At 41.7% G+C, this 72,089-nt stretch overlaps 4 protein-coding genes across 4 annotated transcripts in view; 1 reads left to right on the top strand and 3 right to left on the bottom strand.

Annotated features, from left to right (window-relative positions):
- The window catches only part of depdc1a (DEP domain containing 1a), a gene marked incomplete at both ends in the record, with an annotated part of 9,171 nt that extends 2,889 nt beyond the window's left edge, over nt 1–6,282 (bottom strand). Inside the window, 8 exons of the mRNA XM_083939473.1 lie at nt 294–1,277; nt 1,736–1,873; nt 2,977–3,024; nt 3,180–3,310; nt 3,477–3,601; nt 3,736–3,883; nt 3,962–4,227; nt 6,235–6,282. Of these exons, the coding sequence (XP_083795599.1) occupies nt 294–1,277; nt 1,736–1,873; nt 2,977–3,024; nt 3,180–3,310; nt 3,477–3,601; nt 3,736–3,883; nt 3,962–4,227; nt 6,235–6,282 (1,888 nt within the window). The remainder of the gene's footprint in view (nt 1–293; nt 1,278–1,735; nt 1,874–2,976; nt 3,025–3,179; nt 3,311–3,476; nt 3,602–3,735; nt 3,884–3,961; nt 4,228–6,234) is intronic.
- Nucleotides 6,283–13,236: 6,954 nt separating this feature from the next.
- On the top strand, nt 13,237–38,391 carry aspm (assembly factor for spindle microtubules; the record flags this gene model as incomplete). Its single annotated transcript, XM_083939087.1, has 26 exons — nt 13,237–13,512; nt 14,527–14,670; nt 15,113–16,625; nt 17,772–17,867; nt 18,317–18,418; nt 18,520–18,666; nt 19,287–19,526; nt 19,626–19,693; nt 19,797–19,938; nt 20,661–20,791; nt 21,900–22,075; nt 23,216–23,361; nt 24,755–24,840; nt 24,941–25,153; nt 25,702–25,906; nt 26,216–26,364; nt 26,721–26,849; nt 27,392–27,586; nt 27,928–32,988; nt 33,243–33,392; nt 33,508–33,699; nt 34,463–34,655; nt 35,189–35,343; nt 37,625–37,801; nt 37,920–38,092; nt 38,211–38,391. 26 exons carry the CDS (start codon nt 13,237–13,239, stop codon nt 38,311–38,313), a joined length of 10,362 nt encoding a protein of 3,453 aa, XP_083795213.1. The 3' UTR covers nt 38,314–38,391.
- Nucleotides 38,392–39,339: 948 nt separating this feature from the next.
- On the bottom strand, nt 39,340–46,002 carry LOC310966861 (complement factor H-related protein 3-like; the record flags this gene model as incomplete). Its single annotated transcript, XM_083940790.1, has 5 exons — nt 39,340–39,404; nt 39,865–40,035; nt 41,284–41,463; nt 41,606–41,806; nt 45,936–46,002. The coding sequence occupies 5 exons, from the start codon at nt 46,000–46,002 to the stop codon at nt 39,340–39,342; spliced, it is 684 nt and encodes a 227-aa protein (XP_083796916.1).
- A 2,640-nt stretch (nt 46,003–48,642) lies between these two features.
- Nucleotides 48,643–63,920, bottom strand: LOC310966860 (complement factor H-like; the record flags this gene model as incomplete). The annotated part of the gene is made up of 18 exons (XM_083940789.1): nt 48,643–48,975; nt 49,169–49,351; nt 50,685–50,864; nt 51,474–51,662; nt 51,762–51,953; nt 52,498–52,574; nt 53,011–53,116; nt 53,845–54,006; nt 54,373–54,454; nt 60,213–60,292; nt 61,059–61,238; nt 61,381–61,575; nt 61,677–61,859; nt 62,309–62,491; nt 62,667–62,743; nt 62,880–62,985; nt 63,592–63,774; nt 63,890–63,920. The coding sequence occupies 18 exons, from the start codon at nt 63,918–63,920 to the stop codon at nt 48,782–48,784; spliced, it is 2,583 nt and encodes an 860-aa protein (XP_083796915.1). The 3' UTR covers nt 48,643–48,781.
- Between the last annotated feature and the right edge of the window lie 8,169 nt (nt 63,921–72,089).

Genomic DNA, 72,089 nt, shown 5'->3' with positions numbered 1-72,089 from the left:
GGAAAGTGATTTGCATAAATCAAAACCGGCAGATATGAAATAGAACAAAAAATGCCAAAAGTAAGCAACATATGTGTTGAATATCTTGCACATGCTCGCTTAATGCACCTTAACAATGTGTTTCCTGAGACTGTGGAAATGTAAAATACCCCCCAGAAGTGAAATAATCACATCTTGATTTCAACTTAAATTTTGAGTTAACCTTTCATGCCAACAGTGGTTAGATGTTAGATGGAGTTAATTTGTTTAGGTATCAATAGACAAGCAGGCACACAGAGGTGAGAGGGTCTTACTGTGCTCAGGTTTGGGTTGGGGGAGCTGGGAGATGCTGGTGGGCACACGGACAGGCAGTTTGAACAGTGAAACAGCTCGAGAAGGCTTCGACACATCCAGAGAGCTGAGGCAGCGCCGGACAACAGCAGGTGCAGGAAGCATCCTAAGATTAGAGGTGCTGGAGGCGGGTCTGGGCCCACTGGGTCCTTTAGCAGCATGAGACCCTTGTACTTTGGCCAAAGCAGATGAAGACAAGGAGGGGAGAGGACGATAGGAGGACAACAAGGGAGGATGCGAAGCTGAGGAGGAGTGATGCTGCTCTGCTGGAGTGTTCACGTTAAGGCAGCTGGTTGCTCGGCCCTGCAACTTGGTCTCCTTGACATCTTCCTCCCGGGTTTCTATGACAATGTCCAGACAGCTGCCGACGCTGTGTGGCCGCAGGGAGCGGGACCTCTTTGTGACTGACAGTCCTGCTAGAGACAGTCTATTTCTGGTCGTAACTCCTGGAGCATTCGCACAGGTAAACATGTTTGCTCTGGATACAGATGAAAAGTCTGTATGACTGTGGGGTGTTGTGATGGCAGAGCTTTCATCCTGAATCCTGTTGCTATAGGCGGAGGATGCCAGGCTGTCATTGGACAGGAACAGCTGTTGCCTGGTAAGAGGGGCAGAGTCATCTAAGATAGTTTCCAAAGAGCAACTCCTGGTTTGAGGCCTCATGGATCCAACTGTACTCAGACTCATGCAGCTGCCTCCTAACTGACCATCACCAGCTCCAGCAATGCCTCCTTTCAGCGCTGCCAGCCGGGACTGAAGCTTCCCACCAAGCACCTCTCTCATTGGTGACTCTGTCTCATCACATGTCCCCTGTCTGAGCAGCGACAGGAGGAGACACTCCGTGGAGAGGAAATACGCCTTGGCTGGAGGAGGGGCTGAGGGGAGGTCGGGCTTCTTGCGTTTCCCACGTTGGTGTGTGGAAGGTGCCGCAACGTACCCACAAAACACTGAGAGCGGTTGCAGAGAAAGAGAAAGCCGGGCGGGGGGCAGGCAGAGTGTCAGTGCAAGCAGACAGTGAAGGGGAGGGAGAGGGTTTGGTTAGTTCAAACTTTTACTGTACATACAGAACCATTGGCTGGTCAGAGACAAAACGTAACAGGCATAGACACAGAGAGAACAGCTGCTCTTATCGCTGTTAGGACTCAACAAACAGAAGTGCACAAACAACCAAAACCTCTGTTAGCAGTCAAAAGGCACTGTTAGAGGTCCGAGTACACAAACACACAGTGGAAACAGCATGTCAACACAACTGAGCATTAAGATCCTGCAGACAACCCAGTCAGTTTGAGGCTCATTTGCCTGTAACAACAGAATCCACTCAAAGTAAGCCCATTAAAAGCTCTTCCATTTAACTGCTGTTTGATGGTGAGGAATAAGCCTTATGAAATTAGTCCAAAGTACCTACCCAGGACATTGATAAATAATTCATACAGTTCGTATGTGAGTACTGGCTGCGGAAGGCTGTAGAAGTAATCAGACACCGTTTTGAAGACATCTCTCTCAAATCCGGGATAGGACGGTTGGGCGCTGTCGTACTTCGGCCCTAGAGATAAACAACAGGTTACTGAAGCTGCCAGGGGAGTTAAGGATATTTGAAAGGTCCAAACACAAACCTTTGAATGAGCTTCCATTTTCTAAATGTATATAGAATTCTAAACATCTGGATAAAGAAGTTAAAGTGTGAATTTCACCTGAGAATATGCAGCACAAAGTAATTCTGTAATGCCATATGTCAAGCTTTGGACAGTCTAAATGTAGTTGTTGAAACATGATGCATTTAAAAGCCCTGACACCCCAGGCTGATGGCCGGTGATTGGTCCTGGTCGTGTTGGTAAGCATCTGTCGCCCTAGTTTTTGCATTGTGTGATCGGGGACGGAGCCCAGCGGTAAGAGAAATGACTGATTGGCGGCTCGGTCAGCGCACAAGTGAGGAAAGTAAACAAGCAGCTAAAGTCACGACAGGTACGATTTTTTTTTTTCTCCATTGAGGTCTTTAGCAGAAACAGTTCTACATTGTTGGCTGGTAAATATCCTTTGTTCTTTCAACACCGTGTTGTGTGCTAACTGGCTAACTAGTGATTCTTCTAGTCAGACAAATTAGTTATATGGTAAAGATGTCCTCTTACCTTTTCTTAGATGACCAGGGCGAGGAACGGACACAACCGGTTCAGGAAACTTTATATTGAAGTTTCCCAACCCGGTCAGCTGTTTCCATAAAACATTTCAGAAAACACGTCATACCCGGAAGAAAAAAGCAGATCTGAGGAAGACTGGAGTACAGCCAAACTGTCAGCTAAAAAAAGGTAAGAGGACATCCTTACCATATAACTAATTTGTCTGACTAGAAGAAACTCTAAATTTCAGATGGATAAAGAAGACATTAGGAATACAATCGATCTGGCTAACTAGCGGCCGTCCTGTCTTCAGTTTCCCTTTTGGAATGATGAATAGACTACCCCCACTGGTTGGTATGGAGAATAATTTCCTGTCACTGACGCAGTGACGTGAGGCACAGTCAGCCTTTGTCGCCAATAGTTCTTTGATGTCGGCCTGGTGTGTCTGAGCCCTAAATAGGTTTTTTTTTTTCCCTATGTTCTTAGCAATGTTCATGCAGCACAGGTGTCTAAGCAGCTTGTTGCTACTCACAGTTTGCCAGGCTCTTCATTGCAGACAAAACCCAGTGTGGAAGGTCATCTAGAGAGATGATTAACAGGTTAGACTGGTTGCTAGTTGCAGCAGTATAATGTAAAGTTTTATAAATCCACATGTTAAGTGAGCAGTATACCTGGTAAAGACAGTCAGAGTATCCAGTGACAGTTGTGTTCAGATTTGTTGATATATAAACTTACTTGTCTTGTCGTCCAGTGTGACCACCCCGTGCTTGTTGACCTTGGTCATATTATGGACGATGTTCTGTGGATTTACAGAACGTTGGTCTAAAACCTCATCAAGAGACGCAACGCCCAGAATCCTCTGCAGGCTGCAACGCAACACAAAAGGTTTAGTTCCACAGAAAAAACCTTCCTCACTTTCTGATTTCTGGACTTCAGTCTTTTCTAAAGTTCTTTGTGTCGAAGTTATTTAAAGAAAGAAAGCATTGCTTTGTGTCAAACTTGTCATGTATAGTTTAAAGTGTGCATTCATACTGGGTCAGGGTGATGTCTCTCCAGATCTCCTGTTCATCCTCCACGGTCAGCTCTCTTCGCGGCACCTGCTGCTCTTCCATTGACTGATTCTCTCCCCCTTCTTCGAAGGCAGGATCTACATTTTCCTGGAAGTCACAAACGGAGCGTGAACAAGCACAAAATGGATTCTTTGTCACATTTAGACCGTACACCACCCCTGCAACTGTGTTAAGATAAAGTTGTGCGTAACATAGAGACAATAATGTCCAGTTTAGCTCACCAGCGTCTCCTTCTCATGATGCTTCTTGATACTCCTAAACTTGAAGAAACCTTCCTTGTCCTTGAATGAAGACCTTTTCTTAATGGAGCCAGGGGCCTTGGCTGAGCCTGGACAGGGAATGGGCTTCAAAGGGGAAGTGGATGGGAATCTGGGGGAAAAGATGCAGTGTGTGATCAATTTTCAAACTGATTTTAAAGTGCCCTTTTTTCTCAAAAATGCTGCCTACCTGTACAGAGTGTTGTTGTCCTCCAGATCCTCTGTGCCCCAGCGACCCTTCACATCTTCGATCACATGGTTCTTGAGAAACTTCTTCAGGAGCTGCACTGTCTGCTGCCTGGTGACATCAGGGCCAAAATTGCTGTTGTTACGGAGGAGCTGGTGCATCCAGTCCACAGCGGCAGAGGCGATAAAGCAGGAGGAGTAGTGCCGGAAGTTCTGGCGGTGTTTCCTGAGGGGCATACCAGCCCGAAACAAACGAGTCACCTCATTCCACTGAAACAGAGAGGGGCAGTTTAGCGCAGACCAACTGAACCATGTACAATTCAATTTCATTTAAAGAATGTGTCCTGGGGGGCATTCCTGAGAGAGGTATGCATCAGTGCAGTTTGAACTATGTCTTTGTCAGAGCACTGTTTTCCACAGTTTCCCACAGTCAAGATAACCAATAGAGATTATGTTGCTTATTTTGCACTGATACTTAAAAACAACAAACTCAGGAAGTGGCCACTTTCACTCAGCTAGCCCGGGACAATTTATGACAGTTTCGATCTATTGTACTGTATCTTTTAGCCTGCACGTTTAACTATTCCTTCTGGTTTTTTTTTAATAATCAGAGACTGCAGACTGAATGTAGGTGTGAACGTTGAAGAAGTTGATGATGCGTGTTGCTCTGATGTTCCCAGGGGAACGTCTTCATCCTCATTTTGCACTGTACGACTGCTGCTTTGCAGGATGACAACAAAGAACAATTGATTTGATTCGTGCTGAAATGGTCGTCTAGGCAACCACATTTATTGTGAGACCAACACTTTAGGCATCTGGGGTCCACAGAGTAGAGAAGAAGAATTATTTTATTAATCCCGCAAAGGGAAATTAATTTTTTTCACTCTGTTATTATACAAGTTACACACACACACACACACACACAGGCCTGAAATACACACACGCACTAACAGGACCTATATACAGGCAATTAATGGAGAGATGTCAGAGCGAGGGGGCTGCCAGTGGACCGGTGATGTGCCTTATTCAGCACCCCTGCCGTGAAATGCACCCCTCGCATTAGAGGTGATATTCTGGATCAGACGGCTGTTGTTTGGACCTATAAGAGTATCTTATTTACAGGTAACCACATTAAAAGCACACACAACCTATGAATTGCAAGAAAAGCTGGGATTATATTTAGGAAACTCTAAGTCAAATACATTCAACTTGCTCAAAAGATCCATTTAATTCATTTTGTAATTATGGCTGTAGTATATTTCCACAGAACATACAAAAATGTGTTGTTTTGTGTTCGCTATTATCCATGTCTGTGATTTTTAACTCTTTAAAATAGTTTAAAGACTGTAAGTAACCATGTAATGTTGTGACCGTTTTGGGTTACCTGTATATAAACTACTCCTATAGGTGGAAACAACAGCCTTCTGATCCAGACTATCATCTATAATGCGAGGGGGTGCATTTCACGGCAGGGGTGCTGAATACGGCACAACACCGGCTCTCCGAGCAGCTGGGGGTTGGGTGCCTTGCTCAACAGCACCTCGGCAGTGCCCAGGAGATGAACTGAGAAGATAACTCTAAGTCTCTGTCCAATAAGTGTTGCGGGCTTGTTTGAAATGTGACAGTTTAAGAGCATGTCCCACCTCCATGCAAATTGGAAATAACGTCACGCTATGTTAAATGCCTAGGAGTCATCAGACCATAGCCCTGTACAAGACGCTATTAAGAACCTATTTTTTTATATCAAGCTTGGATTTTCTGAGAGACATTTTCCACTAGCTTCTGACAAAAAGTCTATTTATTTAGTATGCCCTCTTCATATGTGTGTTGTAACGTTATGCACGGAACACCAGTGTACATCCTTGTAACGTTAAAACAAACACAAAAACAACGTTACTTGGCAGTAACTTAAACCTCAAGTTGATTCTGTCATTTTAAACCAAAAGATTATTTGACTAATTGAAAGAGCACAGTGTTTACTGATAATTAAAAACAAAGTTAGTTGCAGCTTTAACGCTAGTTTGTCGGAAAACAGCCACGTATTGGACAAGTGCACGTGAACGTTAGCTGGATTAACGTTAGTAGGGAAATCCCGTGAAAACAACCAACGGTTATTTAACGTTCGATATTCTTTGGGCAACCTCGCGAGAACAAAACGTAACGTTTATTGTAAACGGCTAAATAACAGTTGTAGCTTTGCAGTTGATGCTAATTCTTCGCTGTGAGCCAGCGTCAGTGAGCTAACGTCAATGACCCTTTCAGCCGCTGTTAACTTACCAGTTTTGTGGCTCGGTACGGTCCAGGGGTGATAACATGAGAGCTCATGTTTATCACAAAGTGACGGAAAGTTCTCGCTTCAGCCGATATGACAAACTGTGGAAATATCCATCACGCAGGGGAAGGTATAACCGATGTTTAACCGATGTTTAACCGATGTTTGCACCGATGTTACGCAGCTCTGCCCCGGCTGCTGTGTATCTGCTCTCCGTCTGTTCAAAATTACGAGCCGCGCTCTTCTGCCACGCGATTGGACGGCGCGTGGGTCACGTGACGCTCCTCCTCGAAGTTTTTTTTATTTTTTTTATTCAATAATTAAAAACTCAGACATTTCATGAAGTACAGTTAAACAAGTGCGTCCATTATTATTACGTGTTCGCATGTGGATACATAAGGAATACGTGAGATTTACATAAAAGGATAAGCAACAAACAAAACAAACAAAAAACAACTTAAAAACAAACAAAACAAACAAAAAACAACTTAAAAACAAACAAAACAAACAAAAATCAACTAAAAAAACAACAACACAAAAACAAAAAACAACTATAAAACAAACAAAACAAACAAAAAACAACTAAAAATAAACAAAACAAACAAAAAAACAACTAAAACAAACAAAAAACACCTTAAAAAACTAACAAAAAACAACTATAAAACAAACAAAAAAACAACTAAAAACAGACAATAAACAACTCAAAGCAAACAAAAAACAACTAAAAAACAAACAAAAACAACTAAAAAAAACAAAACAAACACAAAACAACTCAAAACAAACACAAAACAACTAAAAAACTAACAAAATAAACAAAAAACAACTAAAACAAACAAAAACAAACAAAAAACAAACAAAACCAACACAAAACAAGTAAAAACAAACAAATCAGAGGGAAATCACAAATATTCAAAGTGTTTCTTTGTAACATTGCATTCAAATACCACAGGTAATTGTATAAACAGGGATCGTGTTAGATAACCTACATTTGAGTATCATATTGTTTAAAATCTTAAATACTAGGAAGTGAGGGAATACATCAGTCCCCTATACACTCACCACATTCACAATGTCATTTTCTTCTGAATTTCCCCTGGTGGGGCCAGGTGTAATTTCATCAGTTGTAAAGCTTGGTCCAGAAATTGTCAACCGTTTTTTCGCCGCCACCCAGAAGTTAATGTTTAATCTGTGGTGTAGAAAAAAACACATTATTCATTGTTTTAAAATGCACCTCTTTGGCTTTGGGGGTATTGGGAATATCAGATCTATAGTTCTAAGTGAGGTTACATTTATTTTTGTTCTCACAGCGTGAAACTCTTCCTGCAAGCAATCTCTAATACATTTGTTTGTACTTTTAATATCCAGCAGGATATTGGATTGTAAATGTCCATACTTCAGGTGGCTTTGACGATCCTCCTCGAAGTGAAGAGGGTGGAGGAGCAAAAAACAAAAAGTGTTTTTTTATAACAGCCACATGTAAAGATGCAAGTGTTTTACTGCTGAGAACACCCTTCTGTCCTGAAGAGCTGAAGTGTCAGCCATGTAAAAGCACACATACACACACACGCACACACACACACACACACACACACACACACACACACACACACACACACACACACACACACACACACACACACACACACACACAATGAATTTACATTAGCATGTCTTTAAAGGTCCTTTGTGGGGATTATACTGATCAGTTAGGGCGTATGGTGGGGGGTCAGACATAAAGACAGTAGGTTGGAGTCACTTCCAAAGGGACAGAGGGTGGGCTGGACCCAGGCCACTGCTATAGACATGCTAATGTCTGCAAACTGTAAGGCTCTCTACTTTAAATTCCCTCCAACTTTGTTTGAAAACCAGTGGTGGGAAAAGTAGCCTATTGAGATCCTCGCAATCCTCTGCAATTTCCTACCTGTTTCTTTTCTATCTTATTACATTTTTAATTTAATTCATTATTAATTTGTTTGATCCATCCATGCATACTGCTACACCCCCTATGTCGGCCTATTACAGATATAGGTACAATACAAATATTTCATTTGCAATCCATACTGCATGTTAATATCTGTACAGTATAAGTGCAGGGTGAATAAACTAGCTTCATTATATTTTATTTCAATGTATATATCTGCAGCCTGTTATGTTCCATTCTATTCTACTTTATTTTATCATATCGGTTTTCATCTTGCTTCATTTTAATCACTCAGACATTCATTTTTTTCCACAAAAATGTTCAATTACCTCTTCTCCTTCCTACTCATTGAAACATTTTGAATCTACTTGTATGAACATGCACATATTGTTCATCTCTCCCACCACCACAGTGAACGTTTGCTTGCTAAAGTCGTATATTGGACCGAGATCGAGCCAAACGGCGTGCAATCACACTCTTGCTGACACGTGTTCATTTCAGATTTACGATGCAGAGTGCAGAAAAAAAAATCTCCCTGTTCAGCAGAGGAGCGTAAAACAGACTCTTTTACTGTGTTGATTTACTGCTCATCGTGACTCGATTAGGTCTATGGAGACATAGGAGACACATGGTAGTGTGGCAATGTGTCAGAAGGACTAATAAAGTTGGCATAAAACATAATTCCCCTTTCTGTACTGTGGGGATTGAGTATAAACACAGTGGGGCACTGAGAAATATGACACATATGACGTATGATAGTGTGGCAGTTACAGGAGTTATCTCATGGACTATTCAAGATTCAGATTCAAGATTCAAGATTCAAGAAGCTTTATTTATCCCGAGGGAAATTATTTTGCAACAGTTTCAATACAAAGATGGGAAAGGGTCAGAGTAACAATAAGCATAAAAACATAATCAAATCAAAATAAAGCTAACGAAAAATAAATCAAGCAATGAACTAAGTGTGACAGAGTGCAACAGACATCGTGGTTAAGCGTAGGTTTATACAATATACAACAATACGCACTGTTCAGTTTAGCAGCAGATTGAAATGAAATAAGTACAAACTAAAGAAGTGATAAGGAGCGATAAGTGATAACAGTGTTAAAAATGTAGCAGCATTTCGTACTGAAGTAAGTTACAGTAAGTTACAGTAAACCACAGTGAAATGTAGCAGCATGTCCTACAGCACAGTAAGTGTAGCAGCAGGCAGTTACAGTACCATTAATAAATAAATATAGTAATGTAGTGGTGATATAAAGAGACAGTGTAAAGTGTAGCAGCAGTAAGTTACAGTACCACTACAAAGGCTTGTTAACTTACCGTGTTATTCTGAGGGGACCTGCTCAGCGTGTGCCATTTACAGTGAGATTACAAACATACCTCGACTTATATTTATCATGATATTTGACTTTGAAGCAGCAACACACTCTCCATGGTGATTTGAGTGATGGTAATATTGTTTCATGGATTTATGCCCCACGTATGTGTCTCGTTCTGCTCATTTCAATGAATTGTATTTAAATAACAACAACAAATGAATTGAGAAGTAGGCTGTTTAGTTGTAGCCCAGTTAATAATCTTTTAAGGAAATTATTCACGCTCCCGATTATTCAACAGGTACGTACACATGTCAACATCACTAGACAAACATAATGCAACGCTTGAATACTGTCATGATTGGATCAGGACAGTCCTACTCTCCTTTTTCGTTGTCTCCCTCTGTCGGTGTTTTTCTGTATGTGCTCCCCTTTGTTTCCCTGGTTCAGTTGGTTTTCGTGGCAGGTGATTGGAGTACTATTGGGTGATTCTCGTTGGCATTGATCACCTGCCACTCTGTATATTAAGCCAGTCCTGAGCCTCATTAGGGGCTGGATCATTACTCCACACACTCTATCCACCCAGATGTCTCCCTGTGTACCTGGCCTCTTGTGTTCATGCCTCGTGTCAAGTTTGTATCAGTTCTCTCTGTGTTTGCCTTTGTTCTCTGTGCAAAAGTTGTTAAAGTCAGTTTATTAAATCTGTTAAAACTGACTCTTGAGTTCCGTGTCTGCATTTGGGTCCAATCCTCTGTGAATCCCCCGTCACCCGACGTGACAAATACACTGCAAGGCTGTGAAACACATTTTGGACCAATACTGAAGAGGCTTATACTCAACTCCTGAGCACCACTGCCCCCAGCTGGTCACCATGGGTACCAGTGGCAGATTCAGTCTGAGAAAAAGAAATAAAGAAGGGCACCAATGTGTTTTTATCTGACACTACATCACATTTTCTCTTAACTGAGAGGAGGTGGGGCTGGGCAACAGTTCAATGTGATTGGCCTGATATTATGGTATTGATATAGTTTAAAAATAATATGGAGATTTAGTGACAAACATTTCTGTGGTCTACATCATTGATAATAACAAGCACATCAACTCAGACTTCCCTGAAATATGTTATCTCATCTCATCTCATCTTCAACCACTTATCCGGTGTCGGGTCGTGGGGGCAGCAGCTTTAGCAGGGGACCCCAAACTTCCCTTTCCCGGGCCACATTAACCAGCTCTAACTGGGGGATCCCGAGGCGTTCCCAGGCCAGTGTGGAGATATAATCTCTCCACCTGGTCCTGGGTCTTCCCCGAGGCCTCCTCCCAGCTGGACGTGCCTGGAACACCTCCCTAGGGAGGCGCCCAGGGGGCATCCTTACTAGATGATCCTGAACCACCTCAACTGGCTCCTTTCAACGCAAAGGAGCAGCGGCTCTACTCCGAGTTCCTCATGGATGCTGAACTTCTCACCCTCTCTCTAAGGGAGACTCCAGCCCCCCTCCTGAGGAAACACATTTCACCCGCTTGTACCCGCGACCTCGTTCTTTCGGTCATTATATGTTAGGCAATGAAAATGGCAGTTTTTCTTTACTGTATTACAGAGTTCAGTGCGATTAATCCTCGATATCAGTCGTTTATGTTAATATAGTGATATTGAAAAACCAGATCTACAATATTTCTGACGCTTTCAGATGCATGTAATGTTAATTTTTGCACTAAGGGTCTTAATAAGAACCACAGAGCTTGGTCTGTCTGACGTTCCTGCCTGTTAAAGTGAAGGTTTTCGTTGCCACCGTACTTTACGGGGGAATTGTTGGGTCTCTGTAAATCATAAATAAGTCATAGAGTGTGGTCTTTACCTACTCTGTAAAGTGTCCTGAGATAAATTTTGTTATGATTTGGCACTATAAATAAAATGGAATTGAATTGAATTGAATAAAATAAAACAATTCTCAGCAGTCTTCAGTTGTCAAGTATGTCATTCACATAGGATTATACAAACATAGGCTTTACCATGTGATTATTTCATATAGACCACTGGTACTCCAGCTCTCTCTGGTGGTACTTGAAGGAATCTCATTCACTACTAAATTAATATAATTCTAAGAAAAAGTCTAAAACTTTTAGGATCCTTGAAATGTAATTGAAAAAAAAAGTTTTTGCATTCCCTGTGATATTTTTGTTTCTGGAAAGTTTCCAGCAATTCACAAAGACATTTCCGCCCCTTTACAACCCCAGCTGTGACAGGTTTCCTACAGTGTCTAACCACATTTTAAGAGTGCTTTAGGTAACTGGAAGGTAGGAAGTCAATGACACCTCTTGGTATATTTGATCAAATAGTTCAGTCGTGTTATTAGAGCCGAATTACGAGCTGTGATGGCAAGAGAGTAAGCAGAGGTAGAATGATGTCAGTTCTGATGCTTACTCTTCATACAGTGTCACTGAAGACAGTCAACAATAAGAAAATAAATAATCTTCTGATTAGGAATAAACCTTTGTGTCCGTAGCTGAATAGTGAAGACCTACACTACTGTATTTTACCCTGGTCGTAGTGCTGTCATGTACAACGTTTGAGTACCACTGATATAGAATATATTGAATTACCTATATAAAAGTAGGCCATAGCGTTCAGTTATTGAGATATTAAATTATTATATCATGTTAGAAACTTTGTGTTACATTAATCAGGCCTATTGTAGGAACCATATAGACATCACAGAGGACACATGAGGAAATATTTCTCCTCTCAAGCGGAGCCTGTCTCCACAAAAGACTGCCGTGACCCGGATTCGAACCGGGGTTGCTGCGGCCACAACGCAGAGTACTAACCACTATACGATCACGGCGAGCTATCCATTTGGTGACGCTCATGGCATTTCCACGTCACGACCTCATCACAAATGTTGCGTGAGCAGTCACGTACTTCTATTATTATAATATGATTGGTCATAAACTTTCCATTAAACGGGAGTGTGAGTGATATATAATGTATAGTAAACACTGTACCGTACATTAAAGCAAAGATTGTATAATTACACAGATCCATCACTCGATAGTAAAATGTCGGACCACAATCAGGTTTATTATTATTAGAGGCACCTGTATGGAGGATTTAATATGATTTAATCTCAACATAAAGGAGTAAAGAAAGTATTCATTTTTATTTCTGTATTTTTGTTCACCGACATAAATTTATTTCTGTATATCTATGTCCATCTGTGTTAAAAAGGTACAAGGTCCAATTTATTCATGCATTTATTTATTAATTCATATATTTTAGCATTTATTTATTAATGTCTTTGTTCATTTCTGTATTTACTTATTTATTATGACTTAAGTTATAGTTAGTCCTTAAAATATGGTCCAAAAAAGTAGAAAATAAAGAGTAATTTGTCTTTAGCTGTGTCAAAAAATAACATTAGAGTGAAACAGCCTCGCTTTTGTGTGTTTCCGGCTGTGGGCGTGGCTTGCGGAAGTTTAAAACATAGTCGGCACCTGATTGGTCGACAGCTATGTATTCATACGGATTCGATCGGTTCTCTTCACCCATTGGTTAGAACCCAACCAGCCCTCGCTTGTGATTGGCTGATTAAACAACACGGCCCAATTCAAACTCATTCAACGTGTTGTTGGAGGAAGAGCGTTTTAACGTTTACTCTGCGCGTATCTCTCAGGACAGGACTACTAGTTGTAGCTAACCTAACGTTACTAACACTTAAACTAACAGTGTAACATGTAGTTAGCTTTAGCTGCTGCATTTCTTGTTGTTTTAAATGGCTGAAACGGACAATTCAACCCGGAGAGGGTTTGTGGACTTCAGTCCCGTAAAAAGAGAAGATGCTAACAAGGAGAACGACCTTCCCGTTTTGGTTTTGACCCTTTTTTCTAAGGCTCCCTTCGTCACCTTTGGAGCAGTGAAGTTGGGCACCTCAAAGTCCGTCGTCCTTCGTATTGAGAACCCCACAGAAGAAGTTGAAGCGGATGTTACTGTCGACAAGGTCCCGTCAAGCAAAGGCTTTTCTGTGGACCACAACACGTTCACCATTCAGGTAGGATGTGTTGTTAGCTTACCTGAGCTAAGTGCACGTTTGTAAACACAATAGAAGTGAGTAGTGCTTTGAGACATATTTGAGAATATCACTTTAATTAGAAATATTGGTTCTTGCATGCAAACAGACCACATGCTGCATGGTGTGGTTGGTTGCAATGCCATGAAGCGTGATGTACTCCACGGGGGAATTGTTGGGTCTCTGTAAATCATAAATAAGTCATAAAGTGTGGTCTTTACCTAGTTTGTAAAGGGTCCTGAGATAACTTCTGTTATGATTGAGCACTATAAATAAGATTGAATTTAATTGATGAGCATTCATAGCTGACATTGTGTACATTTGGTGTTTATGCTGGTCAAATATGAAATATTGAAGGTTAATTTCCACCATGGTTTTGACTTTGTTGGTAAGTATCTTTTGGCTTCATCATAAAGAAAACATGCTGTAGGTTTTTCTTTTTCTCAACTAAAAGTTTGGTACTATTTCAAATGCCATTTACAGTCCATATGATATGAGTGGACATAGGAAAATGACCATGGAAATCTAAGATATTACAGATTCAAATGGAAAGTTTTTATTATTAAGATGATTTTTTTCATGTTATATATTTATATAAGGGTGTGTAAGGTACCTAACACCTTAGGCCCATGCAAGACTTGACACATTCTGACAAATCAAACAGTTAAAACATTAGAAAAGGGGGGTATCATTGACACTTCAAATGAGAGTTTATACTTTAATTTTAACATACACCTATATATAATAGGTAATAGAATGTTTTGCATATTTTGTTGTATATATCATTATTGTTTATAGCACACTGTGCAGTGTATATATATACAATAAGTATCTATTGGATTCTATGTATGTTATGTACAAAGTGTTTATTTGCTGACCCACTACTGCTGTTACAAAATAATTTCCCAGTCTGGGATCATTAAAGTAATTCTATTCTATACAGATAAACCTATTGATTTATAAACCCTTTTAATATCTTTGGTTTTGTGTTTGCAGCCCGAGGACTCATTCAACTTGACAATCACCTGGACTCCATCGGAAGAAGGTGGAATCAGAGAGCTCATCGTCTTCAGTGCCAATGGCGTCCTCAAACACCAGGCCGTGCTGCTGGGCAGAGCAGAAGCACCAAAAAAGAAAAAGGTACACATCCGCAGCTCAACACTGCCTCAGCCGCAGCCAAACAAATGAAGACTTTTATTAATTCTGGCAGAGCTGCAAGGATTGTTAATCAGTTAGTTAATGGACGTAAATTGAGTTGGCAACAAGTTTTATAATCGGTTAATTGTTGAAGTAAATTTTCAGGTTAAAACAGTTATTGTTAAAATTTCTTCAGGGTGCTCTCCTGCCTTACCATTAGTAAATTATATATTCTTTATTTTGAACTACTTGTTGGACAAAACAAGATTTTTGATGACATTACCGTGGCCTCTAGGAAACTGTGATGGATGTTTTTTTAGTAGGCCTACTTGATTGGCACCTTGTTAATCTGGCACAAGTTGTAATTCAAACAGAGTATGGGAACTTTTACAACTACATCTTTTTTTACATGTGAAAAAAACCTTTTATTTCTTTTGCGTTTCAGAAAAGCTTATGGGACACAATTAAAAACAAAAGGGGAGGTGAAAAAGCAGCCGCTCCCAGGAGAAAGAAAACGGAGCAACCGCTGAAGATGGCAGCCAATAAAACCTTCCAAGTGTCACGAAATGCCCAGTACAGAAGGGAGAAGCCGCGCAGTCCGCTTGTTCCTCTCAACGAGGGCAAAGCAGCCCGAGAGAGGTCCCTCTCCAAGCAAAGTCCCACTGAGGAGCAGAAGGCCGTGATTTCCACACAGAGGCAACGGTCTCTGGGTCTGCTGGACCAGGAGAATATCCATCACGCTCAGAGAAACTCCCCCCTCGTCTTACTCGTCCCCGCCGGAAGGCTGAGGGACTCTGGCAACGTGTCTGCCAGCCCAGACGCGTCGGGGGGCAGACCTGACAACAGAGATCTTACCAAAATGCTCAACAGGACGCTGTCACCTATCGGCACACCAGAAATGTTTAGGAAGCTCATGCCACGCATTCAGTCAGACAGCCCGCTTCCTGCTACTGTGAAGGCTGCGGCTGATGCTGAGGATGCTGACAGTGTGTTAACTGGAACCCCGGTTCTCTCTTTGAAAGACGCACTGGCCCTCATCGACTCTGACCTGAGCCAGTTGAACACCAGTCCTCGAGACACGAGTTCGAGCTGTAGCTTCTCTGATTCACTGGAATCCAAGAGCGAAAATCGTGGGCTGGACAGAAATGTCCTCGACGCATTACCCGACAGCCCACACGTGTTCGATACTAATGAGCCGAGACTCACTTTCTTCGTCAAGAATGTTGTGAGTGAGGTTGTCGTTTCAGAGGCGGATAGTTCTACAGAAAGGGCCAAAAAGGCCTCTTTCACGTCTGCCACGGTGATCAAGAGCAAAGCACCGGAGGCGAACCTCTCGAGTGGAAGGAAAATAAAGAAGTCGAGGCGACGGCTCTTAGAGAAAACTCTGGAGCTGTCCGACGGCAGCGGCCAGTGTGAGTCTGGACCAGACACTCCGAGCCTTCCTGTAATAGACCCACACACAGAAACCAAAGGATGTCAAAGCTCTGAGGCGGCCAGACATCAAGCCCAGCTCACCCCCTCCAGGTTGATTCCACAACTCGACTTCTCACCTACACCCATCACCTTCAGCGTCACCTCCCCTCCATCTATGGCGCCCTCTCACTTCTCTTTCTCCGCCACTCCCCCACCTCCTGCAGCCCCTGCTTCCACCTCTTTTACTGTCAACTCTCTGTCGCCCCTGGGCTCATCTTCTCCTCGCCACCGCAGCCTCACGCCGCACTCGTCTCCGGTTGTTTTGGAACCCCCGTCCGTTCAGGAGGACTCTTTCCCCGTTCACCTGGCAGTGAATAGCAAGAAGAGGAAGAGCGGGGAGTATTTGAAAAGTGACGCGAAGATTGAGGATGCCGGGAAAGCCGAGTGTGTCAAAAGGAGCAGGGTGGTACCCGGGAGAACTGAGACCCTGAGATCGGTCCAGGAGAGGAGAAGTGCATCACAGAGGCAGCAGCCGAGAACAGCAGGTGAGCAGATTTAAAATGTATTTATTTAGGGCGTTACGGTATATCGCTTTTACTTGAAATACCTTGAATAGTCCTTGACATTTGATGCTTAAGAAGATCTGGAATCTCTGATGATAAACTTATTTATGGTATGATTCTTTGTAGGACCGTTGTATTGGACTCGTTTTAATTCAATTCAATTTTATTTATAGTGTCAAATCATAACAAAAGTTATCTCAGGAAACTTTACAGAGTAGGTAAAGACCACACTCTTTGACTTATTTATGATTTACATAGACCCAACAATTCCCCCGTAGAGTACAGTGGCAACGAAAACCTTCCCTATAACAGACAGGAACGTCAGACAGACCCAGCTCTGTGGAGGACGGACATGTTTTGACCGGTTGGGGAGGAAGAAAAGGAGAGAGAAAAGATGGACAGAGAGAGAGAGACAAAGACAGACACACTTTTAGTAACTATAATAATATCTATAGTAATGTGAATATGACTTATACTTGTTTTTAGCAAGGTGTACATTCTAAACTGGAAATTGAGTTTTTAAAATTCTCATTTAATGTTCAGGTGACCTAATATGCATTAAAGAAATAAAACAAATATATATGTAAAGCCTAATTGGTTTGCTTTACAGTTATATTTAAAAGAGCATTGGCATTACGTTAATGGGCTTTTGTTGTTTAAAGGGGATTTTAAGATGGTTAGACACTCTATTCATCTGTTTTTCACTTCAGCGCCACAACACTTCAAGGGTCTTTCTTTGGACCATGTTAAGTTCATGATAAAATGTATTTTTTTTTTTATTTACATGGTCTAGGCGTCATTCTTGTAATAGTATCAATTTGATGGTAAATGGTGTGCATTTATATAGCGCTTTTCTAGTCTACCGACCTCTCGAAGAGCTTAACAATTCATGCCAACGTTCACTCGTCTCTACACTGATGGCAGAGGCTGGTGCCAAACTGCTCATCAGGAGCGTTCAAGGGTTCAAGGGCATTCCCACTGCGGGGGATCAAATCAGGAACCTTACGATTACAAGATGAGCTGCGCCGGCCCACACATTCCTCCAAATACATATAGTTTGTTACGGTGCATAAAATCTGTCTTGTTTCTGGACTCTCTGTATTCACTGTGATGCTTCTTTCCCCCCAGGCTCTGTACGATCAACGACTACATCATCTCTAAAGCCTTCAAGGTCTGCGGTTCCTGCCCAGGCAAAGCAAGCCAGCTCCAAACTCACCTCACGAGGTATCAAATGGTGTTTACTTGCTTTAAAAAGGGAAATGTGTCTATTCTTGTACTATAGGTCGGTCTGGGAGTCTTGCCAACTAGAGCTGCAACGTATAGTCGATTTAATAGATCAGTCGTCAACTATGAAATTATTTGCCATCTGTTTCGTTAATCGATTTATTGGTTTGACTCATTTTTAAAGAAAAAATGTCTGATTCCAGCTTCTCACATGTAAATTCTTCAGGGTCTTTTTTCCTCCTGTATGACAGTAAATTGAATATCTCTGAGTTGTGGACAAAACAAGACAGTTGCAGACATCACCTTGAGCTTTGGGAAACACTGATCACCATTTTATGGACCAAACAACCGACAGATTAATCGACAATGACTTATCATTAGTTGCAGCCCTATTGGCAACATACGTTTGTGGTGAAATTGAAAATGTCCCTTTTTTCTTTTGTTCACAGGCGCCCGGTCTCTAAAGTCATCCGGTGCTTCATCCGCAAAGACGGCAAGAGTTGTCACTGTAGCGCAGTCAAAGCTGACCTTTATCAAGCCGACGCAAACAGGTATTTTAATGGCAGAACAGGCAGAACAATGTAATGTGTGTGTGAAAAGGTATTTTGCTTTTGTTTATTTAAAAAAAATTCTTCTTCTCTTTTTCTTCCAGCCATACCGAGACACCCGATGCCATTTGCCGCCAAGAACATGTTCTATGACGAGAGGTGGATCGAGAAGCAGGAGAGGGGGTTCACGTGGTGGATCAACTACGTCCTCACCCCAGATGACTTTAAAGTCAACACTGAAGTCACTAATGGTAACATTCAGCAGGCTTTTTAGCTTCTCTGGGTTCTTAAAGGTGCTGGAAGTCCTTCAAAACACTTAAATTTGAATGTGGTGTTTTCAAGGATTGAAAAGTGCTTAGATTTTGAATAAAGTGCTTGAAACCGCTCGAAATTTAGTTTATATAAGACAGAAGTCCACTTAGAAACGGGTGACATGACATGAAACTTTGTTGTGTTAACTTCACGCTTGTGTAGAAAGTTGTCACACAACATCATTTTGGTTGTTTAAAACACAATAACCACTAATTTAATGTGATAAAGGACAATAATGAGTCTACTGTATATGCTGTATGTACCGTATATATATTTGTAATTTATCACAGCTCTAAGGTGCTGGAGAAGCTTGAAAAAGCCCCTTGAAATGCTGCTGAATACTGCTTGAATTTGACTTTGGAAAAGATGTCGTAATATATGTTAATGATCTCCGAGCAGCTTTCAAATCACGACAGTCCGAACACACAATAACATACAAGTTAAACGCAGTCATTTTAGCCGTGGATTCTGAATTTAATTAAGTATCTGACCTCTAGATGTTTGCACAAGGGACTTTAAAAGTCTTAACCATTGTCTTTTTCACTGGTTTCTTGTGTAGTGAATGCTGTTTCCCTTGTCGTGGGTGGCGATGACAAGTACAGTGTTCCTAAAGCTCCCACCAAAGAGGAGATGTCTTTCAGCACCTACACGGCCCGACGGAAGCTGAACCGTCTCCGTCGCTCTGCCTGCCAGCTATTCACTTCTGAGGCCATGGTCAAGGCCATTCAGAGGCTCGAGCTGGAGGTGGAGGCCAAGAGGCTGCTTGTCCGGAAAGACCGCCATCTTTGGAAGGACATAGGTAAATGAACGTTACATCATGAAACCTCATAGGGTTCAAAGTTCTCATCAAACCTCGGATGAGCCTGAAAGCAACTTCTTGTTTTTCGTCGTCTTTCAGGCGAGCGCCGTAAAGTCCTCAGCTGGCTTCTTTCATACAATCTGCTGTGGTTACGGATCGGCCTCGAGGTATTCCTTCTTCATTTTAGTCGTTTGTTTTTTTCCAAACAATGTTGTTGGTTTCCTCACTATCCCTTCTATGCTCGCTAAACGCAATGTGTCCCGTTCTCAGACTATCTACGGGGAGTTGATCTCACTGGAGAGCAACAGCGACGCCCTGGGTCTGGCCATGTTCATCCTCCAGCGGCTGCTCTGGAACCCCGACATCGCCGCTCAGTTCAGACACGCCAAAGTGCCTCACCTTTACAAAGACGGTAAATTAAGAGCGTCCTTATTGTGTTGTCTGACTGTGGCGTGTTACTGCCTCTTTAATATTCTGAGACTTTGTTTTTGTCTCAATGGAAACCATTTCCAGTATATTTGAATTCAAAGTAATTAAAGGGATATTGAGCGGCTTATCAGCTCAGATTAGCAGAAACATAAAGCTATTTTGCCGTATCACAAGCAGACAGAAATACAAACCCTTATGATGCAAATTTAAATTAACTACTTGGGTATGAGTTCAACTTTAATTAACAATTTGACTTCTTGCCATTTTTTTCACTGACGTAAACAAAACTTTCTGATTTCCTGACGTCAACAACAACAACAACACATATAATATTTGCAGCTCTACTGGAATTTTATTTTGTATCAAAGGGATTCAAGATCATTATTGGTCAGTTGGATAAAATGTCTCTAATTGGAAAGCTAAATTATCCCTGAAGTTCTTCCAGAAATATATTGTCCAATCGCCCTTTGCTCTAAAGAGCTTAAGATAATGGTCAAGCTTTTCACGGGTTAGTTGTTTGGGGTTCTTTAATCCCAAAATGTCTGACCTTTTCTGATAAAAATGTGGAATTTTATATAAAACATTATGGAGCACATTTGTTCTGTTATAATATTAGAGAGGAAATTCTAATAAAGTGGTGTGAGTGTGTGTGTGTTCAGTCTTGTGTTCCTCTGTCCTGGTGTTCACATGTCTTTCCCCCGTTAGGCCACGAGGAGGCGCTGTCTCGCTTTACTCTGAAGAAGCTGCTCCTGCTGGTGTGTTTCCTGGACAAAGCCAAAGAGTCCCGGCTGATTGAGCACGATCCCTGTCTGTTCTGCTTGGATGCAGAGTTCAAGGTAGGCCAAGACCCTCTCACATCAACAACAGACATTAAATACAAAAAAAAACAACAAACGACAACATTATATCACTATCCTATTCAAGGCCAAATAAGATAAATAACTGATAAAACCCTATTTCACACCATTTTAGTGTTTGTATCTTGTCTCAGATCTACCAGGGTGTCAATACTTTTGGCTCAGACCCAAAGCTGCTTGTACCAAAGCCGAAACATTTGCATCAACTCTAAAATCGGCAGCAGGATACATACATACATCTTTTTCACAGCAAAGAACTACTTTAGTCTGGGCAGGCTGTCTGTGTCCTGAGAGGAGACTCCTATCAATTATAACCAACAACTAACTCTTCAACTGGGTGAAACACCAAAGCACACAACAGTCTGTGACGCATACACAACGTGTGACATTAATAATGCTAAATTTACAAAATATCACCGCCAAACATTTTATATTCTATGCGCTCCTGACAGTAGAATAAGCCACTATAAATATATAATAAGGCTCAGTCATACACACACACACACACACACACACACACACACACACACACACACACACAGAAAAAAAAACAGTGATATAGATTTTTGGTCATACTGCCTGGCACTATTGTGCGGTGCTTCTTTGACTCCCTTGCTTGATCTGTGTGATCATTTTTCCATCTGTAGTTTGGTTTCATTGAGTCACGTTACCATGGTTACCAGATAGGGTTGCCACAATTTCATTTCTAAATGGGAAATTGATCAAACTAAGCTTTCAATTGAAATATGAGAGCAAAATTACACTATTATTATTATTATGTACCATTGATGTACCAAATCTTACTCTGAGTGTTGGGGTTATTATTAAGACATGACCATAGTGTGGAGTTCTTTATGAATTCCTGCAGGACTGTAAGTTCAAATGAGAAAACACAATAACTGTGTACACAGAGTTTATCTTTTCTTGTATCCGAGAGGGAGAAAGTCGTATGTATTTTTAAATACACAGGAGCTCTCACACCCCCCCAATGATGATTTTCTGTTTTCTGTGTTTCCTCTCATTCGATCTTTTTGGTGTTGTATTAAAGTTGGCCATGCTGTAAGTTTTTTTTTGTTTTGCTGTACAGACGAGTAAAGACCTGCTCCTAGCCTTCTCCAGGGACTTCCTGAGCGGAGAGGGGATCCTCCCCCGGCATCTCGGCTACCTTGGTTTACCCGTCTCCCACGTTCAGACGCCCCTGGATGAGTTCAACTTCGCTGTGAAGAACTTGGCAGTTGATTTAAAATGCGGCATTCGTCTAGTGTGAGTGAGATGTTATGGATTTTAATGCGACGCTCTGATTCCCGTTGAGATATTTGCTTTTCTCAGCGGTCCGCTCGGTTAGATGGTAAGATCTCTGCAGCTTAGGGGTTAGGTCTTTCTGCATGGTATTCTCACCGAAGGATGCTGTCTCTCTAACTTCCATACCGATGTAACAGTGTCGTTCTCTTATCATACTTCAATGTCAAATGTGTGTGTTTCTTGAGACGCATTGACATATTTCCCTCCTTTCTTGCACAGGTAAAGCTGAAAAATGCAATAGTAAAGACCTGGCAGATACTTGTAGAGTAAATCTTTTCTCCTGTAATTAGACTATTCCTTGACTTATTCTAGACCAGACTTCATCTACATGGGTCTTTCCCTGACTTTTGGAGAATAACGTGGGAATGGGCACCACACAGTGATTTAAGGTGAAATGAATCAAAAGAATGACACGATGAACCCACCTGGAAAAAGGCAGTTAACCATCAAATATACTCAAATAGGCTCAGCCCGTGGCAGCGGCCTGGGTTCAAACCCAACCCGCAGACCTTTGCTGTTGTGTCGTACCCTCTCTGTCTCTCTCTCTTCCCCCTCTCCTGCCACTCTTAAGCTGCTCTACTGAAATAAAGGAAATAAAAGCCCTTCAAACAAGTATGTCCCCATTAAGAGCGGCGCTGTGAAGAACAGCAGCGTGACTTAATTTATTAAACTCACGCAATCAATACAAAACATCATTTTAAAAAGCAGGGGGTCTCAGGTGCGGGTCTCCAAAAAAACATGCAGGAGTTAGAGGATAATGGACATTTTCTGTCTCAAAAAGGTGAAAACATTGGGCGTTATGTAGCTTTTTCCAAATTTCTCATGCAAAAACGACTTTCCTTCTGCTGCTTTTAAAACAAAAAATGCTTCATAGGAAGAGTAACACACACATATTTGTCTGTAGTTGCGGTCATTAGTGATTTAAGTCTCCATCAGCATTCATCGATCCTGAAGTACAAACACGAGCCCACCTTATGGGTGGAGAGAAAATGTGCCATGGCAACAAGCACGTAACACCAAAGCTGTCAAAAATAGAGGTAAAGATTCCTCTCTGCAGCATCATTATAAAGTGTGTCTGTCATGGGGGGGGTTTCTTTCCAGGCGTGTGATGGAGCTCCTCATCCAGGACTGGAGTTTGTCGGCCAAGCTCCGTCTGCCAGCCATCAGCCGCCTGCAGAAGGTCCACAACGTCGACATGGCTCTGAAAGTGCTCAAAAGCAAAGGGGTCGACCTCAAGGATGAATGCGGTAATTATGTTTTTATGTTTTTTTCCCCCTCCTGTGAAAACATCCAACCGGGGAGACAGCCTGACAGACCGCTTGTCATCCGCAAAATGAGATGTTTATGTTGTTTTCATGTTCCCGTGTGATGTTTTCTTTTCACAGAAGTGTTATATATTCATTGACGTTTTCATACTGGGCTGTATTTTCCAACACTGTGGCACTTTTTTTTTTTTTTTGTTCGGTTATCGTCTTTCACTCGAGCGTGAACACCTGCCATTTCACAGCACACCTTTTGTGTTTGATCACAGCTGCCGTACAGCCGCACGGGGACATAATTGGATTGCTTTGGCCTTTATGTGAATTGTTTGTTTGTGTGCACTTCTGCATAAGTGTCAGAGTGACTAAGCAGTCCACAGTGAAACGAGGTACCGTTTCAGGACATAGAGGAGATTAGAAAAGTAAACACAATAACTTCGCCTGCTTCATCAACTAAATCACAAAGAAAGGCCAGAACAAATGCTTTAAACTGGCTTTTTCAATCATGGAATGGCTTCGGCAACAGCTGCGAGTAATGCCTAAACACATAATACAATTATTAATGAATGAACAACAAAGGAACAGTCCTATTAATCTGTGAATTATTATTGATGGTGAAAAGTTGTCATCACTAATTCCCAATGCATGTGAAACGAAACCTAAAAGCCTCACGTTTGAGGAGGACAAACCAGAGGCAGTTAGACATTTTTTAAATACATGACTTAATAAATGCAGTTAAGGGCGCACTCACACTGTCCTTCCGCACCGGGCCAAAACCGTTTTTTCAGCTAAAGCCTAGTGCGCTTGACCAGTGTGAGTGCACCCGCTCCGCGCATAGCTGCGGCCAGCGGGCCGTCCATGGCCCGCCTGAGAGAGGTGGGCTTTTGTAAAGCGCGTTTGCACATGTACGAGCACGAGCACAATACCTACTGCGGCCCCACGTCATTTATGTGCGCCTGTTGGACATAGTAAATAGAAGGACGGACCATGCGCGGACATTTACAACAACAACAATGGCGGCGAAAGGTTCACGTTGGTGTGACGCGGAGGTGGAGTGTTTACTGCAGATTTGGTCGATGAAAATATTCAAAAACAGTCGACAAGACGCACAAAAACTCTGAGGTCTATAGAAAGATTTGTAAACAAAGAGACGCATGATGATGACAATCAATGCGTGTGACGTGTTACGGCGTGATGACGTATGGACAGCAAGAAGCATTTCCGCAAGGCCCAGGCAGTGTGAGTACAAACAGCCCTGGGGCGCGGGGGGACAGGGAGGAGGGACAAGTACCCTAAAGCCCGAGGCACGGTGCGGAAGGACAGTGTGAGTGCGCCCTAAGTGATCTCAAAAGGTATATAAACATTGTGTCTTTATTTCCAGGCTCCAATATCGATTCCAGGGACATCGTGGACGGACACAGAGAGAAGACACTGAGCCTCTTGTGGAAAATCATCTTTGCATTTCACGTGTGTATTCGTTTCCAATCGCAGTCATTCCAACGCTGAAGTCGTTGTTTTATTTACTTGTAAGTTTTGACTGAAAATGGTATCAAATGATCTTTTGAAGGTGGAGTTGGTGTTGGATGAAAATCAGCTGAGGGAAGAAATCGGCTTCCTGAAGAGAACCCTGAGGACCAAACGGAGGCTGGCGTCCCTGAGGGCCGACCAGGGCCTTCAGCCGACTCCCACACAGACGAGGGCGCCGTACGAACACAGCAGCACCAAGATTACCCTGCTGATGGACTGGGTCCGCGCCGTGTGCGATTTCTACAATCTGAAGGTGAGCCTGCATTATTATTTATTATTTCAGCTCGAAGGCCAAGAAAATGCTTTAGTTTGAGGTGGTTATATTATCAGGATTTCATTTTGTCTCGTTAGGCAGGATGCCGTGTTCACCAACTGTCATTTGTTGTATTAATAAACTGTTATTCTGTTGTAGCCTTTCAGTGTCTCTGGGGGGTTAGAGTGAAAACACTTAAAAAAATTAAATTCAGTTTTAAACAGGCTGGTTTTTACGTAGGTTGCTAACAGTGTTGTAAAATTTTTAAAAAAGAATTGTAATATCATTATTACCTTCATATTCAACAACGTTATGGCATATTTTTCTCACATCTTGCAGCCCTACTTGCTAAACTGTTGTGTGTACAAAACATTATTGACCTGAATACACGCTCACATTGTCTTTATGTATTATAGTTGTTATTAAAAGCCCAGAGACGGATGCATTTCTCTGGATTTTCACTCTTGTCAAACTGTCGCAGTCTCAAAAGTCCTCACCTGTCCTACTTTGACAAAACCGCAAATAAAGTGTGTTGTCTGCGTGCGCAGGTGGAGAACTTCACCGTGACGTTCTCAGACGGCCGCGTCCTCTGCTACCTTATCCACCACTACCACCCCAGTCTCCTGCCAGAGAGGACCGTCAGTCACAGCACCACCCAGACTGTCGAGTGCTCACCGAGGGGGCGCCTGGAGCTCAACTGCTCAGCCAGCGACTCTGACAACTCCTTTGACTGCTCGCCGACAGGCCTCAATGGTACCTGTCAGCCGTGTCTTCAGTGCAATTGTCTGCTTGGATGCACTTTTGAGAGTGGATGTTTACACATCGTTTGGACAGCACACGTACATTTGTGGCGCATTAGAGTGTGGAAAACAGGGAAGACGTCTGTGGCATTTAGGGAAACCTATGAATGAGACGGAAGAATGAACCAGAATTTATTGTCCAGCATGTTTTTATACAATCATAGTGTTTGTTAGTGTAGCTGGCTCTGTCCACAGTTAACCCACCTGTTGTGGGTACAGTAACAGACATGTTCTGACCGTATCCATGTTTTTTTGTGACCAGGCCCAGATTCTCCGTCAGTGGAATTTAAAGAGCTACTGGAGAATGAGAAAAACAACTTCAGACTGGTCAACAGCGCTGTGTCTTTCCTGGGCGGAGTTCCCGCCATGATCAACACAGCGGACATGTCCAACACCATCCCCAACGAGAAGGTGAGACCAGACAAGAGGTTTTCTCCCCCCCCCCCCCCTCAGGAACACAGATTATTGTTTTTGTGCTTCATATTCCACGTTCCCAGTGTAGATTACATTTCTCAGTGAAGCAGACTTTTGCATTGAAGCCCAACATAATAATAACTTTATTTATAGTGCACCTTTTTGAAAAGACGGTGAATATTTCAAAAGAATAAAGTAATCAGTGTTTAGACTGACTGCTCTAAACCCAGCAATAAATCTCTTTAAACTGTGTAGACAGAGAATGATTAAATACTACACCTCCAGCTACACCTCCAGCTACACCTCCAGCTACACCTACACCTCCACCTTCATCCACGCGTGTTTATTTCCAGGTGGTGATGTCGTACCTCTCCTTCCTGTGTGCTCGTCTTCTGGACCTGCGGAACGAAACCAGAGCGGCTCGGGTCATACAGGGCGCCTGGAGGAAATACAGATTAAAGAAAGATGAACAGCTCTACAAGGTTGGTTCAGTGTTTGCTTTTTAGTGTTTCAGTGTTTACCTGATCTTTTCGATTCCATTTATTATTGCAATTCCATTATTTTGGGTCTGTGTTGATATTTCGTGTTTTTCGTGATTTCTTTTCCTGGTTTCCTTTTCTATTATAATTGGTTTTATTGTAAGATTTTGAATAGTGCCAGTTATTAGTCATTGCACTATTGTTGTTTCTTCTTATTTTTGAAGCAAGTACCATCACGGCTGTTTGTGAACACTTCAATTAAGATAAATTAAACAAATTCTGTTCAATATTTATCCTATGTATCACACCCTTATATTTAATAATTACATTACAATGATCTTTGTGTTATTTCATCTGTTTGTTGTCGAAGACTGTGTTGTCTTGGGATTTTTTTAAAAGGCGTAAAAACCTGAAAATAATTCTTTCATTTGATATATTATTATTATAAAAATATAGATTATAGTCTGTGGTACTGATGGACTTACAATATAAAATATGAGAACAATAAGTTATTCTCTTTTGGGGGGGGATTTGTTTGAACACAGGAAAGAAACATGGCTGCTGGGAAAATCCAGTTAGTTGTGAGACGTTTTCTTCAGAAGCGCAGAGCTAAGAGGCAGAATCAGGCTGCCGTTGTCATCCAATCGGCCTGGAGGGGTTACGCAGCCCGCAACAGGCTGAGGCTAAAAAAAGAGGCTCAGCTTCGGGCTCTGCGGCATGAATCAGCAACTGTCATCCAGGTAGGTGATTATTACATACGTAAGGATGAAAAGGGCTGTTAGCAAATCATGAAAGAGCAAGTTCTACCTGATAAACCGTAGAGTTTTTGAGTAAATATCTAGAAGTGACTCAGTATAGAAACCAGAGTATATGTTTCAGCATTCAGGTGTTGATGGTTTTGACTTTATGTCACCGCAGAGAGTTGTAAAAGAGTTTGTCCAAACAACACATTGATGTTGGTCCTGAATTAACAAACGTTTAGTCAATATTTGTTATTTTTCTTCAGTTTCCATGTCTGTCCATTCTGTTGCAGCAAGGACACCTGCTTGTGTAATAGATTGGTCTTATCTTTTCCATGCAGGCTCAGTGGAGGATGTTGTTGGCCATGAGGGCTTACCAGCGCCTCAGATACAACGCCATTGTTGTCCAAGCACAATGGCGAATGAGGAGGGCAGCCTCTGCTTATGGAAGAATCTACTGGGCGGCAACCGTCATTCAGAAGCACTCGCGAGCACTGGCTCTGGCAAAAAGAGATCGGGAACATTATCTCTCCCTTAGAGCTGCGGCGGAGAAAATACAGAGGGGCTATAGAAGATGGAAAACCCAGAAAACAGAAAAGGAAAACCTTGCCGCCAAAGTGATACAAGCTGCGTTTAAGAAATGGTACGAGGAAAAAAGGTCTGAAAGAACTGCTGCTGCTGTAAAGATTCAGTCTTGGTATAGAATGCAGAGGTGTCTCCGTCAATACAGAAAGCTCAAGACGAGCACCGTGCTCATTCAAGCCCAGTACAGAGGTCACGCACAGAGGCGCTGCCTTCAGATGTTGAAGCTGCGGTACCGCTCTGCGATTGTCATTCAGAGTGCCTTCAGAGGGCACGCTGTCAGAAAACAGGTGGCGAGGATGACATGCGCCGCGGTCATGATCCAGCGCTGGTTCAGGGCCTCCGTGGAAAGAGACGCGGAAAGGCAAACGTTTGTGAGGATGAAATGCGCTGCCATTACCATACAGGCAGCTTATCGTGGGAAATTGGCTCGGGAGTCACTGAAAATACATCAGCAGGCGGCAACAGTAATCCAGGCAGCTTTCAGGAAATATGCTGCCCAAAGGCGCTACATTGTCCTGAGAAAAGCTGCAGCTGTGATACAGCATAGGTACCGAGCCACAGTTTTGGCTCTCAAGACCAAAAAGGATTATGATGCTCTCAGGAATGCTGCACTTTTCATACAAGCTAACTGGAGAGGCCGAGCTGTCAGGGAGAGGGTAGAGAAGTGGCATCTGTGTGCAACACTGATACAGGCTTACTACCGCCGGCACAAAGCTCAGGCAGAGTACAGGTCCAAGAGGTCCTGTGCTGTGGTCATACAGCGTCACTATAGGGCTTATGTGACTGGCAAAGAGGCGAGGAAAGCTTACCTGCACTTGAGAGCAGCCTGTGTTACGCTCCAAGCTGGATTCAGAGGCATGAGAGTTAGGACAGAACTGAAGAAAAATCACTGGGCAGCGACTGTCATTCAGTCTTCAGTTAGGATGTTTTTATGTAGGAAACGATATTTCCTCCTACAAAGTGCAGCGATTATCATCCAAAGCCGATACCGAGCTCTTCTGGTCTGCAGGGCGCAGCAGAAAGAATACAGAGCGCTAAAGCAGGCCACCATAAAGATACAAGCTGTCTACCGGGGATTTAGAGTGAGAGGAGACCTAAAGAAGAGGCACAACGCTGCCAGAGCAATCCAGGCCCAGTTCAGGATGCACAGAATGCGTATGGCTTACCTTGCCACCAAGTGTGCTGCCATCATTGTTCAGGAGCACTACAGGGCCAAAGTGCTCAGGGATCAGCAGATGCAGAGGTACAGGACAATGAAATCTGCAGCTGTAGTCGTCCAGGCAGCATATCGGGGCCACAGGGCCAGGAGGAAGATCCGAGAGATGCACAGAGCTGCTACAATCATTCAGAGAAAGTTTCTCGCCATTCAGGATAGAAAAAAGTTCCTAGCTGTCAAGGCAGCAGCTTTGGTTTGTCAGCAGAAGTACAGAGCAGTGACTCTGGCAAGGAAAGACCGTTTGGACTATCTGTCAAAGCGCAGGGCAGTCATTCATCTGCAGGCAGCCTACAGAGGATTTGAGATCAGAAAGCAGTTATGTATCCAGCGCACGGCAGCTGTAACAATTCAGTCCCACTTCAGAAAGTACCAGCAGAGAACCTACTACAAGACTCTGCGCTGGGCTGCCAGTGTTTTGCAAGCACGTTTCAGAGCCAACAAGAAAATGAGAGTGGAGATGCAAGCTCTGAGTGCCAAGAGAAATGCTGCTGTTGTCTTACAAGCTGCCTTCCGAGGAATGAAAACCAGACGAATCCTCAAACAAAGGCATCAGGCTGCCTGCGTTATCCAGAGAGCTTACAGAGCACACTGTGAACAGGAGCAGTATCTTACCTTGAAATCCTCCGTTCTCACAATCCAGCGAAGGTATCGGGCCACTGTAGCAGCAAAGGAACAAATGAAACAATACCAAAGACTGCGCAGTGCTGCTGTTGTCCTCCAGGCAGCATACAGAGGTCAGCAGGTCAGAAAGGAGGTCGCTCGTTGGCGTCGGGCTGCCACTGTGATCCAGTCTGCGTTCAGAAAACACAGAGAGGAAGTCAAGTACCAGGCCATGCGTCTGTCCGCCATCATCATCCAGAGATACTATCGCTCCTGTGTTCTTCAGAGGCAAGAAAGAGAAAAGTTCCTGAAAGTGAGACATTCTGCCATCGTTCTTCAGGCAGCCTTCAGAGGTCATTGTGTGCGAAGCAGAGTTGCAAAGATGCACAGGGCAGCTACTGTCATTCAGGCAAACTTCAAGAGGCAAAAACAGCAGTCTGCCTTCAGGAGACAACACTGGGCAGCCTGTGTCTTACAGCAGAGGTTTAGAGCTCAGAAACAGAGAGACATTGAGGTGAAACATTATCAACAGAGCAGAGAAGCTGCTATCATGTTACAGGCTGCATATCGAGGAATGAAATCCAGACAGATCATCAAACAAAGGCATCAGGCTGCCTGCGTTATCCAGAGAGCTTACAGAGCACACTGTGAACAGGAGCAGTATCTTACCTTGAAATCCTCCGCACTCACAATCCAGCGGAGGTATCGGGCCACTGTAGCAGCAAAGGAACAAATGAAACAATACCAAAGACTGCGCAGTGCTGCTGTTGTCCTCCAAGCAGCATACAGAGGTCAGCAGGTCAGAAAGGAGGTCGCTCGTTGGCATCGGGCTGCCACTGTGATCCAGTCTGCATTCAGAAAACACAGAGAGGAAGTCAAGTACCAGGCCATGCGTCTGTCCGCCATCATCATCCAGAGATACTATCGCTCCTGTGTTCTTCAGAGGCAAGAAAGAGCAAAGTTTCTAAGAATAAGACATTCTGCCATCGTTCTTCAGGCAGCCTTCAGAGGTCATTGTGTACGGAGCAGAGTTGCAAAGATGCACAGGGCAGCTACTGTCATTCAAGCAAACTTCAAGAGGCAAAAACAGCAGTCTGCCTTCAGGAGACAACGCTGGGCAGCCTGTGTCTTACAGCAGAGGTTTAGAGCTCAGAAACAGAGAGACATTGAGGTGAAACATTATCAACAGAGCAGAGAAGCTGCTATCATGTTACAGGCTGCATATCGAGGAATGAAATCCAGACAAATCATCAAACAAAGGCATCAGGCTGCCACTGTGCTCCAGTCTGCGTTCAGAAAACACAGAGAGGAAGTCAAATACCAGGCCATGCGTCTGTCCGCCATCATCATCCAGAGATACTATCGCTCCTGTGTTCTTCAGCGGCAAGAAAGAGCAAAGTTCCTGAAAGTGAGACATGCTGCCATCGTTCTTCAGGCAGCCTTCAGAGGTCATTGTGTGCGGAGCAGAGTTGCAAAGATGCACAGGTCAGCTACTGTCATTCAAGCAAACTTCAAGAGGCAAAAACAGCGATCTGCCTTCAGGAGACAACGCTGGGCAGCCTGCGTCTTGCAGCAGAGGTTTAGAGCTCAGAAACAGAGAGACATTGAGTTGAAACATTATCAGGAGGTTAGAAAAGCTGTTGTTAATCTGCAAGCTGCCTTCCGTGGAATGGAATCCAGAAAAGTCATCAGACAAAGGCATCATGCCGCCAGCGTTCTCCAGAGAGCTTACAGAGGCTTCGCTGAACGCATGCAGTATCTGAAATTGAAGCGGTCTGTTCTTACAATTCAGCGAAAATATCGGTCATCTGCTGCAGCCAAAGCAGACAGAACACAATACCTGGAAAAGCGCAATGCCGCCATCATCGTCCAGGCAGCATACAGAGGTCAGCAGGTCAGAAAGGAGGTCGCTCGTTGGCGTCGGGCTGCCACTGTGATCCAGTCTGCGTTCAGAAAACACAGAGAGGAAGTCAAATACCAGGCCATGCGTCTGTCCGCCATCATCATCCAGAGATACTATCGCGCCTGTGTTCTTCAGAGGCAAGAAAGAGCAAAGTTCCTGAAAGTGAGACATGCTGCCATCGTTCTTCAGGCAGCCTTCAGAGGTCGTTGTGTGCGGAGCAGAGTTGCACAGATGCACAGGGCAGCTACTGTCATTCAAGCAAACTTCAAGAGGCAAAAACAGCAGTCTGCCTTCAGGAGACAACGCTGGGCAGCTTGTGTCTTACAGCAGAGGTTTAGAGCTCAGAAACAGAGAGACATTGAGGTGAAACATTATCAACAGAGCAGAGAAGCTGCTATCATGTTACAGGCTGCATATCGAGGAATGAAATCCAGACAGATCATCAAACAAAGGCATCAGGCTGCCTGCGTTATCCAGAGAGCTTACAGAGCACACTGGGAGCAGGAGCAGTATCTAACCTTGAAATCCTCTGTCCTCACAATCCAGCGGAGGTATCGGGCCACTGTAGCAGCAAAGGAACGAATGAAACAATACCAAAGACTGCGCAGTGCTGCTGTTGTCCTCCAGGCAGCATACAGAGGTCAACAGGTCAGAAAGGAGGTCGCTCGTTGGCATCGGGCTGCCACTGTGATCCAGTCTGCGTTCAGAAAACACAGAGAGGAAGTCAAATACCAGGCCATGCGTCTGTCCGCCATCATCATCCAGAGATACTATCGCTCCTTTGTTCTTCAGAGGCAAGAAAGAGATAAGTTCCTGAAAATGAAGCAATCCACCATCACCCTTCAGGCAGCGTTTAGAGGTTGGTGTGTCAGGAGGGACATACGCCGCCACATTCATGCTGCTATTGTGATCCAGTCGTGCTGGAGATGCTCGGTGCAGAGGCAAATCTTCCAAAGGAAGCGGGAGGCGGTTAGGAGACTTCAGCGGAGGGTCCGGGCAGCGCAGCTCTGCAGGACGGAGAGAAGCAACTACACCCGAATGAGGAAAGCTGCCATCACGCTTCAGACACACTGTCGAGCCTGGATTGCAAGACGACAGGTAATGGGGCTTTATCTAAAGTTCTCTCTTCTCTGCCTACAGACAGCTTTTAGTTTGCATTCATAGAAACTTGAAATCTATCACAGCAAACTGTCCTTTAACAAGTGCTAATTTGATATGGTGGATAGACAAAATGGAAATTAATACTGAAAGGAAATCACAACTTGCCTTGAAGATGCTGAACATATTAACATCTAATTTGTACACGGGCTAAAACAAAAAAAGTCATTACCTTGCATGCTGTTATGTTCCAGGCACTGGAGCGAGCCAAGGCAGAGAGAAGGCTCCGCTTTACGTCAGCGGTCTTCCATCATCTCAGCGCCATGAAGATTCAGAAAGCTCTAAGAGCCCACTGGGCTTTAGAGTCGGCCAAACGACAAATCCATTTAGTCATCACCGTACAGGTACAGAAACGTAGAGCACACAATGTCATTTTTCAAAATAAAAGCTGAAGCTGAAAAGCACTCACAGTGAAGAGCACAACATTTCTTACAGTGATTTTTTTTAATTTATTTCTAGCGATGGGTGAGAGCGAGGCAGCAGAGGAGACGGTATCTGGAGGACAGGAAGAAAGTGGTCACAGCGCAGAGAGCGGTCAAGCACTGGTTAGCTCGACGCCACAAGGCGGCGTCCGTCATCCAGCAGGCCGTCCGCAAATTCCTCCTTCTCAAGCGCCAGAAGAGGGTCGAACAGGGCATTTTCAAAGCTCAGGTACTACAGTGTGTGTGGTGAAGTTGATACAAATGACTTCTGCACTCTTAAAGGACAGGTCCACGCTTTCTAGAGTTTGCGTTAAAGCAAGTCAGATGTCCATGTTAATGTTGAAAGGTTTTGATTGCCGTCATCATTCCTCCTGTTCATTGTAGCCATTAGGACATGCCTTCCTAATGTGCTTTCAATGGAAGTGATGGAGGACAAAATCCACAGTCCTCTTTCTTTGTAAAAATGTATGTGAGAATCTTCCAAAGTTTGTCTTTTTAGGACAAAATTCCCTCTTTGTTGTCGTCCCTCCACTGCAGATCAACAGAAAACACAGTCAGGGAAGCACAAAAAGGAAATTTTATACTTTGGAAGATATTCACTTTTACTTATACAGACTGAGTAGAATGAGGAGTGTGTCCCCGATATCTTCAACTGAAAGTGAATTAGGAAGAGATTTTGTAAATAGACACGTTGACCGAATGTATTGTCATATTATTATGGTATGACACATTTTGGCCAGGCAACTTCAAAAGTCTATGTACTATACTGTCTCCTTGATTTGGATGTTAGTGGACACAGTTTCTTTAACTGTGCATTAATTCTGAGCAAAAGTCTAAATGTCCAAACTAGGATATATGAACACATGAGAGCAGTAAGACTCATGGCTTTGTCATAAAATAGTAAACGTCCTCTGATCCGATGCACCAATGATTCAAAACTAGTTTGAGTTTTTCTTTTAATCCCCCCCTCCCTCCTGCTCCTCCCGCTCCAGGCTCTGTGGAGAGGACACCGCTCCCGTCGACTGAATGATAATCCCAAGGTGGTGAAGTTGAGACACCGGTTACGGGAAATCTCTACCGGCGTCCGAGAGGAGGACAAACTGTGCAACAAGACGTCGTCCGCCCTCGACTACCTGCTTCGATACAAACACTTCTCCTACATTCTAGAGGCCCTGAGAAACCTCGGTAAGCTTTTCCATTTCTGCCAATCCACCCACACGAAGCCACTTCTACCATGGAAGCTGCAGTCGGAGCGTAGCCACTAGGGGCAGCTATAATGTGAAACCATATTTCTCTCCTTAGACTTAGAGGTCATGGTGAGTCTGCATTGCTGAGCTTGTACCTGTCTGCTATTAATTCTTCATGATACAGTATTTCTATCCTGACTGACCTGTTTTAATATCAGACTGCATCAGAAATAGGTTAAAAAAGTGCTGCAACTAATCACTTGTATAACTGATTAAATAAATCAAGAAGAAATAATATCAAATATTAGTTCCAAGAAAAAGTTTATGCTGATGTAGGACAGCTGTGGTGGACATTGAACAGACATCTGTATGAGGTTCAGGGACTTGAGTCTGTTATGTGTTACATTATTATAAATATGTAATCTAAAAATCATTCAATTTAGTGTTTTTGCTTTGTACTTGATGGATTAGGTGCTAACATGAGACTGTATGTGTGTGTGTGTGTTGTTTCATGTGTGTGTGCATGCGCAGAGACCGCCACCAGACTGTCCCCAGAGTGCTGTGAGCGTCTGGTAGAGAGCGGTGCCACCACCGTCATCTTCACACTCATCCGCTGCTGCAACAGGAGCGTCCCCTGCATGGATGTCATCACCTACTCCATCCAGATCCTCCTCAACCTCTCCAAGGTACGAACCCAGACCTGCTCTGTTTGCATAGCGTTGCCATAAAAATGGATGGGTAGACATAGATATTTATTTATTTATTACAGCGCATGTGTTGTACCCCAATGGTATGACACGATGCCGTCACTTTCACCCTCCTTGCCTAAAAGTTAGTTAGCATTTTTGCAATTACAGTTCCCTCGTCTCAGAGTCAACAGGTTTTTGGTTAGATGCCTTAAATAAGGTCTGTGATCAGCACAGATTTAAGAGATAAAATACATCAGTAAATACCCTACTTGTGAATTTTGAAGATTGTACGAGTCTTTTAAAAGGCCGTTGGTAACAAGTGGCTAAATGAGACAACAGACGTCATCACGCCACACTAGAGAAATCGTTTAGACGCTATTGGGTGGTGTAGTTCATTTAAAGCCTAACGTTAGCTGTTTACTTCTGGAGATTGTATTTACGCTTCAAAAGTGATCGAGTGATCTAGGAAGATTATCTTGCTATGGAAAAATCCCATTTACTTTTTGTGGAGGGAACCCAGGGGGATGCTAACTTCCGGGTCGGCCTACAAAAATCCTCCATCTCTGCAGCACTGTGGCTGGCTGGGTGCGTAGACTTCCTGTCAGTTTGTATTTTACTTGCAGTTGAGTTTTTGAAGACTCACAGAAGAGAAACAACACGTTGAACAGTGGTGTTTAGAAGCGATGGTAGGGGGATTTTTTTCTTTGGACAGAGCCAGGTTAGCCGCTTCATGCTAAGCTAAACCCATCGTCCTCTGGCTGTGGATAAACACATTACCAAAATATCAAAGTATTTTTTAACTACATATTAATTGTTTCGGTTTGATGCATTCTTGTTTACACATGAGAGTGAAGTTCTCACGTTCGATGCCGGCTGAGGATGGAGCGTTTCCTCAACAGCTCTGATCTCTCACTTCCCCACAGACTTTCTGTTCCTTACCGGGTTCAGTTTCTCTTCTACAAAACCAAGTTCAGAACGAGAGCCAACACAGTTTTCGTCTCTGCGTTTGAAGTTTAGTGGTTCCTGTTCCCACCGTCGTGGATAAGGCTGCAACATTGTGCAAAGTCTGCATTTCTAATCACGAGGAGACAAAAAAATACACAAAGCGCTCAAATTTATTTTTCCTTTTTAATAAAAAAAAATTAGGATTAGAGAAATAAATATTCACATTTGAGAAGAACATTGTTTGTTCTATAAAGTGACTGCAAACTTAGGAATGATGACATGAACACATGAAAGGTGGAGGACAGGAAACCAAGAGGAGATGAGACTGAAGGATCAGTTCTGTGCTCTGTGATAACTGACCTGTTTTCTGCAAAGCTGGAATTCCCCATTATCTTTCCTACCTTTTGGGCATTCCATCCTTTTGTCACAGAAAGTTTGTTTATTGATTTCTCACTTTGCTCTGCGGACTTTGATCGCTCAGCTCGCAAAATGATCAGCCTGTGGTGCAAACATGTTGACAGAAGACTCAGAGAAAAGAACAACTGGGTTTAAAGGCTGTTTTAATTTACTTCAAACAGCAAATCTCATCATGCTGCGTTTTTAAAACTCTTTAAGACATTGCAGCAGAACCTTTATCAGCTTTGGTTCGGGCATTTTCAACTTGCCAACATTTTTCCTTGTGTGAATAATGTCTAGGGGAGAATTCCACACGCACTTTAATATAATCCTGTGTGGAGCAGGGACGGATTATGAGACAATGGGCCCATGGGCACAGACCTGTAAGAGCCCCCCCATCCCCACCCCACCCCCACTCTGTGTACATAGGAACAGATACCCAAATTCAGAGTCTACTTTTAGTCATTTTGTGTCTCTTTGTGGTCATTGTTCACTTATTTTTTTAGATGTTTTCTCTGTTGTCGTTTTCTTTATCTCTGTGGTCATTTTACATCTATTTTAAATCATTTTGTGTGTCTTTGTTGTCAGTTTTTATCTCTGTGTGGCTTTTTTCACTCATTTAGCGTCTCTTCCTGGTAGTTATGCATCCTTATAGTCATTTTTGGTCTTTTTGTGGTTATTTCCAGTCATTTTATGTAACTTGTGGTCATTTTGCATCTCTCTGTGATCCCTTTCTGGGTTTTTTTCAGCAACATTTTCAGCACAATTTTACCCGATTATGACGCTAGATGAAAAGTTAGGGTATCGCCACAGTTATTAAAAACTCAGTCTTAAATCTTTTTCCCATTTTTTGGTTAATTGATTTCAATTCCATGTTTGTACTTCCTTGCTTTGCCTCTCGTCTACTCACTCACTGACTCTTGGTTTCCTCCCTCAGTACCATAAGACCATCGAGGCGGTGTATTCGGTGGAAAACTCTGTGGAGACTCTCCTGGACCTGCTGCAGAGATACCGGGAGAAGGCGGGGGATAAAGTGGCAGAAAAGGGAGGCAGCATCTTCACGAAGGCCTGCTTCCTCCTCGTTCTCCTCCTGCAAGACAAGCACCGCGTTGTGGTCCGTAGCTACCATAACATAGCGCTGACTTTCCAAAATACCAAATTCTTATTTCACAGGAAAGACGGCCATTGTAGTTTTGTTAATGTAATCCCAACTTTTTTTTGTTTTCCTTTAGGAGGTCATGAAGCTACCCAAGGTCTTGGACAGGATACGCAGTATTTACCGCCTCACTGCTCGCAAGCAGAAGATGGATGCGGAAAGAACCGTGATGAAACAAAAGATGAATGCATCGATCAACGGGAGCTTCTATGTCCCGGCAACGCCCTGTAAATCCCGCCCTACGCCAAAGTATGTATATGCGTGCGTGTCTGCGTGTGTGTGTATTCAGAACTGTATTTGTGTGAGATAAACAGATAGTATGTATTGGCAGCAGTAACTGACCTGACATCCTGTTTTTGGTTTTCAGATTTGCTCCAGATTGGGTCTTGAGGAAGGACAAACTGAAAGACATTGTGGATCCTCTGCGGGCCATTCAGATGGTGGCAAAAACACTGTCCATTGTTTTGTAAATACTAAATGATTCATCATCTCATCTCTTTTTGTAACTTAGGGAAATGTTTTTTATGTAGCGTTTGTGTTTTTTTGTATGACCGCATTTCATTTACATTTTTACCCTGTAAATATTAAAATGTATTTGTTTCTTAAACATGGGCAGGTTTCATGTATCTTTCCAATGGGTTTACATAGTTTTGGCTCAAATAGCCAGGTTAACCAAGCTTTGTGCTCATAATCACAACAATGCTGTCATTGTGTGTGTATGGGTTTATATTTACCATATCTCCCATTTATTTAGTGTGTTCGCATTACATTTGCCTAGCATTACTGCCAAAATCTGTATGATTCATTCAGTTCAATTATATTTCTAATTTTTTAACAGAAGTCATCTCAGAACACTTTTTATATAGAGTAGACCACACTGATTAACAGAGACGCAACAATTCCCCCGTGAGCAAACGGCATGCCGCGAAGGGGAAAACCTTCCTGTGGCACGTGCTGGACAGACCAGGGGTGTGTTCAGCCCCTACAGAACGTTTATTTATACTGAACACCCTGTTGTGTACGCACAAGCGTTACCGTTTTAATCCCACATTTACCTACAGGTCGCTGCTGACTGCTCTGACACACCCACCAAACAGGAGAAAACACCGCAAAGCCCGTTGCACATGGTTTCCAGGCAACACGTCGTTCAACTGATGACAGAAAGACGTTCATGGGTTTGATTACAGCAGCAGATAAAGTTTACTTTCTGAAACCGACTTCCACCCAGGAACATGAATCATTAAAGGCAACTTCACGACTGTTTATCGAACATTAAGCTTCTCCAGGAAAGCTGACTTGAATCTTGCTCTCAGTACGTTAAAGGAAATCAAGGTGTGGCAGAAAACAGTGAAAAAGTTTTATTAGAATGACAACACTGAAGCATAGACACTGGATCAGGACATAACTGGTCTAACTTTGATAAATCATTCACATGTTTGTCCTTGTTTATCACATCCAGTTGACTAAAGACCTTTACTGGCAGGTAGGCAGGGGCATCACACCATCAACGCACCTCTGACGCATGCCCACTGTGCCGACAGGGCTTCTCCCTCCGGTGCACCTGAATGCGACCATATCATTATGGGCTGAATACAGCTTATTTGCATTTGTGTATGAGAAGACAATATTATGTGAGTTCATGGCTTCTCTATCCACCGTGCACGGTTCTGCAAAAGAAAACAGGTGAATGGCAGTGAATGTTTCTCTAGTGTTTGTCCACTTTTATTATGTAATGTTTAAATTAAGCTGCTACATGCAAACACTGGACAAGCAAAATCAGTTTCATGTGCGCAAAATGAAAAATGTACAGTAAAGGGAATTGTAACTTATGGAGACCTTTCATCCGTCTAATCCATTCTCCGTTGGTGCATGTGAATTAATGCTGTGCAAAAATACTTATACAGTACTTCAGCTCTTTGTATTTCATACAAATCCTTATCCTTTCTTGCATTTTGCTTGTTTACAACTGTCTAAAACCATTTGAAAAAGAAAATGAGTATAAAGTACTCATGAGTACTTACTGAGGCATCTAATCTGTCCGGTCCATTCACCATTGTTGCAGGTTCTGTAAGGCTGGCCCTCCATGGTGTAGAAATTCTGACACATGTACTCGACTCTTTCATCATGGCTGTACTCACTCTTCATGGTGTGCTTGATGTCTCCGTCTATCAGAGGTGGGGGACTCTGACAGCCTGCAGTCGCTGAAAGAATTTGAGTTTAGTTGAGGTGTGATCTTTGATCTTTGACCTTTTAGATGGGTAGCCACTGAATCTGCTTTTCCAAGCTGAGGATGCCAAGACACATAGCACAGGGTTTAATAAACTCCTTAACAAGCTCGTCAGACTGTTCAGCTGTAAGGATGGAGGACTCTCAGGGCCACATCAAGGTTTTTATTTTGAATTTTTCGGCTGGGGGAAGTAATTAGTTCACAATATCATGCATGCAGTCACATAGCTATAATTTGTGACACAATTTAATTCAATTTCAAGTGAATTTTATTTATAGTGTCAAATCATAATAAAAGTCATAGACCACACTGTGAATTATCTATGATGTACAGAGACCCAACAAGTTCTTCATGAGCAGCAGCAAGTCACAATATCTAAAATAATAATAATAACATTTATATAGAATTATTATCCAGCCATCTTGTGCACACAATGTCAACAAAAACCTTCCTTTTAACAGGCAGGGCCTTTGAAAAGTCCCAGCTCTATGGAGGACAGACATCTGTCTTGACCGGTTGGGGGTGCAGAGACAGACAGACAGATCCGAGGATGCAAGCAACCACAGACTTTGTCGCCTGATGAGTGACAACTTTGTATTGCATGAAAGTATGGGGAATGAGCTAGCTAAGTTAGCTAGCTGGCTTGGCTCAAATTTTCCAAACATAGTTGTCACTCATATCTACAAAGCATCTAGTAAGAAGGATGCATCAAGGTAACAAGTATTAGCCAATCACAGCAGAGTAGGGCGGGACTAGGCACCTGCTCAGCGAAGCATGACATCGAGATGAGATGAGCTCTCACAGCGGTCGCTTGGCCCATGATTGGATATGCATCAGATTTAGGATCTTATATGAAAGTGACTCAGATCTTATTGGAAAAAACCTGAGTTCCGTGTCCATGTTACTCTGAAAAGATCAGATTTGGGCCACACCTTGTGCTTGTTATGTGAACGTAACCTTATAGTTCCTGGGAACACTTTGTGTTCTACATGAATATCTTGTAGTCTCATCCAAAGTTATTGTTTGCCCCAGATAGATATCCCAGGACTGCACGTGTTGTGGCCTTTGACCGCGGCATCTAACCTCTAGAATAAGAGAGTCAAAAATAGAGTAAAAAGGATCTATGCTAACTGGACCAAAAAGCTCCTTTCCCACTTTCACAATTATGGATTCAAAATTAACAGTAATGTCATAATTTCAAGGTTCACAATACCTTGACAAAGTGGATCTGGATACCATCCATCTCTGGTGCACTTGGCCTGGGTGACACCATCTGGCTTCTTGTAGCCTGTTCTACACGAATATCTTGTAGTCTCATCCAAAGATATTGTTTGCCCCCAATAGATATCCCAGGAATGCACGTGGTGTGGCCTTTGACCGCGGCATCTAACCTCTAGAGTAAGAGATAGACATGTGCATCTTAAGTAATAACGAAAAGATTGATAAGCATCCTCACAGGTTAATGAACCATTCACACACGGTAGAAAACAATCTTATAATCTGTCTCTGGAATTGAATCCTGTGTAGTTTTATACCTTGGCATGTTGGATTGACAGACCACTGTCCTTCAGCTTTGCATGTAACTACTGCTGAGGTGTCCTGTTGTTTAATAATCCAGTACCTCTCTCCACAGATGACTCTCACCGTGTCGCCAGGTGAGAACACATTTCTGTTAGCAGGTTCATAACTGGTTCCCTCGAGTGGCGGCAGTGTCAGTCTACATGTTATTACTGCACCTGTTGGGAAATTAACATGTTATCTGTTAGCTCCAGGTTTTACAAGTCAATGTGATATAACCAATTAATAATAAGATATAACGTTGGCCTGTGTTCTCTACCGTGGTGTACTGGTGCAATGGCGTATTTGGACCATTGTATGAAATCCAATTGTATTTTGTACTCATCGACACCAGGAGAATAACTTGTAGATACATTTAGTCAAGTACAGTTTTAAAGATACTTGCACTTTACTCAAGTATTTCTATTTGATGCTACTTTATACTTGTCGCCCGCGACATTTCAGAGGTAAATACCGACTCTTTACTCCACTTTACATCACAGCTGTTACTTTGCGGATGTAGATGATAAGTTAAAAATATAAATCAAGTAAAGTTGAGAGATCTTTATTGTCCCCGGAGGGCAATTTGCAGCACAGACAGCAGCAAAAACTACAGTGAAATGCACAATAATGACACATACGGTGACAAAGAGCTAATAATTAAAAGAGATGGATTCAATCACCTAATAAATGATGGTGTATTCTTATAGATTAAGCCATCCAGCGGTATAAAATATTCAGCTTCAATATTAAAGTGATTAATGCATCAATAATTATAATTCAGTAGTATAGTCTATTTATAAAATGGGCCATTCTGTATAATAAGTACTTTGTACTTTTGATACTTTTGTACTTTTATTTGAGGATAATTATCAAAGCATGGCTTTTGCTTGTAACAGAGTACTTTTACTATTTAATATTATTATTACAACTCATAACTTAAGTAAAATATATGAGTAGTTTTTACACCACTGCCTGTATATTACATTAGCATCTACAGTCAATTATGGACTAAAATTAACAGTAATGTCATAATTTCAAGGTTCACAATACCTTGACAAAGTGGATCTGGATACCATCCATCTCTGGTGCACTTGGCCCGGGTGACACCATCTGGCTTCTTGTAGCCTGTTCTACACGAATATCTTGTAGTCTCATCCAAAGTTATTGTTTGCCCCCAATAGATATCCCAGGAATGCACGTGGTGTGGCCTTTGGTTGCGGCATCTAACCTCTAGAATAAGAGATAGACATGTGCTTCTTAAGTAATAACGATAAGATTGATAAGCATCATCACAGGTTAATGAACCATTCACACACGGTAGAAAACAATCTTATAATCTGTCTCTGGAATTGAATCCTGTGTAGTTTTATACCTTGGCATGTTGGATTGACAGACCACTGTCCTTCAGCTTTGCATGTAACTACTGCTGAGGTGTCCTGTTGTTTAATAATCCAGTACCTCTCTCCACAGATGACTCTCACCGTGTCGCCAGGTGAGAACACATTTCTGTTAGCAGGTTCATAACTGGTTCCCTCGAGTGGCGGCAGTGTCAGTCTACATGTTATTACTGCACCTGTTGGGAAATTAACATGTTATCTGTTAGCTCCAGGTTTTACAAGTCAATGTGATATAACCAATTAATAATAAGATATAACGTTGGCCTGTGTTCTCTACCGTGGTGTACTGGTGCAATGGCGTATTTGGACCATTGTATGAAATCCAATTGTATTTTGCAATCTGATAAAGCAATAAGGAAATACTTGTGAATACTCCTGAATTACCATTGAGACATTGCTGTGAATTGGTGAACGGTGCAGAGGAAAGGCTCAAAACAGTGGACGGTAAGGTGGCTGTGTGCAAGCACCAGTGCACATCAGAAAGTTAGTTCCCTTGCGATGAGACTCTGAGAGCTCTGTGTACTACTAATGCTGGGGAATATATGGCATACTCCTTCGGATGCTTTAGATGCTGCAGAAGTGTACACCTCTCTTAGGACAGTGATGCGGTTTTCACTCAGCATTTTTTCCCCATGTAAAACTTTTCATTTCACAAGCCCCATGATCCACAGAAAGTTACATCATTTGAGTCTCATAAAGAGGGAGAGCCCAGAGGGAGGTTTACTCACGGACGAGCATCTCGTCCTCCGCGGCTGAGCTAACCGTTTCTCTCAGCACCAGCCTGTCGTTCATGTGAATCTAGATTGATAAATAGCAGTACAGGTAAGAGGACAAATGTTCGATTAAGGGATGAACTGTCCCTTTAATGTGATTGCCAAGCAATGTCACTAGGTCAGACCGTACTGAAGGACAGAATCTCACATTTTCCCCTTAAGAAAGTCTAAAAAGGAAATGGATCTTAAAAATGAATTGCAGTCAAAAACAGTTCACGGGTTAATATCTGTATTTCCTGCTACATGACCTAATACATCCAAAGGGGCAAAAACAACATCAGTCGGTTGTGAGAGCGTAGAGCAGAAATGATTCAACTTACGGGAGCATGTTTCCTGCTGGACTGCCAGCCAGCCCTCGCTCGTGCATACATATCTGATGGTCGGACCTGATGTACTATAACCAGGGTCACAAGTGAAATGGATCACGTGCCCTCCTTGGTACTCAGCCTTTTTGGTGTCTTCTGAAATGTTGGCGTGCGGAACATCTGGGAGCCTCGAACATGCTGACAGATGTCAGAAACAGCAACAACACAAGAAAAGAAGAGGAAATTACACACATCACTGTAAAAAGGAGGGCAGGTGTGGGGTAGGCTTGCCAAAGGTCAATAAAAAATATAGACGTTAACAAGAGCGCAGGAGAAGTAGAGTAAATTCATTCATTCATCTTCAACCGCTTGTCCCTGTCTGGGTCGCGGGGGGCTGGAGCCGACCCCAGCTGTCATCAGGCGTGAGACGGCGTACACCCTGGACAGGACGCCAGTCTATCACAGGGCACATAGAGACGAACAGAGACAGACAACCATTCACACCTACGGGCAATTTTAGAGTCATCAATGAACCGAACACGAGCATGTCTTTGGACTGTGGGAGGACACCGGAGAAAAGCCACGCAGACACGGGGAGAACATGCAAACTCCACACAGAAGGGCCCCAGCCGGGATTCGAACCAGGAACCCTCTCGCAATTGGAAGGATACAATGGCATGCATGAACGGACCTGTGTTCAAACGACAGCACTTTTTTCACTAGTGACTGTAGATGCTAATGTAATATACAGGCAGTGGTGTAAAAACTACTCATATATTTTACTTAAGTTATGAGTTGTAATAATAATATTAAATAGTAAAAGTACTCTGTTACAAGCAAAAGCCATGCTTTGATAATTATCCTCAAATAAAAGTACAAAAGTATCAAAAGTACAAACTACTTATTATACAGAATGGCCCATTTTATAAATAGACTATACTACTGAATTATAATTATTGATGCATTAATCACTTTAATATTGAAGCTGAATATTTTATACCGCTGGATGGCTTAATCTATAAGAATACACCATCATTTATTAGGTGATTGAATCCATCTCTTTTAATTATTAGCTCTTTGTCACCGTATGTGTCATTATTGTGCATTTCACTGTAGGTTTTGCTGCTGTCTGTGCTGCAAATTGCCCTCCGGGGACAATAAAGATCTCTCGACTTGACTTGATTTATATTTTTAACTTATCATCTACATCCGCAAAGTAACAGCTGTGATGTAAAGTGGAGTAAAGAGTCGATATTTACCTCTGAAATGTCGTGGACGACAAGTATAAAGTAGCATCAAATAGAAATACTCGAGTAAAGTGCAAATATCTTCAAAATTGTACTTGACTAAATGTATCTACAAGTTATTCTCCTGGTGTCGATGAGTCACGTCTATGAAATATTGCTCAAGTGTGTATTTATCTATCACCCTTGGATGAAAACATACTACATTCCTATTTCATTAATCACAGTTACTTTCTATTTGTATTCATTTATTTTATCTCTTTTTTAATTAGATTTTATTCTTTTTATTAGTTTCACCATTGTCTTTAGATTTAAATGTATTTTTTACTTTTAGGATCTTCCTTTCTGATCTTTCTTTTTATACATATTCAATTGGGTCGTTGTATTGTTGGAACCTGAGAAATTCCTTGAAGTCCTTGAACTTTATCTTTATAGTCCACAAATGCCAATGTGTATCTAACTTCCGAATATGAATCGTTTTAACTGGGAAATATAATTTTGGGACAATACTTACGTCCCACAAACGTGCACTAATTCTTCCTGTAATGAGGAAATTCCCCCAGAAGAAATGAAGGCTGCTACTTACCAATCTGTGAGGAAACCTCCACATCCCCCCGCAGCTGGAGTAACACGAGGATCACGGTGAATCTCATGGCTCTTTGATAAAAGCTGTTTTCTGAGCAGAATCTGTGTGTGTGTGTGTGTGTCTAAAGGTCCTCGGGGAGCGCAGAGGGTCTGGACATGGACTTCCCACTGGGATTGTTACGCATTTCACATTGCAACACACCAACACTGGACGCTCCCCAAGTGCTCACACGCAGAGTCATTTGTGCATACAGCACAGGTGCAAATTCATTCATCCATCTTCAACTGCTTGTCCATATCGGGGTCACGGGGGGGCTGGAGACGATCCCAGCTGACATCGGGTGTGAGGCGGGGTCCACCCTGGACAGTCTTTTGCAGGGCACATAGAGACAAACAGAGACAGACAATCATTCACACTCAAATTCACACCTATGGGCAATTTAGAGTCAGCGATTAACCTAACATACATGTCTTTGGACTGTGGGAGGAAGCCGGAGAACCCGGAGAGATCCCACGCAGACACGGGGAGAACATGCAAACTCCACACAGAAGGGCTCCGGCCGGGAGTTGAACCCTCCCGCTGTGAGGCGACAGTGCTGACCAGTTGCAAATTACCTTTGATAAAAGGTGTTTGTCTGACTATTAGCGACTGCTGCCTGGATTATACTCATTGATTCAGAAAATTAGATGTTCTGCATCGATGTCCTGTGGAGGTCATGATGAATGGTTGGGCTCATAAAGCACAGGACTTTCAAACTACCGCATTTCTTTTCTTTATGAATGGAGACATGATTGCAAATCCCTTGAAAATGTCCCAAAATGACTCCCATTTTGAACTAAAATGAGGCTTTCCTGATGCTGTATTGTCAGGGGTTAATGGTGTGTATGATATGTTGTTTGCAACATGCTTATACGTCTATAATTCAGAAAAGACAATCACAGGTTTGTCTCCAGCAGCAGATAAAAAGTATACTTTCTGAAACCGACCTCCACCCAGGAACATGAATCACAAAAGGCTGGTTCAAGACTGGTTATTGAACCTTAAGCTTCATTTTTATAATGAACAACTCCAAGTATAAACATTTATTTATCATTTACAAGTATTGGTGATGTTTCCTTATATATACTGTATAAACAATTCAATTCAATTTTGTTTACAGTGCCAAATCATTATCTATATATTATGTTATCTCAGGACACTTTACAGAGTAGGTAAAGACCACACTCTATGACTTATTTATGATTTACACAGACCCAACAATTCCCCCGTAGAGTACGGTGGCGTTGAAAACCTTCACTATAACAGACAGGAACGTCAGACAGACCCAGCTCTGTGGAGGACGCACATCTGTCTGCACCGGTTGGAGAGGAAGAAAAGGAGAGAGAAAGAGAGAAAAGACGGACGGATGGACAGAGAGAAACACACTTCCAGTAACTAATAATATCTACAGTATACTGTATATACATTATGTCATGAGCTCTCTCTCTCTGCCTGGCAACTCACTAATTGTACTCATCAGCTTCACCTGTCTCTCCTCTGCTCCCGTTTACCTGCCAGCTGCAGTGCATTTCCCACTCACCACCTCCAGCATAGAGAGTCCTGCTTTTCAGCTCGGCCTTGTCAGACCGTCTGCGAAGTTGCTTCTGTATCGTGCTTCACTGGCTTTACTCCCTGACTCCTGTACAACCCGGACCTGCCTGTAAACCTGCCTGATCTTCTGCCCCGGAAAACCCGACCTGCCTTCGCCCCTGAACCTGCCTGATCTTCTGCCCTGGTAAACCCGACCTGTCTTCGCCCCTGAACCTGCCTGATCTTCTGCCCTGGTAAACCCGACCTGTCTTCGCCCCTGAACCTGCCTGATCTTCTGCCCTGGTAAACCCGACCTGTCTTCGCCCCTGAACCTGCCTGATCGTCTGCCCTGGAAAACCCAACCTGCCTTCTCCTCTGGACCCGTATGATCTTCTGCCCCGGAATTCCAGCTCCTCTGCAGGCCAGCTTGGACGCTCCACCACCACCTGCACGAGACGTCTCTGGGGAACACACACACACACAGGCTCACGACATCGCACTCCCTTTCCCTCTCTGGAACCCTCAATAAAACTCTTAAAACGCACTTGTGGTCCTCATCTGTCTGGTCTGTGACACATTATATATATATATAGCACTACTTAAAGTATGCAAAGTTACTTTAAAGTGTATTGCATCATCCTCTTCCGCATGTGTGTGTGCTGTTAAGTGCTGCGTAGAGAAACCAGTGCAAAAATGTTTCAAGAAAACACTCTTAACTTCTAATACAGATCCTTATCAAATCAAATCAAATCAACCTTTATTTACATGAGGCCATAAAAATAAATAAAAGCATGAAGGCTAAAACACAGAGATTAAAACAGTAAAAAAGGATAAAAAGTGCTCTAATTAGCACTGCCTAAAAGAAATCAATTAAAAGCCTGGTTAAAAAGATGCGTCTTAAGCCTCTTTTTAAAAACCTCAGCAGTCTCCGCGACCCTGAGGCTCTCCACAGCCTTATCAGGAAACTGGTCCCACTTCTGTAATTTATTGTGCTGTATTCATTTGGATATCATGTATTTTTTCTCTTCCAGAAGAAAAGTACAGTTTCCTCCAGAAAAGCTGACTTGAATCTTTTTTCGCAGCACGTTAAAGAAAAATCCAGATTCTCTCGTCGTACATACAGACGCAGAAAACAGACTGAGTGAAAACACGGTTTATTAAAATGACCTGCACACGGCACTGAAGCGTAGACAGTGGATCAGGACATAACTGGTCCCACTTTGATAAATCATTCACATGTTTGTCCTTGTTTATCACATCCAGTTGACTAAAGACCTTTACTGGCAGGTAGGCAGGGGCATCACACCATCGACGCACCTCTGACGCATGCCCACAGTGCCGACAGGGCTTCTCCCTCCGGTACACCTGAACGTGATCATATCATTGTGGGCTGAATACAGCTTATATTGATTTGTATATAAGAAGGCAATATTATGGGAGTTCATGACTTCGTTATCCACGGTACAGGGTTCTGCAAGAGAGAGCGAATAAACAGCACTTTATAGGGATAATAGGGACTTTACAACGTACTCCATGTGTAACAGATAGGAAGGTTATATAATGTCATGTTATACATTATTGGATTGATTAAGAAACTAAGGCCTAGGGAAAAACTGATCCTGCATATATATAAATACTGTACTGTAACAGGAATCGTAGCTTACTGAGGCATCTCATCTGTCCGGTCCATTCGCCGTTGTTGCAGGTACGGTAAGGCCGGCCCTCCATGGTGTATAAATTCTGACAGATGTATTCAACCGTTTCTCTGTGTTTGTACTGGAACCGCAGAGCTCCCTTGGTGTCTCCGTCTGCCAGGGCTGGTGGTGGTTTCCTGCAATCGAAAGGAGCTAAAAGAAAATGTAGAAAGAGAATTGAGAATTCACCAAAAAGCTATTTACACAGTACGTCAGGCTGTTCTCACTTATGATTTTTACGTATAACTAGCCGCAAAGCAATTTCGGCTGGGACTGGTCCAACGACCAGCCTGGTCAGATGCGTACATGAACTGATGAAGCCTCTTGGATGAGAGGTGAAACGTCTTCCTAGACAAACAACCAGTCCAGTTGTTTTTGACTGAAATTGCTTTGCGGATAACGATGACCTGGACGAATGAGAACATTCACAGGCTTACGTATAACTAGGAAACGTAATGCACCGCAATTTGAATGTAATCCGAATATTTATTACTCTAGAAATTACGTCCGGAGCAAAGAAGGACATCCCTTGATGGATGGATGGTCGGGGTGGTGGATGGGTCCCAAAATACAGGACTTAACTTCCTAAACCAAGTACTAAACGTACCTGCCACAGTCACCTAGGGACAACCATTTTACAGCGTTAAATAGAATGTCATTCAATTCAATTCAATTCAATTTTATTTATAGTGCCAAATCATAACAGAAGTTATCTCAGGACACTTTACAAACTAGGTAAAGACCACACTCTATGACTTATTTATGATTTAGATAGACCCAACAATTCCCCCGTAGAGTACGGTGGCAACGAAAACCTTCCCTATAACAGGAAGGACGGACATCTGTCTTGATCTATAATCTGTCTGTCATGATCTGTAAGATATCGTATGACTCTGTTTCCGTCTGTTTTGCGGTGACATGAACAGTAATGCAATAAAGAGGTAACAGTGAAAAAAAAGTAGCAAGATATAATAATAAATGTGTTAACAGTAAAACCGTACGAAACAAATACAAATAAAAAAAAGTAAACAGTGCAGTAGAGGCAATACTGTCATTGATATCATAAAATAAATGTATTATAGTGTTAACTAGAACATCATATTTCGTGGAATATCATACATACGTTGAGTCTGTACCTGTACTCACTGCCAGTTCATCATGTACACCTTAAACTAATATTAATACAGTCTAATATAACAGCTTTGCAATAAATTCTACCTTTATGTTCTAGCCCCCTTTAGATAAGTGTTAATTCAACTTTAATTTACATAAAGTTAATGTGAATAGCAGGTGAAAATGTTCTTGGAACACTAAGAATAACCACTATATATTAGAAAAAACAGCCCCTAGATAATATGTTTGTAAAACACAAGGTCCTTTGAGATTGCAGTGCATTATGGGAAACATGTGACAGTCTAGGTTTGTCTCTTCCCATCATTTCCCCAGAAGAGAAGCAAGGGGACGATAAAACAATGAACTGATTCACCTCCACATGTTGGGAAGGGACCGCTCCACGTTCCTCCTTCTAAACATTCGACCTCAGCGTTCCCTCGAAGAGTGTCTCTGTAATTTCTGCAAGAAAACCTCAACTTTTCTCCTTTTCTTAGTTGACTGACTTGTGTGTTGAGCCGCACGTTGTTCGGGACCCCTGTGACTTTGCATTTCTCTGTTTTGAAGAAGAGAATCGGTTTAATCGAGAGAATAATACAGCACAGTATAAACAGTAGCATATTAGACCTAGGATGGGACTTTTTGGACTTCTTGAACACAATGTTGATGTAAACCTTTGTAACTTTTATCCAGAGTGAACAGGTTTCAACACATCACAGGTTTAACGCTCTTCACATCGGCTTCCAGTACATTTCAGAATTGATTCCGAGCTTCTTTTAATTACTTATAAGGCACTAAACAGTCTGACTCATCAATATACAGTACCTCAGATCTTTTATTTCTGTAAGACCTTGCCCATACTATGAGATCCTCGGCTTATCTACCCCAGTCTCCTGGCCAAAGGGGGGCAGAGCCTTTTGAGATAAGAGCCCCGAAGCTCTGGGACACTCCGCCCGAGGAACTAAAGCAGGCTGAGTGAGTGAGTGACTCTTTCCAATCTAAGTACAAAACAGACTTTTATTGCACTGATGTCCCTGATTTCACCTGATTCAAGTTTTCATTCTTTTTGCTGGGGTTTACTATTTTACCTTGTGTGTTTCTCTTTGAATACTTTCATTTTGTTATTGCTGTTTTTTTTTTTAATTAACCTCCAATTTAAACATACCAGCACAAGTTGGAAAGGCCGCACTCCACTTCCCAGTTTGTAGACACTCAATTTCTCCAGGCCCATCAATTGTATATTGACCGTTGCAGTAAAACTGTAATTTATGTCCAATCTTCATTGTTTCATTCGCTGGTGGAAGTCCAGTCACAATGAGATAAGGGGACATCACCTGAGCTTCACAAGTGATGTCTGGAAAGAATAAAACACATTACCCAATGAAAAACTGGCGTTCAGAGGAGGCGAGTTTACCTCCCACAGGGAATGCAGTCATTGTACTGTAGGGTTTACCTTCACAAGAAGGGAATGGATGATTCCACTGTCCATCACTACCACATATCAGCACCGAGCTGCCGTTCAGATATTTCCCAGGACTATCGCAGCTGAACGTGAGGAAGCGGTCGGGGAGTATGGGTTCATCATTTTCTGGGAAATCTTTTATCGTGACCCCTTCATCTACTGGCGGGGGGGCACAGCTCAGAGCTGAGTAAACAGAAATAGTAAAACAAAAGAAATGCTGAACGGGGCAAGAATTTGATATATGACTAAACTTATTTTACGAGCCATAATCCCACAGCGGGGATTGCAGAATGGAAATCAGTTCTATCAGCAGCGTAATCTTCCACCCACAGTTAGCGGTGCACATAATGATTGGAGGTTTTTTGCAGAAATGCACCAAAGGAGATGTAGTTTATCTCCACCTACAATATTTTTATACACACAGGCTGTGACTCATCATCAGAGAAACAGATGTTTTCTAATGCAGTTGTTGTTCTGTATCACTGATTTGACCGGGACAGTTTCACGCCAATCCACGTCGTAGGAGTGCTCCAACTGTAGGTCATGCGATGAATAGGACTTAGGGCTCCCTGAACCAATGGTGCCAACTCTATTCACTGAGTTACTGTTCTGCTTCAGTGAAATAAAAGCTTCCTGGGTGCAATAACAGATAAAAAGATGTCCAGTGCAGCTTCAAAGCTGATCCAGGCTAATTGAGAGAACTTGCTGTGTTGTTCGTAAGACTTACGTTCACATACTGGCACGTGATTGGTCCATTTGTCCAGCAAACAAGTCCTGGTGTCATCCTTACTCACCATTTGATACCTGCAATGAACATTACGATTTCCATTATGAGATGAAAACACCATTAATCAAAGAAATCACCAAGGGAAGGAAAACAACGTGTCAATGTGTCAGGCTAATAGCTCACACCTATACGTATACTGTATTTTTATATGTATATATATAAAAACACAAAACTATTGGGACAGTTTTGTGTTTTTTACTATTTATCTTTATAACTCTTCCTGTAAAACCTATTCAACTGGTGCTCCAGTTGACAATATATTATACTATATAACAGATACAATATAACATAGTTGTAATAAAATTGACACACATTAATAAATTGTATGTCCTTGTTTCTAATTAATGTCCTTTTAATGGGTTTTACGTAACACCAGCGTCCATGTACTGCTTATAAAGTGTGTGTTACCATCATGTCATGTTAGTGTTTATGAACCATTCCAGATGCACATACCCTTCATTACAAAAGTATTTGATCGTTGTTCCAAAAACAAATTCTTCACCGCGGATAATCTGATAAAAGCCATTGGGTGTGTCATCGGGAAGAACACATGGCTTCACTGTAAAGAAGAAAATAAAGAGATTATTCAATCACAGACAGTTTGTTGATTCTTTCAGTCTATGGTTTAAAACACTAGTGATGGGATTTTGTTCCACCTTAGTTCTTTGGATGATAACGCTACGTTGTGCAGCAGCCACGTTATAGGTTTCTTGCTTTAAAGGAGCACATTGATGTCAAGTTACTAGAAAGTGTTGTCAGCAACATAATGCAGCATTTTTAAACCCTCTCAGTACCATTTGAGTAGCGACAGTAACTTTGGAAAGTCAAGTAAGAAGTTATATTAATTCAATTCAATTCAATTCAAAAAACTTTATTTGTCCCCGGGGGGCAATTCAGGGCACACAGAGCAGCAAATAACATCAGTGCAACTATACAAAAACATTTTAACCTATCAACAAGAATAAAGTGTTAAAGAAGAATAAGTGTCAGGATGTTAGTGTGTTAGTACAGGTGAGAATCCAGTCACAGAGTTAGATACGAAGAACATCGTCGGTGTGAGATGTAGAAAGACGTTAAGTTATAAAACATTATCCAAAAGTTGCACATTATTATCATCTCTAAGTATGGACAATACAATTACAGTTGTGTGAATAATCCATCCACTACTGTACATCTTTGGGAGATTGTAATCCTTTGATCATTTGAAAACACATGAACTCCGGCTTCTAAAGGATTCGGCAGTCACCCAACACAATAAAGAGTCGAGCAGGAAACCATTGAACTCACAGTAGCACTTTCCCTGGCGAAGTGCGGACCAGCCTCCACTTGTGCATATGTATCTGATGGTTGGGCCTGATATATAACCAGTTTCACAAGTGAAGTGTATCACGTTTCCTTCTTCGTACTCAGCTTTTTTGGTCTCTTCTGAGATGTGGGCGTGAGGAACATCTGGGGGAGTTGAACACGCTAACAGACAGCAACATGGGGAAAAAAAAGAGGAAATTGGACATGTCTTCTCAACAGCTGAGTGCCACAGATGCATGTCAGAGTCATATCACAGCATGTGACTTAAGAATATAACTTTACACACTATAAGCCAACCATCACATGCATACACTACATCCCTCTTCTTTTAACATAAGCCAACCATCATATGCATACACTAGATCCCTCTTCTTTTAACATAAGCCAACCATCACATGCATACACTAGATCCCTCTTCTTTTAACATAAGCCAACCATCACATGCATACACTAGATCCCTCTTCCTTCAACATAACAAACATGCAGCGTTGGAAAGCAGGTCCGTCTTACCATTCTGTGATAAAGAAACTTCCACATTCCCCCACAGTTGAAGAACCAAAAGGATTAAAGACAGCCGCATTTTGATGAGCAGCTGCGCAGTGGCAGAGTCTTACTGAGGCTTACTCCTTTGATAAACTCTGCGTTCCGTGTGTTTGTCCCCAGCTGCAGTCCTCGGGGAGTACCATGTGTCATGACTTCCCAGCAGGATTGCACAAGGCTGTATGAACACAACATGACACGTAGGAATACGCACGGCACACACTGTTCACATGAGCAACGCCGAAAGCTCCACAAAAGTTATCGCACAGTATATTTTGTGCAATAATAAGCAACGTACAGACTCTTCTAAATGTTTTTCTTTGGTATCAAATAAATTCCTTTAATGCTGCAAGGGAACAACAACAACAAGGGGGAATTATTTGTCTTATACACAACAGCATTAAGGCAACTTAGCTTTATGTCCATCTTGACTTTAAAGCTCAGTGTCTGATATGTTTAAGTGTCTGCTGATGATTTAACAGTTTGGTTACCACATCCAATGTGTCATGAATAGTGTTGATACTTCTACAGTACAAAGTCCATTGTTAAAAAAATCATTGAGTTGAACAATCAGACACTAAAGGAATTAGGCTAAATGGTACTGAGAGAGCAACACTGCACTAAAATGATTTATACTTTATAGTAGATCGAACTAGTAGGCAATGCTGCTGGGGAAATCTCAGAGTTGAATGACATTAAAACATTCACCAGTCACTTAGGACCATTTATTGACCTGCATTCAACCTGCCAGAACTCCTGTTTTACCGTAACTTTATCAAGAGCCAAACATTTACCAAGTAGGCAATTTGCCTTAAATAAAACTAACCGTTGACTTTGTCCCCAGACTTTGTTCACAGACCCACTGCGTCAACAATTTACAGAAGGCAGATTCAATATTTTTGCCATACAAACATTTCTAATGTGAATACAAGACAGCCCTTTTCGTGATCGGTTGCGCTTTATTTCTTTTGTCGCATCTGGTGCAATTTACATTTACAGTCTAACAGTATTTCAGGTCTATTCTATTTGTATTCTATTTCATTGTTTACTTCATTTGATCTTTTTTTTTTAATCGCATTTTATTCTTTGTTAATTGACTTTATTCATGTTTTTGTTGCTCATTGTTTTAAACGTTATCCTAATACTTCTCTTTGCCAATGTAAAGCACTTTCCCTTGAGTTTGTATGAAGAACGCTGCCCTGCCTCGTATGAGCAGGTCTAGAAATGTAAGGACTATATAACGTAGGTGTAGCTACGCCTAGTTGGCAGAATTCAATGAACACACATCAGTCAACAGCTCCAAGATGTTTGATAAGTGTCCTTCTAAGTCTTCGATCGAAACACAGTTTTTAAATTCTGCTTTAATGTCATTCAGTAATTTGTATGTATAATGTATGCATGTAAAATAGTATGGTATGTATAAGAAGTTGTTTAATGAATCATTACATTTTTGTTAAATGATTTTAGAGATGTGTTGCTGAAATGAAAACTATACTTTGTTATTACAGGTTGACAACTTTAAAGGGAATGAGATGTGTTTGATCCGTCTCTCTGGACATGATCCAAAAGATTCCACCTTATAATAATTATCACCTTCATGTGTTCATTGATCAAAGTTTTATTGCTACAGTTTAAAAACTGTAGAGGCAAATGTGACACCTAAATGTGGACTAGAGGGCCACACTATTGCGAGAGACGACGGACACAGAGTGTTCTTCAATTTCCTATTTTAGGCTGTTACTTTGAAACTAATACAATTCTGCTCACAATAATTTCATACCCTAAATCCCATATAGTCATTTTAGGCCTGGTTTTCAGAATAAAATTAATGAATAAATAAAAAGACCAAATATAACCTTTGTAATTCTCTCATCTTTTATTCAATATGGCAAAGCTTTATAATTCCAGATCTCTTTATCACACAAATGTCTGATTCAGTCATTTAATGTCCAGCGATTCTATCAGGATCATGTTTGTTATGTATCAAGATGATACGTCCATATGAATGATGCACAAAGCATATGACCATAGAAAAAGTTTATTTGGCAATTTTATTGAAACTTCTTTGGGCCGCGGACGGACTCAGCATCACTGTTCCTGAGTGGCAGCTGTGGGAGAAAATGTCTGTGTTCAGCATCACATCTCGACAGGCAGCGATCAACATGCAGTTATTTACTCTGAGCCTTTGTCTTGTAGGATTCTGCTCATGAGGATGCTATCGCCACAGCTCTCCATGCTGCTTTGTCCCACCTGGAGCAGCAGGGGAGCTATGCACGGCTCCTGTTTGTGGACTTTAGCTCATCATTGAACACCGTACTCCCAAACAGACTGATGAGCAAACTTTTAGAACTGGGAATATCCAACTCTGTCTGCCTTTGGATCAAGGACTTCCTGTCGGACCGCTCCCAGAGGGTGAAGGTAGGCCCCCACATCTCCATAGCCCTTACCCTAAACATCGGCTCGCCTCAGGGGGCTGTGTGCTGAGCCCCCTACTCTACACCCTCTACACGCATGACTGCACTCCCGCACACTCCAGCAACGCCATCATCAAGTTTGCTGATGATACCACAGTTGTGGGGCTCATCTCTGGGGGAGATGAGTCGGCTTACCGGGACGAGGTGGAGCAGCTGTCAATGTGGTGTTCAGACAATAACCTTGTCCTGAACACCTCCAAGACCAAGGAGCTGGTCAAGGACTTCAGGAGGAAAGCCAAAATAGACACTCAACACCTATTCATCATATCAATACTATTCTTCAGAATCAATACTGCTTTTTCAATAGCATATTTAGAAGGTTAACAAATGTCGACACACAGACACCTGACAACTGCTTTAACCCAAACTCGAAGTGTACTGGACCTCTAAACACCAAACTGGCCAATGTAAATCATTTTTTCCCCCTATACTTTCATATTGACATTCACAATCTTGAAAAGTCAGCAGGCTACATAACGTATCTTTCAAATTTAAGTCTTCTTAAAGCGCTCTGTGTGCGTGAAATACGTACGTGTGCACTTTATGTTCGTTGTCTCCCATTGCCCATCTTTGCAACGGATCGTGAGACTTGCATCTTCTCTCTCCGGAGCATACTTATCACGGCACCGATAAGTCACTGGAGTGTCAGACAAGTATTCCTTCTGATATGAAGACAGAACAACTGCATTCTCAATCTTAGGTGGCGGGCGGCATGGAGGGGCAATTGCTGCAAGAGTTGAAAACATGCACGACATTAGGTTACACCCAGCGATCTTTCTGTTTACTTGTGATTAAATAATGCTGAAGATGACTCACGTGTGCAGATTGCTTTGGGTGAAAATCCACTCAAAAGCCATTTTCCATTTTGACAAGTTAGTTGCTGGATCTCAGCGCGGTATCCGTAGTTACACTTAATCCGTGCGGTCATGCTTTGTGCACGTGGAGGCGTCACTTCCCCGTTAGGAATCATGGGAATTTCTCCACACATTTTATCCTCTAAAGTGGATATGATTATAGGCAATTAAAAAATGTTGCTAACAAATGCGATATCGCAATTGATAAACTATTTTTTAAACCATAATCTTTGGATGATTTTTAACTGAGAAATGTTGATGAAGATGAATTACCAATGCAGTGTTGCAGTCCAGACCACATGCCGTCATTACATTTGGCCTCACCCCACCAGCCTTTGGTGAAAAGCTTATAACCTTCATTGCAGGTGTAGTACACACTCTTATTGTATGGGCCAACTACAAATCCATTTTCGACTTCAGCATTTAAACACTCTGTCAATGAAAAACAAAGAAACAAGTTATGTTTAGATAGCATCGATCACAAAATATCGAATGTTAGCATGCTACAAAGAAGAGAGCAAGAGGTTATGTTATACATTATATCTGCTTCGTTTTCATAATGAACCGAGTATTTGTTTTAATTCTCAATGGGTGGGAACCGTGCGGTCTGCCTCGGTGGTTCAACCATGGCTTCTAGTTCAGCTTGGAAAGGCCTGGGATGGAGTTAGCTTGCAGCTTATTGGGACCACAGCGCATGGAGCTCCCAATGGGTCAGAGGAGCGGAGGTCCGCAGAGAGTTTGTCGCGGCTTTCACATACATCGGGTTTGCCAAAGTACACAAAAGCCACGACAGACAACGCGTGATACACGATGTCCCGACCCATATTTAAAATGTATTTTACAAAACAGCTTTATCATGCACTCAAGTCTATTGACAGGACTTATTTAATTTAAAAATAATAGGCAAAGCAAAAGTAGCAGACACGAATATATATTAAATTCACCTGCCTTGATGGTGTCCATCTTGATCTAGCTTGCTCAATCCCTTTTTAAGCTCAATATAATATCTGGGAAATATCTTCCTAGACATACGGACCGGCAGTGCATTTTTCTGGAGACTGTTATGCTGTGTTCCCGGTACGAGCGACAAAAGCTCAAAACAGCCAAGCGTGGCCAGCTGCATTGCTGCTTTGCACTGAAAGAGAGGATAGCTAAACTTTTATTTTAATGCGTTTAAAGCGACAAATGTCAGGCGTCAGTTTGTAGCTACGTGTCACCAGCTTCCATTGGAAATGATTTGTAGCCTGTTGCTCTGTCGCGGGTAGTGTGAACACAGCATTAGTCTACTGTAGTGGAAATAAAACATGTTTATTTTGTGACTAGCCTACACTATAATAAACTAATAATGCAATTTAAATTTCATGTCACTTTTTTAAGCTGTTGGGAGATATTTCTTTCTCTTGCTACTAAACAAACACTATTATCATTTAAACTGTATTAGCTGTCGTATGTTCTTACCTGTGCAACTCTCAATCCCAGTCCAAACACTTTGCTCACAGGTAACAGTAAAACGTCTTTCACCATCGTTTCTGCATGCATACTGGACACGTTCATTATCGCTGTAGTTTTCCTTTTCATGGGTGACAATATATGCATTTTCAATATGAAGTTTTTTACACTGTTTCTCTGAAACAAATTCAAAGACATTGTGTCAGTCATTCACACACCCTTCAGTTGTTCTGGTTAAATTCAAATTCTTAGAAACAAACAATTTCATAAGAAAGCTCATCTCCAAGGAAGCTAAGCCCTTATTGATCTCCAGAGTGGAAATTTGATTGTTGCAGCAGCAAAGCAAAGACAGAAATATCTACAGATAGATAGAGAAAGTCAAAAATAAATAATAAGAGGTTAAATAACACTAAAAGAAGAATAGTACTAATATAAACTAAAGTGCAATTAAAGACAGTCAGTCACAGAAGGTCTAAACAGCAAACCTGTTCAAATATCTCTAACTGTGGTGTAAACATGTACAACTCTATTGTATTTTCTTACTTGTACATTGCGCAGATCCGCTCCAACCTGTTTCCCCGCAGGTTAGAATAAAACTTCCCGCGTGGCCTCTCCCGCAGATATACTCGACCTGATCATTGTACCTGTATTCAGCCTGATCAACTCCAACAATGTCTGCATTCTGGTAATATTGTCTCCTGCATGTTATCTCTGGAAAACAAAATACTCTACATTAAATTCAGATTATTTAGTCAAGTCAGTAGTCAATTATATAAAGATAATCAGATAATTCATCTTAAGCAAGAGAAGCAACCCCACAATGTCTTGCATCAAGTATCAGCTTCACTATTTTCTAAATGAAGGATGGTGGAGATGCGTTAAGATTAATGTCAACTTAAAAACAAACAAACGTGCAAACACTGAATTTTTCGTCCTGTACATTTTTACCTTGACAATGTTCATTCCCAATCCATTCATTTCTACATGTTAGAGTAAAACGTCCCCGATAACCATTCTTGCAGGTATATTCGACCTGTTCGTTGTATCTGTATGTCTGCTTGTCATTGTGGAGGATCTCTGCATTCGGGACATCCTTTCTGTTGCATGTTATTTCTGAAAAAAACAACCTTATTGAAACATTACTGTACACTGTGACTGTGCTGCTATCTCCTTCTATATTACATTTATCTCACACTTGTTAGTCATATGTAAGTGACATGATGCATTTGACAGATAATTTTTCTCTGCAATGAGCTCTATTGACTGGAACCATCTGATGGTCTGATGGGTCAAGGTAACAAGTATTAGTCAATGACAGCACAGTAGGGCGGGACTAGGCACCTGCACAGTGAAGCATGATATCATATGTCAAGTGTAGCATTAAAACACAGTGGAAATTGCAAACTACACAATTAGCTAGTTAGCTAACTAGCTAGCTAGGAAGCCAGCCACTAAAGTATAGTTGTCACTCATATCCACATAGCATCCAGTTAGAAGGGTGCGTCAAGGTAACAAGTATTAGTCAATGACAGCACAGTAGGGCGGGACTAGGCACCTGCTCAGTAAAGCATGATATGATATGTCTGCTCTCATAGCAGCCGCTTGGCCATTAATTGGATATGCACCAGATTTAGGATCGCGTATGAAAGTGACTCAGATCTTATTGGGGGAAAAAAAATTATATTTTCGTGTCCACATTACCCTGAAAAACTCTGATCTACAGTATGTCACAAAAATAATAGTGCTTGTTATGTGATTGAACCTTAAGAGCCATTAGAGTAAAAAGGATCTATGCTAACTGGACCAAAAGCTCCTTTCCCACTTTCACAATTATGGACTAAAATTAACAGTAATGTCATAATTTCAAGGTTCACAATACCTTGACAAAGTGGATCTGGATACCATCCGTCTCTGGTGCACTTGGCCCGGGTGACACCATCTGGCTTCTTGTAGCCTGTTCTACACGAATATCTTGTAGTGTCATCCAAAGATATTGTTTGCCCCCAATAGATATCCCAGGAATGCACTTTTTGTGGCCTTTGATTGCGGCATCTAACCTCTAGAGTAAGAGATAGACATGTGCTTCTTAAGTAATAACGATAAGATTGATAAGCATCCTCACAGGTTAATGAACCATTCACACACGGTAGAAAACAATCTTATAATCTGTCTCTGGAATTGAATCCTGTGTAGTTTTATACCTTGGCATGTTGGATTGACAGACCACTGTCCTTCAGCTTTGCATGTAACTACTGCTGAGGTGTCCTGTTGTTTAATAATCCAGTACCTCTCTCCACAGATGACTCTCACCGTGTCGCCAGGTGAGAACACATTTCTGTTAGCAGGTTCATAACTGGTTCCCTCGAGTGGCGGCAGTGTCAGTCTACATGTTACTACTGCGTTTGTTGGGAAATAAGCATATTATCTGTTAGCACCAGGTTTCACAGTGTGTTAGTGTGATGTAACCAATAAATTGCATTAATCAGTTCATGCTTACATTCACACATAGGAGCAGGGATCCACTCTGCCCTTATTCCTAGTTTTGTGCATTTTGAAGGTCTGGTGTCAGAGCGTTTATATTTAGCATTACAGTCATAGTGCAGGACATCATGCTCTTGGTATTCCTGGATATCTCCAATGACATAACCATGTTCCATCTCAGGTACTGTGCATCTGATCTCTGTTAAAGAATAAACATCAGCATGAATTTGATTACATTTGTTCACGAAAAGGCAAATGAACAGTAACCACTGATGAACCTGATTCAAGGGTGAAATGATGCGGCTGTTTCCAACATTCAGAGGTAATAACCATGAATGACAGCTTAGCTTCAAATTTGACCAACTTTGTGCCAACAGTTGGGAAGGGGGATTCCTTACGGTAACCTCGCAATGAGCTCACTTTCAAACAGACAATGCCCTCATCTACTCTTCCCTTCTTCCCTTATTAAATTTAGGAATGTATGTGTTGAATTTAGTTTTGACCCAAATTTTAGTATCAAAAACATGTTACTAATTAGTTGCTGGGTGATTAATAATGGTTGCTATGGTGTTTTGTGCATGTACAGTTGTTTCAGCCCCCCCTAATTTGAGACCTTCTTGTGCTGCCTGTTTGAACAGCCTGCTGTACCTATGCATTTTGGACGTTCGCCACTCCACTCTCCATTTTCATCGCAGTACATCTCTGATGACCCATCCAGAACTTCATTTCTGGACTTGCAGCTGAATCGAACTACATTGCCATAGGTCGCCTCCTCTGGGTCCCCATTCACAAGGACATTATTGTCTACATGAATCACCGGGCACTGTTGGGCTGGAAGGAAAAACATCATGAAAACTATTTATTGGATGAGCAGAAAACTTTCAAATGCATCGACCTTTAAGTGGGCAAGCAGTAAGGTTTTTCAATATTTTCAAGGGATGACAAAGAAATACACAGTGTGACATTTTCCCTTGTGTGTAAGGTACCAGAAAATTACCATCCTTACCTTCACAGACAGGAACCACACCATCCCACCCTGCAGCCATGCAACGTCGGACGTTTGTGCGACTGACCATTTGATAACTGAAATGGAAATGCCAAATTAAAATTTTTTGAAAGTTATGTAGGGCATACTATAGGGATACAGGATAACACATATAACGCACAAATAAACATAAGAAACAACAGTATAAATTTGTAATAATAAATATGTTCATACCCTTTATGACAGGTGTATACAACTTGTGACCCAAAGACAAAATCGTCGCCCTTTTCCAGATTAAACTCTGCAAACTGGGCATCACCGGGGTGACCACATGATCTCGCTTGGCACATAAGAATGAGAGAGAATATGCAACATGATCTCATGTAAAGGCATATATATATATATATATATATATATATATATATATATATATATATATATATCATTTTCTAATCACTTCTATGAACATTACTTAGCATGTCATTCAACCCCCCATTCTCAAACCCATGTCATCAGTTTTCATGTTAAGTGTTAATGCAAAAAACGTTTCTGCAAACCACAAAGGCGCTGAATCTCAACATTTCTGAACCGGTGTTACCCATTCTCCTTCCCTACTCGTCTCATAGGCCTACAGACACTGTTGACCTACGTGGTTAGTGTTGTGCATCCAAACAAAAACTATTTTGTGTATGTTTGTTTACATAAATTAAGTATTGTATGTCAATAAGTCAACACATGTCTCAGGTCTGTGTTTGTTTGGGTCATCCATCCGCCCAGACCGATTACGTCACACGTTTACGGTAAGTCAGTAGAGTTTGGCATAAGATGACACACGAAAAGTAAAAAATTAATTGTGATACAAGTGCATAGTACATCCTTAATTATTGATTTCCAAAGCAAAATGATTTATTTCCAAGGTAAAAGAGAGAAAAAGATAATAACTCACCTTGACATGGAGCGCCTTTAGATTCCCATTTCCCCCCGACACAGGTCAGTTTAAAAAAGCCACTGTAGCCAATAAGGCAGCCCACTCTCAATTGTTTTCCACTGGAGTAGGTGGCCTCCATATCACTTGTGTCAAAATTTGAATCAAACAGGTCTCCATTTATAAACTGTGCAAGTGTGCAGACTGTGGGACAACAAAAAAACAGAAATAAAGTTTATCCCCACGACAAAACATCAAGCAATAAAATGAAATGTTAAGATAAAAATGTGGTATAATTACTTAAGCTACTCGGTCTTACCTTCACTTTTCACGGAGGTCAGCGTTTGCATCCAGAGAAATAGGACACAGCTTTGGGATATTAGATGCATTTTATCTTCATTACCTTGAACCGCCAAACAGAAGTAGAAACTGGAGACTGAAATGCTATTATACAGAGAGAGAGAGAGAGAGAGAGAGAGAGAGAGAGAGAAAGAGAGAGAGAGAGAGAGCTGTGGATTTCACAGGCAGAAAGAGATTGCACAATGATTTACACAAGTATGTTCCAGCCTCAAAATACGATCTGACGCTCACAAAGAGGTTGTGACCACATATACATATACAGTGCCTTATATGACTCACTGGATTCTTGAAATCCTTGAACGAGGTCTTCCATGCATTAGTACAATTATGACTATATTTTATGTCACAGAACAATCTCAGCGAATGATGTAAACAATAAGGTAAAATAACAACAGCACTGATCGTAGTCTATTTTTCATTGAATGTAATGCAATTAGTGTTTCACTGGTTGAGTATCCCCTGTGTGTTCAGGCTTTGCTCTGTTCATCACCCAGTGACAAAACTACACGTTTTTTTTGTTGTGTTCTTTCTTGGTAATCATTATCAGCAATCAATAGAGCAAACAATGCATTGCATCTCTGCAGTCTTTTCTTATCTAGATTAAATATGAAAGAACACATAAGCAAAGCAGATAGTCAGTTCTAAACCGGATCAAAAGCATTATTTATTATTATTTTAAATATATTTAGTGGGCATACATGTCCTTGGTGAGGCTTCAAATGGACACGGGTGTTTGTTTTGTTGATGGCCTTGTAAAAAGGTGGAGAAAGCTGCCAAAAGGCTGGTAAACAAATAATGATCCTGACCTCAGTTTGGAAACTATTAAAACAAAATGCAACTGTTGAGCAATGTTGGATTTGCCTTCATTTCTCAATATGGCTTCATGTTACTCATACTACTTGTTTTGAACAGACGTGTGTGTCTGTGTCATCCAAAAACACTTTGCACAAACTCATTCCTCAAAACATTTATCTCCAATTTGTGATAGAAACCATCATTTCATTTGATCTGCAGACGAATTTTGTTTACAGTGGATATAAAATTTATCCCGTAATTTACATTTCCCCACCATGATGCTGGTGTTGTCTGTTAAGGTTGTTTTCATGCATTTTTTATTCATATAACAATGAAAACTAATGTGCAGTAATTTGTGCTGCCAAACTCATGTTTAATTTGTCCTGGCAGATAGGTCTGGCCCCTCTCCCATTCAGACAGATTTCCAATGTCTTGACATTGTACAAACTAATTGTTGTGGAAATGTATCATTATGTTCAAATGATTTGTTCATACATGTTTGAGTCCGGATGCATTTCCCTTTCAGCTGACAAAGGAAAGATTAAGTGTCCGGAGATGCCAGGCTACAATTCTGCTTTCTCTGTGAACTACTTTGCAAGGGCACCGTTGGCGTAGCACCACCGAGCCATGGCCAGAGCGATTTATTCCTGTATCCCAGAATGATAAGCTTGGGTAGCCAGACCATACTACACAGTGCTCTGGAGATAGTGCGAGACTATGAAACCCTAGACATCAAGGACTCCACATAATCATCTCATCTCATCTCATCTCATTTTCAACAGCTTATCCGGGGTCGGGTTGCGGGGGCAGCAGCTTTAGCAGGGGACCCCAAACTTCCCTTTCACGGGCCACATTAACCAGCTCTAACTGGGGGATCCCGAGGCGTTCCCAGGCCAGTGTGGAGATATAATCTCTCCACCCGGTCCTGGGTCTTCCCCGAGGCCTCCTCCCAGCTGGACGTGCCTGGAACACCTCCCTAGGGAGGCGCCCAGGGTTCATCCTTACTAGATGATCCTGAACCACCTCAACTGGCTCCTTTCAACGCAAAGGAGCAGCGGCTCTACTCCGAGTTCCTCACGGATGGCTGAACTTCTCACCCTCTCTCTAAGGGAGACTCCAGCCCCCCTCCTGAGAAAACCCATTTTGGCCGCTTGTACCCGTGACCTCGTTCTTTCGGTCATGACTCCACATAATCAGAGTTTTAGAAATCTTTTTTGATTGGCAGCAAGTGAAAACTCAAAAAATCAAAATGTAAAGTTTATGACAAAATACTTAAATTACTAAATAAAATGTAAGTCTATAGGAATTTGGTTCATTGGGCTCCCACAATACGAGAACAACAAGAACCCGACTCACATAAATAAAAAATAAATTAATATATAAATAAATAAAACAAGCATCTCCATGGGGATACTATCACTACCACAACAGGCTGTGTACCATTGTATACTGTACATACCCTTACAGTGTCTTACAGGCAGGAATAATAGCACCAGAATAATTCATGTATGCCTCTGGGTAGGTGCTGTTGCAAAACCTGGCTGTCCTGGTTCTGAAGGGAGGAAGTTCAAAAGATGGTTGGCAGGGGGAGAGGAGTCATAAGGAATATCGTGTCCCCTTTACCGTAGACTCATGTAGATTTGGAGTGAGGGTCGCTCCTCTGGTTTTTGATGCAGTGGTATCATTTGACAGATGTTTCCTGCCTAGTTTCGAAATGTTTCCATGTAGTTATTTGTTTCAATTTGATTTATTTCTTTTAGGAACTACTGCTTTGTCTGATTGCCCCTTTTTAGCAAAATGTTAAATGTATATACCTATAACGAATCTTGAGCAGAAACCTCTGATCATTCTCTGTCTGCCTCACTATTGCCTTGCTGAGAAAAGGTGAAAATACTAAAAAATCCTAGAATCATACATACATTGTTATAGCATTTTAACCACATATATGCCAGCTATCTTTCACATTACCTCTTTTACTCTAGTTAGGCAGCTAACATTGATTTTGTTGGTTGGTCCAGTTAGCTGTGCAACAGACACTTGGCAGTACTGGGTGTAAATATGTATAAATCACAAAAGTGAGATCTCCACTCAGTTTGAATTAACCAAAACCATAGTAATTTATGTAATTTATACAGAGATGGAAGACACTTGTGATATTTTTTAACATACCGTATTTACCCATTTACTCTGTGTAATTACTGCAACTGAATTGACTCTAATGATAATTAAAAAATAACTTTGCTTTACTTGTTGTGTTTGATGCTGTATCTTTGGAAGACTGTGCAAAGGGACTATTGTTTTTTCAGTCCATAGGTGACTCGGGTGGAAACCAGAGGGTCGCCGGTTTGAGTCCCTGTGTGGACCATGAATGGAGCATGGACTGGTGCCTGGAGAGGTGCCAGTTCATCTCCTGGGCACTGCAGAGGTGCTGTTGAGGCACCGAACCCCCAACTGCTCGGGCGTGTAACATGAATAATAAGAGTTAAAAAATTGAATTTCCAGTTGCGGGACTAATAAAGTAATACTTCTTCTTTCTTCTGTAAAGTGTCTTGAGATAACTTTTGTTATGATTTTGCACTGTAAATAAAACTGAATTGAAATTTAATTATATATCTATCATACTGTATGTCCATATCTGTATGCATGTTCACGTCTTTGTTTGCATTTTCTGTGCAACTGTGGCACAAGACATTTTTCTGTGTCTATCCATCCCCCTAGAAACCAACATTCATCCATCATTCAATTACAAAACACAGCTGACTGGTCAATATATCATATTTATTTAATTGTTACGACATACAGATGCCTTCACAAAAGGAACAAGAACAGCGCCCTCCTGAGGCACTGAAAGGTGCAGCTGAGAAAAATTACTTACGGATATTAGAGTACATTATAAATCGGAGGTGTCACTGCAACTATTTCCAATCATGTAATAACCCATTCTTACACTAAGCAAGTTACTCTATCCTCTCGTTCAAGTTTTGTACTGTTTGTAATTACACATCAGCATAAATACATAAATGATTCCTGTTCAGATTAAAATGCAAATGTTTCTTGAATCAGGGTTTATGAAGTCAATCAGTGGAGCGGAGAGACCGACAGGCGGATATAGAGAACGGAGGTTAAAACAGATGGCGCTGAATATTCAAATGCTATGCAGTTAAAGACGAGCGGGATGCAACCAACATAAACAAATATGCGTTTCGTTCTTCTGCTAGAAACAACCATCTGTTGGGTGTTTTATTTGAATGCATGCATGTGAAAAAATACTAAGAAAAAGAAATAATAACATTAAAATTAAAATATTCAAAGGAAATACCATTGTCATAATGTAGGATACAGTTTTGACATATACAAATATACATATGCTACAAATCTATACCAGCAGAAAATAATATAATACTTGTAATATTGGACTTTAATCAAACGGCAACATCAGTACAGTCACATATTGCCTCATGAAGCATTTTCTTTAGTATCTGAGCTCAAAGGGTTAAAGCACGATGAACGACCAGTCCTTGGGCCCTTTTTCTTGAAACAAAGCGCTCCATCTAGTGGCCTCATAAAAAAAAGAAAATGCTTCATGAAGCTTCACTAGGAAAAAGTCAGTCAAGTGACTTAAAGATATTGTCAGGCCTGGGCAGGAAAGAGGACTCAGATGCGGAGGTACATAGGTTAAGCTGGCGTTTATTCTTAAATCAAAATGAGCCGCACTGAGAAAACACGAAACAAGGTCACTCTGAACAGGAGAAAAACAAGGCTGAAAAAAAAAGATCAAGTGACCTGAAATGAGAGGAGATTTACTTTTCAAAATAAAACGTGAAATTAACAAGACAGAAAAACCCAAAACAGGTCAGTCCTCACTGCGGTGTGACAGATATGGTCTACATTCTGAAAATCTGTTGAGCCTCTGAGACAGATTTGAAAGAAACCCAACCAAACCCCTCCCCTCGGAGTTCCACGATTCCCCCTCCCTATCGCTGGTATCGTCTTTTCCTTCTCCATGGTAACAGAAACTCCGGTAGCTGAGCTGCTAAGCTAATCACTAGCTGCTCACAGTTTACAGAGAAGGAGGGGGAGTGGGAGGGGACGAGGCGGGATGATTCGGAGTAGGTGCGACGAGGGGAACAGAGAAGATTGGATGGAGGGTACGAGCCAAAGGGAGCCTTTCGGACCGCTTGGCTCTCTTTCTTCTATGCAGGCCTATGAGTGATAGACTGAATGGATTTTTTTGGGTTCTTTTTGCTATTCATATTGTGTAGATCGGACTACAGGACCATAATCGCCGTATAAATGATATTGATCATAATTAGCAATATTCCAAATCGTAGACCATAGCTTTAAGTGCATCTATAAAGTTTCATATTCACCAAACACTTTTACCTTTTAAACTTTTAAAAAATGATTATAACTTAATGTAATATTTTAACTGTTCTCTAAAAAGAACATTTTAATGACCACGCTAACGTCATGTTACTTGCAATACAATCTAATAAACCATCATGTACCTTAAGCCTGTGAATGTTCTCATTTCTCCAGGTCATCGTTATCCTCAAAGCAATTTCAAGTCCAGTTGCTTTTGACTGAAATTGCTTTGAGCATCATGTACCTTTGTTAATATTTCTATATATTCTTGTTGATGCTGTCACAAAGGTGCTGATTCAACTGTGTTACTTTAGTTTAGTTTGATGGAAATATAAATGAAACGGATAACATGTCAATTGTTCCCCCTTTTATTTAAAGCCAAGTAAAAAGTATTATGTAAATGATTATGTTTTGTGGGTCAGTCTTGTTCAGAGCACAGCTGAGAGGCAACTGTGGATTTAAATCCCACTGGGCCCCAAACACTCTGTTCTCTTCCCAGAGGGGCTAACCGCGCCAGATGTATGGATGCACTTACTGTGGGCCTACGTGACGATGCATCGGCTGGAAATATCAACCCACAGTATGGATTGTTCGAGGGACATAGAGGACATGTGTGTCCCATGGCTACAGACCCCAACATTGGTCAAATCTGTGGCCATGTCTGCAAACTACACATCTATAAATGTGGGAAGAAATGGAGGTCAATCAGCAAAAACTCCACAATGTCACCGTTTAATTATCAAGGTTATCCAAGCCATTATTTCCAAGTGTGCGTGTGTGTGTGTGTGTGTGTGTGTGGGGCGGGGGGGCTTTGGTAAACCACATATTAGAGGATAAACATGGTTGTCTTTCTTTATTTCTCCACTAGAGGACAGAAGCGATCCACAAGGGTGGAAGAGCAGCACACTGAGGGACGTGTGGAAAAACCAGAATCAATTGGAATATTTTATATTACAGATTCTCTTTTATTATTATTATTAACGCATAGTTGGACAGGAACAAAAATGGACACCGACTGGTTTTATTACTTCCAGTAACTCTATTATTATCCTGAACTTTTCTGCTCGGCCGGTGGGTTTTGGTTGCATTTTAAGGAGAAAAGAAAAATCTCACAAAGGACATGTAGGAAAAAACAAGGCTCGCTGTCCGGCCTTAACGCTGCCCAGGACTTTAAAGGAGCACATTTTCTATGCGCTGTCTGTAAAACTCGATGCTTCACAGTCATTTAGTTGCACGTATCCACACAAAGGGGACGGATGGAGTACTGAAGAGATGAATTCTGACTATTTAGGCTATTTCTGACTGCTGTTGTTGGCATTTTTTTATACGGTGAAGCAGCTTTCTGTTGTTATGCACCAATGGTTTGGAACTAACTCCCCCCAAAAATGAGACAAACAGCTTATGTTGACAGTTTTTAGAAACAGCTGAAAACCTATTTCTATGATATTGATTTGAATTATTCCTAGTTTCTAAATAACACCACTCTCTTTTAATATTTCTTTTATATTCCTTATGCTTGTTTTTAAATATCTTAAAATAGTTTATATTACTATCAACAAACTGCTTCTATCATTAGTATTATCCCACTTTTATTTTTTAAATTATTTCTTCCAGGATTTTACTATTGCATTGTTTTCACTGTGTCCTATTGTTTTTTTTAACATGTTATTGATTTGTTTTTTTTTTGTAAAGCACTTTGAGCAAAACACATGTGAGGTCTCCTCCTATTCACTTTGCCCTTTCAAAACATGATACAAAACATCTTTTCTATATTTAAATCACTATTAGCAACGGTTACTATAATGATAGACCTTGCAATATTCTGCAAAAGAAGGGAGAAAATATCGAATTTTGTCAAACTTCATCTTTAAAAAGTTAATAATTTAAATGTAAAATATGATGTTGAAATGTTTAGCATATAAATCATTTATCTGACTGACATAATTAACCAAAAATATGTCCAATGAATAATTATGCTCCTTTCATTTGTGGGATCCTGTTGCTGTGAGTGTTGGTCAGATGGCAAGTGTCTCTATGTATCTGCCGTCAAGAGCAAACATTGTAATGCTCCTGGTGAACAGCGCTTCTTAGTGGATCTGTTTAAGGTTGTTGCTGGAGCAGTTAGCATGTTGTCTTTGGCTGCTAGGATAATCCGAGCCTGTTTATTCGACAGGATGAGCATGAATGTTTAAGCCCACAGCAAACAAACAGCCAAGCCATCCCTCAGGATTCCAGCTTAATGCTAATGATATACAGTAAGCAGTATCATTATTTTTTTCACAGGTTAATGAACTGGTTGTTTCAGCCGAGCAAGAGATTTCCTTTTCAACGCCGCAAAGGCCGATGTGTGAAAATGACAGACTGTCACGATAAGCTTAGTCTTAGCCATCATTGGCTTTCCACAGAGTCAATATCCATTCATGTTCCAGTGCTTCTCCTGCTTTGATCCTCATGTTTCTTACAGCTGGCTGTCAAGAAGACAGGCCCCGTTAAAACACATGGTTGACCGACTCAAATCCGATACATCTCCGGGCCTCCTGCAGCTCACAAAGGAATAATGAATGATTCAGAATGATGAAACTCTTCTGACTTCAGACTTCAGCCTAAAAAAAAAAAGCCTCAAACATGTTCTGTCAATGCATCAGGAACATTACTTATTGAAAGGCTTAGACAGGAAAAGCAGTGCATTCAACACCACAGTGCCTAGTTAGACCTACCTTCACGGTGTGCTGCGAGTCAGATGTCAATAGAGCAAGAAAATAGGTGGGATTTTGCACAGCCAAAAAGCCAAAGCAGTGTTGACTCCATGCCCATATGTTTGAGCTACAGGGTTAGAGTGTCAGATAAACAGACAACACTATGTATTGCTCTTTATTACGTCATGTATTGACTCTCTATTATTATACAAGAGCTTCCTCAAACGTCTTTAAAACGCCTTTAATCTATAGCTGTAAAATAACAATGTTTCATTCAATGACAATGTGAAAGAGGCTGATGAA

The sequence above is a fragment of the Echiichthys vipera genome (assembly GCF_963691815.1).
Source record: "Echiichthys vipera genome assembly, chromosome: 3".
Classification (NCBI taxonomy): Eukaryota; Metazoa; Chordata; class Actinopteri; order Perciformes; family Trachinidae; genus Echiichthys; species Echiichthys vipera.
This window is presented reverse-complemented; position numbering and strand designations above follow the sequence as displayed.